Source organism: Platalea leucorodia (genome assembly GCF_965183815.1).
Source record: "Platalea leucorodia genome assembly, chromosome: 1".
In the NCBI taxonomy this organism is placed as follows: Eukaryota; Metazoa; Chordata; class Aves; order Pelecaniformes; family Threskiornithidae; genus Platalea; species Platalea leucorodia.
Window position 1 is genome coordinate 8210880 of NC_138823.1, and position 72089 is coordinate 8282968.

A 72089-nucleotide genomic window follows, 5' to 3' on the forward strand; every position below is an offset into this window, starting at 1 on the left:
TTCCCTTTTGTTTCATGCTCTTTGTTTAGTGAGAAGGGCAGGGCAAGGACTCTGACCTTATGCGAGGAAAAGCAGTTTTCCTTATCAGGTAATGGAAGTTGCTACCCAAGAGGAGAACTGGAATGAGGGTGAAAGATTGGAGTGTGTTTCCAAAAATTGAAAAAGGACATGTGCCAAGAGCTCTCGAAAGGTGAGTCCTTGCAGTCAAAGAGGTGGTCTGTCTGGAAGAGCCTGCCAATGGAGTCTCTTTTCCTAAGATATTGAGGTTTATGCAACACTTATGCAAAAGGAAAGGCCCCAAAAGGTTTCCCCAAAATGACAGCACAAACCAGAAGAACCAGTCAATGGGTTCATTAATTTCAAACTTTATTTTGAGATAAGTTTCACACGGAAATGGTAGGTGGTGTGGAGCTCTCTTTGTCCATGGCTATGGAGAGCTTCCAGCTGCCTGTAGGACCATGACAAGGTACAAGGATGGTGGGTGGTGTGGAGCTCCCTTTGTCCATGGCTATGGAGAGCTTCCAGCTGCCTGTAGGACCAGGATGGGGTATAGAGGCGGTGAGTGGTGCAGAGCTCCCTTTGTCCACAGCTACAGGGAGCTTTCAGCAGCCTGTAGGACCATAACGGGGAACAGACTAGGGCTATGTGTGTTTCCTTCTCTTTAGGTCAATGTCCTTGTAGAAAGTTGCAACACTCTCTAGCTGAGTGGTAGAGGAAGGAGAGGACACGTGCATGCCATGATCCGGTCATGTCCCTCTCTGGGGATGCAGCTGTCAGACAGGAGCATCAAAGAACAGAGCAGCCACCCCCCATTGCCATGGGAAGCCTCTGCCTCCCTGCCCAGGGCCCTCCCAGCCTCACGTCAAGGCTGTCCATCCCATGTCTCCTTGACAGACAGGAGACACCTGTCCTGCGCCAACCATGTCACCCGTCCCACTGCAATGTTGGCCACCACCAGCATTTTCCCTCCTGTGACCTGGATGCTAGGGCTGATGCCAGGAGCTCCTGTGCGGCCCAGCCCTTGGCTACTTGGGAAAAAAGGATGCATGGCTTTGCCATGGCTGGAGGGAGGTCCCAGCTCCCTGTTAAGACCGTAACAGGGTATAGGTTGGGGCTATCTTATCTGTCCTGTAGCACGCTGACAGCTCTCTGGCTGAGTGTTGGAGGAGGGAGGAGAGGATAGCAGTGTGCCATGGTCTGGTCACATCCCTATCCAGGTGTCCAGCTGTAACAGACAGAAGAAGAAACAGAGAAGGAGCAGCCACCCTCCACCGCCATGGGCGGTCCCTGCCCATGCCTCCCCTGCCTTCCCCTCTCAGCCCTTGATCACCTGGCTTCTTGTCTGCCAGCCTGGTCTGGAGCAGCGCTTTTCATACCTGTCCTGGGCCACCCACGTCACCACCCACCCTGTGGCACGGCCATCACCCACATTCTGTCTGCTGTGACACGGTCATGACATCACCAGGGCTTGGTGCCTGAAGTTAGTGCTGCATTACTGTGACATGGTTATTATCTTCCACCATTCAGGTGAAAAGAAACAATTAAATAATAAAAATTAATTAAATAAGTAAATAAATAAATGACAACTGGCAATACGGGGGTGGGAAATTAGGTAGTTGTAGCAGCTGTTTAAGGAACAGAACCTCTGCAAAGGTTAGAAAGGAATTAAAAGCAGCAAGTCCTACCCACTGCCCAATTTTAAAGATTTGTGTGGTACTTGCTGGTGAGATTTGTGTGTTTGAAGACTAAATTCTGGAAGAAAAAATCTTGTCAAGTTGACTGAAGGTAATGTTTCACACCTTTGGAATTAAAGACATGTCCAGTGCCAATCCCTGCATCCACAAGTGGCTGACAGTGCTGAGCATGGTTCAGCGTGGACTGCAAGACTCACATCTTTCTTTCCCTGAAATAAACCAAAGATTTTGCCGGGGACTGTCCTGTCCTACACGCTTCAGTTGGACACTAGAACGAAATACATGAATTAGCTTCTATCGGCTTGGTTCACTGCAGGCTATTACATACAATCTCTTTAACTGACAGGACCAGAGGCAACGGGCACAACCTGAAACACAGGACGTTCCCTCTGAACATCAGAAAATGTTTTTTTACTGTGAGGGTGACCGAACACTGGCACAGGTTGCCCAGGGAGGTTGTGGAGTCTCCATCCTTGGAGACACTCAAAACCCAACTGGACATGGTCCTGGGCAACTGGCTCTAGGTGGCCCTGCCTGAGCAGGGGGGTTGGACCAGAATACCTCCACAGGTCCCGTCCAACCTCAACCAGTCTGCAATTCTGTGATTCAGGCACACGGAGACTTCTTGCAAATCAGCTGACACACAGTAACTGTTTAAGCACCATTAACCTTCTTTCAAGTTTGGCCCAAAGGCAGCCACTACAGTAACTGACTGATACAGTCAGTTTGCAGGATGCCACAGCTAGTGACATCCTCTGTGTGCAAACTCTGACCTTCTTTTGTAGACCACCAAAATGATAGATAGTTTACAGTTATCAGATCGGCGACTGGTCACCAGTGGTGTTTCTCAGGGCTCAATTCTGGGGCCAGTTCTGTTCAATATATTTATCGACGATTTGGACGCAGGAGGTGAATGCACCATTAGCACGTTTGCTGATGATACCAAACTGGGAGGTGCTATTGACTCTTTTGAGGAACAAGAGGCCTTGCAGAGGGATCTAGACAGATTGGAGCATTGGGCAATGATTAATGGGATGAAATTTAGCAAGTCCAAATGCCGGATTCTGCACCTGGGATGGAGTAACGCCAGGCACAAGTTGAAATTGGGAGAGCAGTGGCTGGGGAGCAGCCCTGCAGAAAGGGATCTGGGGGTGCTGGTTGACAGCAGGCTCAACAGGAGTCAGCAGTGTTCCTTGGCAGCCAAGAGGGCAAACCGCATCCTGGGGGACATCAAACACAGCAGGACCAGCCGGTCAAAAGAGGTGATGATCCCACTGTATTCAGTGTTGGTGCAGCTCCACCTTGAGTACTGTGTGTGGTTCTGGGCCCCACAGCTTATGAAGGCTGTGAAGGTCCTTGAATGTGTGCAGAGGGCAACAGAGCTGGTGACAGGGCTGGAAGGCATGTCCTGTGAGGAGCAGCTAAGGACTTTGGGCTTGTCTAGTTTGGAGAAAAGGAGGCTGAGGGGCCACCTCATAGCTCTCTACAGCTTCCTGGGGAGGGGAAGGGGAGAGGGTGGTGCTGATCTCTTCTCCCTGGTATCCAGTGACAGGACACGTGGGAATGGTTCAAAGCTGCGCCAGTGGATGTTCAGACTGGACATTAAGAGGCATTTCTTTACCGAGAGGGTGGTGAAACACTGGAACAGGCTTCCTAGAGAGGTGGTTGATGCCCCAAGCCTGTCACTGTTTAAGAGGCATTTGGACAATGCCTTTAATAACATGCTTTAACTTTTGGTCAGCCCTGAATAGGTCAGGCAGTTGTACTAGATGATTGTTGTAGGTCCCTTCCAACTGAAACAGTCTATTCTATTCTATTCTATTCTATTCTATTCTATTCTATTCTATTCTATCAGATTATAATTTTCCAGGCAGTGGAGCTGTTAGCTGTGCAGTCTTCAGCTGGGAGAAATTAAGATCCCAAAAGGCTCCCTAGTCCTATATATTTTGGACTTAAACCAAGAAAGTTGTCTAAGGCAGCAGCTCATCTGCTGCCTTCAGCAGCCATATTGCCCTCGAGGAAAGCAGGTGTTTAGACATCAGTAAAGCTGCTGGGATGAGAACCAGGCTGAGCAGCTCTGAACAGTTCATTATCCTTTTCTGTGCCTGTGTGCAAAAAAAGGTGCTGAAATGCTGTAATCCTCTAGCATTTTGCACTTTCTTTGGTTTCAGTCTTTGCAGAGATAAGTGGTTACATGGGGTGCAAAGCAGAGACGACTCAAGCCTGCAGTGTTTCCAGATGGGACGAGCAGCACTGGTGCCTGAGAGACCTCTTGAGAGCTCCTGCCTGCCTTTTCAGACACTAGGAATTCATACACTTCGGCTAAGCTCCAGATAAGCATGTGGACTTCGCAATGCTCTTCCGAATCCAGCACAAGCTCTGAACTATTTAAAGTTTTTGTTCGCTCATCATTTCTCATTTCATCCTTTTACCCAGAAATCTTAATCCCTTTGTGAAGATACTGTTTAAACTATCTCAGCAACAAAACACATACAATATAAGAAAAAGAGTAAGTGCACCTTGGCCAGGTTTACATGCTGCAGGAGGTGCTGCAGTTTAGAGATGACAGAGCAAGTCAATAGTAAACAAATCCTGGCTGCATGTTTTTTTCACCTGTTTCCTCTATGAAGAATCCTTTGGAAGTCTGGCACAGCTGGGATTTGAGTAAGGGGCTCTTTGGCTCCCTACTTAGCTGCTCCATCATGAAATGTAGTGATAGTCAGAAAAGTAACTGCATAAAAATAGTACCTAGGTGCTGTAAATACATGTTCTCCGTGGGTCTCCTGAGGCATATGTGCTGAGTTTAAGGACCATTTGTTTTTTTCTCTCTCTCTCTCTTTCCTGTAGCTAGGGATGTGCTAGCCATGTTGCGCTCAGCTCTCCTGCCTCTCCCACAGTATTGCCAGTTAATGTCTGATTCCAGAAGCTTTGCAGTTGGCAATGTTTTAATAAGCAGAAAGAACACAGCTTGATTCTCAGGTAACAGGCTGAGCTAGCTGCGCTGGCAGTCAGAGAAAAAAACATGGTATTGACTTGAAGACTGAGTGAATTTGGAATAGAAATTGCGGAGGAGGAATAAATGTGGCATACCAGGATGTCACTTTTACACTTTCCAGATGATAACTGCACTTTAAAGTGGAGAATCTCTGACAGTGACGTCCTCTTTTAAGCATCCAACATAGAATCATAAAATAGTTCAGGTTGGAAGGGACCTTAAAGATCATCTGGTTCCAACCCCCCTGCCATGGGCCGGGACACCTTCCACTAGACCAGGTTGCTCAAAGCCCCATCCAACCTGGCCTTCAGCACTTCCAGGGAGGGGACATCCACAGCTTCTCTGGGCAACCTCTTCCAGTGCCTCACCACCCTCATAGTGAAGAAGTTCTTCCTTATATCTAATCTAAATCTTCTCTTTCAGTTTAAAGCCATTACCCCTTGTCCTGTCACTACATGCCCCTGTAAAAAGTCCCTCTCCAGCTTTCTTGTAGGCCCCCTTCAGCTACTGGAAGGCTGCTATAAGGTCTCCCCACAGCCTTCTCCAGGCTGAACAACCCCAACTCTTTCAGCCTGCACTCATAGGAGAGGTGCTCCAGCCCACTGATCATCTTCGTGGCCTTCATCTGGACTCACTCCAACAGGTCCAAGTCCTTCTTATGTTGGGGGCCCCAGAGCTGAACACAGTGCTCCATGCAGGGTCTCACGAGAGTGGAGTAGAGGGGCAGAATCCCCTCCCTTAACCTGCTGGTCACGTTTCTTTTGATGCAGCCCAGGACACGGTTGCTTTCTGGGCTGCAAGCGCACATTGCCAGGTCATGTTGAGCTTCTCATCAACCAACACCCGCAAGTCCTTCTCCTCAGGGCTGCTCTCAATCCATTCTCCGCCCAGCCTGTATTTGTGCTTGGGATTGCCCTGACCCATCTGCAGGACCTTGCACTTGGCCTTGTTGAACTTCAAGAGGTTCAAGCAGGCCCATCTCTCCAGCCTGTCAAGGTCCCTCTGGATGGCATCCCTTCCCTCCAGCGTGTCAACTGCACCACACAGCTTGGTGTCGTCGGCAAACTTGCTGAGGGTGCACTCAATCTCACTCTCCATGTTGCCTACAAAGATGTTAAACAGCGCCAGTACCAATACCAGCCCCTGAGGAGCACCACTCATCTCTGGTCTCCACTTGGACATCAAGCCATTGACCGCAACTCTTTGAGTGCAATCATCCAGCCATGTTATCCACTGAGTGGTCTATCTATCAAATCCATGTCTCTCCAATTTAGAGACAAGGATGTCATGTTGGACGGTGTCAAATGCTTTGCCCAAGCCCAGGTAGATCTATGCCCGTACTTGGTCCTCCTGCAAATCCCCTGCTTTTCCAGCTCTGTCTGACTCACATGGTGTATTTTTGACAAAATGCACTGACACAGGGTCTGTTTATGAGAGTTACTCAAGTTTGTTTCCAAGTCAGAACCATCATTTTATGAGGAGGTGGCTGGGTTAAGAGAGGATAAGTTTGCACTTGTTGGGCAAAGACATTGAAAAGCACTCACCAGGAATAAAAGTTGCAAGGTAAATAGCACACATCTGGCTGTGTTGTATAAAAAAGTGCTTGGAAACTCTTTTCTTGCTCCTCACTGCAATACCTTTCAGGGCACCTGTGAAGTCAGCGTCCAAGAGAAATTTATTTCATCACCTTCTACATTGACCAGAGTATTTATTTCTCGGGAATTAGTAGATCAGCTGGAAACTGTCAATTGGCTGAGATAATTGGGATGTCACCAAGTGGTACCATAGAGGGAACAGATGGTTTCTGCAGGGCAAGGCCACATCTGTGTGTGTGACAGCAGCATGCCCACAGTGCCCTGGTAGAGAGGGGAAGGGGGAACCGTGGCAAAAAGGCAAGCCAAAGGCTAAAAGTAGCTAGTGTCCTTTCAGGTGGGAAGATCAGTCCTTGCTAGCAGACCCTGCGGCACTGAAATATCTAATTTATTTTCAGGGAAGGGTGAAAAAGGATTATGAGCAGGAGATCGGGCTTTTTACTTTTCTGGAAGAGAGAGGCAGTTTGATAATAAGCCGCTTTCCCATCGGCAGCTCAGGGTGATGCAGTTCCAAGAGCCACGTCCCTCGGGACAACACCTTTGGTGAGTGCAATTGCACTGTATGCACCTGTGTGCGAAGGATGCCAAAGCCTCTGTCAGAAGACAAGGAGCTGACCCTGCAGGGAGGGGTGTTTCACAAACTGACCTGCACTGGGATGTTTCCACCCCCAGGAGAAAAACACCCCCCGCTCCGTCCCCTGCATCTGCTGCCAGAGGCAACCCCTCTCTTCCAGGTCTCCAAAGACATATCTAAACAAGCCTCTCTAAAAGACATCAAATCACTATTTTATCAGGCCACATTTGGCACCAAAGGTCAAAAATCAAGCCTACGTAAAAATGACTAGAAATATGTGATTCAAGGAAAAATCAAAAGCACAGTGAAAACAGTCATTTGTTTGGCTCTAAAAGGTATGTTTGCAGCCTGATTATAATAGTCCTGGAGAACCAGAATGTGAAAATAACTACAAAGAAAGCTCTGAATATCGTACTCCACTGCCCAGACCCTGCATAACATAAACAGCAAATAAATGTTCCTAATGGAAAAAGGTGAGTTATCTTTAAAACTTATTTTAATGGTACTGTGTTATTAATAATATATTTAGAGAATTATTTTCAGCTATGTCCCTAGATTCAGTAAAATAATTACATGCTCCAGGACAGTAGTAAAAAGAGGAGGAACTACATATATCTTAGTGACCAGTTCTATAAATATGCTACTAAAAATTAGTAATCATTGTCATAGCTGGCTCAAGAGAGACTTGTTAACTAATTATGGATCAAGCTGTTCATTAAAATTAAAGCCATTTGCAAGATATTACAGCAAATGTAATGTTCCCGAGAGATAACAGATTGACAGTCTTGGAACCTCAAGTGGCTGCGTAACCTCAGCAGCTTGGTCAGCACAAAAACAAGTTTTCAAACATTATTCCCCTGTCACGCCTCAAATCCGACTAGGTAGAAATACTACCCGGGATGGGTCATTCCTTGGACATGGAGTCTGGGACCTCTCGAGACACTGCCAGCTGGGGTGAACATGTGTCTGGCGAGGTCTGGGCTAAGATCACACCACACGCTGCAGATACCACCAAGACATTTTCACGTTTTAATGGCTCTGGACTAGCTGCCAGATTGAAAAAGCACTTAGGCACTTTTTTCAGCCAGTCCTATTTGGGACCTCACTCAAGGTAACACCTGGCCCATTGAATTTCTTGATCTGAAGACCTTGTAGCAGATGTGCTAATCACGACACAAATTGCCACAGTAAACTACTGAGATATTGTAAGATCTTGGCCGCTGCTCTCTGGTTTTGTGTTTTACAGTACTTTGCGTGATGGGATCTCGGTCCATGATTAGTAGCCTTGCCACAATATAAAACACACAGAATAATACCAGAGGCATTATACTCCTCAAAGCTGTATTTCAAGAATGTGAAGTTTATTTCTTGATTTAATGCTGCCACAGTCAAGCAGATTTGGTGCATTGCATGGGCCTAATAAGAAGACCTCATAAGCATTTTAAAATTGTGGATAGCTTGAGAAAAAGAAGAAAGAGAATATATCCGCAAGTAAATCATACTTTCTTGTAAATCATACATAGAATTTCCAGGATTTTATCCTGGAACAAAATCTGGGGCTGAGTGACTGACAAAGGTTAAAGCCCAGTGAGCACAGACAGTGAATCTTTATCACCTTGCACTGCAGCTTGATCACTGAAAATAAAAAAATAAATAAAAAGAAAAAAGCAATACACAGTGCAATCCTGAACATCAAAAGGACCAACCAGGCTGTCAGAAAGGAGTGGGTTACTTCCACTTGCTTGATCTTTTTGCTCTGGCTAAAATATTATTAATATTTTAGTATATTGACTGCTGCATACTTTTCTGGAGCAACACCTTTAAAACTCAAGCCCATGCAATATAGAGATGAACCTGGATGCTCACTGATTGAGATCAATTGCAAGAGACAACACTGTAAAAAAATGGACAAAAATATGGAGTGAAGCTATGCCTTCCTTTTTTTTTTTTTTAATTTGGATTAAATTTTCTATTTACCTATGGAGAACAGAGCATCTGGTTGCAAAGAAGCTGGTAGCTGGACTGCAGCATTCAACTACAAGTAATCTACATCACTAGATACTTTTAATGTGCCTGAAAACTATTTTGATCCAACAGAAATTTGTTTACTGTATGCATTTACAGGTACACAAAGAAAACAAAAATCACAACTGAGCTAAAATTCATCTCATTATTTGCTATTGTAGCATCAATTATTGACCAGATTCTTATGATATTGTACAATTTAAATATGCCACTAGCAGTAGTCATTCTTCTGAACAGCATGTTGGAAGCTGGTATATGACATGAAACCTTAAAATGTAGAGTAATAGCACAGCCCAGTGGCTTATCAAAGAATAAACCACCACTTAGAGATTTAGTGATCTGGACAATTCCATGTTCTATTTTATTAAAAAGTCTGGAAAATGTGAGGACGGGAAATTATTCTATGGTCAGGCAGAAGTAAGAGATCTTTATTCAAATCCGTTTTCTTTATTCAAAATCACTCTGAAAAACTGCTTCCAGTTATGCTGGCTATAAAGCCCAGCTGTCACTCTCGTGCCATTTTATGTAGAATTATTTGGGATTATTATTCAAAACTATATTTAGAATAATACTTTTATTTAGAATAATTTATGCTCTAAATTATGTTATTATTATAATTCTATTGTTATAAAGAATTATTCCGTATCTCATTATTCCCTTACAGACTTGCTTGGATCTGCTTTTATTCTCTTGTACAATTTGCATATACCCCAGCAATCATCTGAAATTTACCCACACTGGCTTACGTCCACCTATTTATTCCAGGAAATGGTGTCTGAGAAAAACATGCACCCCACACCCCCACCGCCCAATTAATCCTGGGTGTCTTAGACTGTGTTACAGCAACACGTTTGAGTAAAGGAGCGGCTTGTTGTTGCTGCATGGGCACCAGCCTGTGCGCTGGGAGTTTCAAAAACATCCACAGCTCGATGCAGGGTACGTGGTGGGGAGGCATCTTGTAGCACCAGTTGCAGCTCTGGTCCTCAGCTGTGCAACCTGAGGGTCTTCTTGACACCCTTCTGGCCCACACTTGCAGGTCTCCTCCTATGAGCAGGAGGGGTGGTGGGGTGGGAGGATGTTGCGTGTCCAAGTCTCATCCCATTAGGAAGGTGGGATGCATTTGGGGGCTCCCTGGGACACAGGACTGGGAAGGGCTCTCCAGTTCCTCACAAACAGTGCCTGGCTGGGCCAGTCCATGGGAGATGGGTCCAAACAGGACTATTGGACACCTGAAAATGGAGCCCATGCATGTTAGCACATGGAGAAGGCAAATACCTGACCAAGTCACCAGGAAATACAGTGAAAAGTATCGTGCCTCAGGTCTGGCTCCCCAAAGCAAACAGAGTATCGTAATTCAGGAAGCACTGCCCTTTCTCCTGGGATGAAATGCCGATCCCATCCCTTCACAGGCGATACAGCTTGGGTGTTCAGAGTCCAGAGCTGGAGTATGGATACACCACCCGGGAGGAAGGGGATGGGAACCTCTGTTGTTACTGAAAACTTTTGAAAGGGAAAAAAAAAAAAAAGATCACGCAGTGATCAAATAAGATAAAAAGCCCTGCTGGAGCAGTGGCAAATGAAAAACAATGACTAAAAACATTTGAGGTATGCCACTCGAACCAGAAGTCAGGTCAAAGAGCCTGTGTTGATAGCGTAGCAAACACAAGTCCCCAGAAGCTAGATAGGCATAGATTTCCCTGTATTGACTAGAGGAAACAATGTACCTGTCCTAGATAATTCCCTAAATTAAGTTTATCAGAAGATGCTACAGATAAGAGGTGACCTTGCACACCGAGTCAGTTTGTTAGGGTATAGCTGACGTAGCTAAGTCCTGCACACCACAAGTCTCTGAATCTGAATTTTAGCATTGTGTGTGGTTTAGATACATCAATTCAAGTTTCCATCATCGCTAGTCCCATGTGTAGCAAAGAATGGGATTAAAATAATAGTTAATAATAATGCTAAAAAAAAAAAAAGTGTCAGATGCTGAGCTATATTCAGTGCTTTTAAATTTCGGTACAGCCCCAGAGAAAAATAAATGTAATCTGCTGGCATTTCGTTCAGAAAAAAAAACAAAGGTGCACCTCACTAGTAACAAAGTCTCTGGGGATTTAAGGATGCATGAAGAGACAGATACGGTCAAAGGAAAAGCTCAGCACCACTCTGTGCTTTAGGTGCTGACAGCTGCAAGCAGCGCTGGTTTCACAAGATGTGACCTAAAGGCCACATGGCACTGTAGCTCTGGAAGAGTGATACCATGCCTAAGTTGTGGTATGGTGCTAGCAAAGAGAGTCTCAGCTGGCCGTTATGCATGAGGAAGTGTCAGACAGTGACCCAGCAGCTGGAGAAATGAGTACATCGGAGATTATAACATCTCTGATGGTGGTGATGGTGACATGACTCAAAGAGAGCTTCAGAAGGAGGGAAATGTCAGAGATCAGCTGGACACGGAACCCTGGATGCCTTCCAGTTGGTAAGTTGGATGTGGTCCCCTGTTTTGAATGTGCATGAGGATGTTTATCTGTATGAGTGTTGCCATGACACTTGCCTTCAGGACCAAAGTGCGGTCCCTGGATGGTTTTAGTTGTTAGGACAGAGGTAGCAGACAGCCGTGAAGCAGTAACCTGGCGCACTGCCTTGGCATGGAGGTGAAGCAACGCAGAACTGGAGTCCTTGCAGAGAGTTGCTTAGAAACCCCTCAGGACTGGAAGGCAATCAAAGCTGAAAGTGCCTACTGTGGCACCTAAAATCAGGGGCAAAGATAAAGGGAAGGCGCTCTTATCACACACATGTCCTTGGCAGCACCGGTTTCAGACCGTGTGAAGCAGCCATGCCATGCACATCCTGTCACTCCTCTAGAGCCCAAATGTGGCCTTGCCCAAAATCTGAAGTGTGGTTCCCAGTAGTCCTGCTCAGTTACAACCAAATGTCAAAGATGCCTAAATTTGGTGGGCCTTGCTGCTTGAGTTTACAATCCTCCAGGAGGCTGCAGTGACACAAAAACTTCCCCAGGCCCAGCATGGCTTAGCAGAGCATCCTTCCAAAAGCAGGATCTCTTCTACCTATTTGCTCTCAGACCCAATCAAGTAGGTGCTGCCAGAGGATCTCTTGTGTGCACATTCCCTGGTGATAGAGAAGGGACCTCAAAAACAGGAGAAAGTCCATAACTGTCCAACAGAAGTCCCAGCTACATTGAGATGCTTCCCAGCAAGCCTTCATGTGGCACTGTGCGCTGCGACGAAGGACTTGCTCTGTCCTAAGTATTCTCCTGTTGATCAGCTGTGGGCAAAAGCATACTGAGTAGGATAATTCTTTGCGGCAACCTGTTCAGCAGCTCTCATTTTCTTCTGTATATAACATTCTTACTCTAGGTCTTGGTGTCTGATTAGGGTTGATGTTGTCTCTCCTTTTTTTGGCAGGACACGGTGTGCTTCCTTGCTGTTCAGTTTTCCTTCTTCAACCTTTCAGGCACCAAATCTGTTTGTCTATCCATGTTTTCCTGCTTGGGTTTGTCTCTTTGACTGAATTTTATGCTTGTGTAGTTGGTGCTCCAGAGCAGTTCTGCCCTCCTGGCTCTCCTGCTTAGCAGGAGTCTGCAAGCTCTGAGTTGCCTGTACAGCCTTCCCTCATTCTTGAATCCATCTCTGGACTCTGTGTTTTCTCCACTTGCTTCCCTGTAATCTCTTCCATGAGTTCTCTCAATCCTCCCTCTGGGCAAAGAAAACCTCCACCATGAACTCAAGAATCATGTCCACAATTTAAGCACTCAGATCACAGCCAAAGTGCAGAGCTGCCAAACCAGTCACCAAATGACAAGAAAACAAACACTTCACTCCCCTTTCAAGGAGTTATGGATCTCCTTTCATCAACACCACAAACCACCCTGTCTATTTTTTTCTGTTTAGTGGCTGTGAGATGTTGGCAGTGCATGCAGCTCTGCTATACTTGCACAATGTTTCCACTGATACTACCTTCTTGATTCCAGTTGAATGCGGGATTTTTCAGAGGGTCTTGTACACTGGAACAAAGCTGTTGATCCTCTCCTAGAAAATTAAACGTGAAGATCTTTCGATCCAAAATCCCCAGGGATTCACCTAAGCATTCACACTCCAGCTTACAAATTAATTGTTCTTGATGAAATATATGTTAAAATACCAATATTTTTATGTGTAAATTTGGATCTATTATGACACCTTCCCTTCTCAGATACTTCATAGAGGAAATATGCAGAATATATTTGCTTATTCATGTGTTGTTCTGTTACTGTAGACTATTTCCATTCTCATATTTATTATAAACTCATTCCCAGTTATCACTAAAGCATTGCCATATGTCATCCTTTGTCTTGGGAGGACTGTTACCTGAAGGTCTTATTGTACGAAGTAATATCATGATCTGTGGTTCTCCTGCCTAATTTTAGCATTTGCTATAGTTTCTTGAAGAATGTTGTGCTTTCCCATGGCGAGCGTGTAGTACTGAAAGTCGCAGATCCTAGAAGCCTTTTCTACTTAGGAAAAACAGCAGGATGTCCTTCAAAATACAGCTCAGCTTCTCAGAGATCTAATCCCAATCCTTGGGTTTTGTTCCTTTTCCCTTTGTCCAATCACTTATCACAGGAAGGAAGATTATTTCATTCTATTCCTTGCCTCATCCCTCATGAAATTTGTCTTTTCTGTGTGTGTATATTATGTTCCATTTTTGCTTTCCTCTCTCAGCATCTGAATTTATACAATTTAGGGCCTGTAATGGTTTCAGACGGATAAAATGTGTCATTCATGAATGGCTTGGACTGTGCTTGATGTGTTTCCCTTCCTCACTCAGAAGGTGAAGAGTTTCAATAAAATTATGTCCTTTTTGTCTAATTTCCTGCTTTGACTTGATCTTTTCACTCTCCTTGAAAGCAGAGTGAGTAAGTACTTGGGGACTACGTAATTCACTTATAATTGAAACAATAGACCATAAAGGCTCCTTGAGAGCAATTACATCTATCGAGCCGACGAGTCAGTTGTGCATTTGCACCAAGTCCAAGTAGTAAAATATATTTATGATTTTTTTTTAATGAAAGTTAATGCTCACTTAGTCTTTAGAGGCAGCACAATGCATCATGAGACAGGGAGGCTTAAATGTGAATCTACATGAGCAGTGTGCGTGACTCCTCATGAAAAAAGAGCGCAATATGCTTTGTCTGGGCATGCTGCATCCAATCAAAGAGTTAGCATGAGTGTGATTAGATCCAGTCTGAGACATAATGGTTAACCTAGGAAAACTAAAGTAAAAATTAAAGTAAATTTGAGAGCGTGGTGCTCAAGACTAGGTAGTGAGAAGGGGATAAACTGTATGTTACTAAAATTAGAAGTGCCTCAATTCCTTTGTTTGCTTTTATCCTCAACTACATCATAAGCCGACTCTTCTGACAAGGGCAGAAAAAAGCAATTAAACTGTATTAAGCCATCCATCCAAGAGGGATTTTGGACAAATCAAATCCTGTGCAAGGCACTGGACTACAAATGAAGGAGCCTGGGATCAGCTACTAACTGTGTCAGAAACACGGTTGTGTGTATGATCCTGGGATCCAGCTGTGCCTGTGCCCTGTAACCCTCTATGATCCTGGGCAAGCCACTTAGTGGGGTACGAATACCCAAGTGATGGTCTCCATAAAATGGAGAGCAAAGTGCGCTTTTTTTTTCCCCTTGCCTTTTTGGGGTCACCAGTAGGACACCTGCTCCTTCATTAGGCAGCACAGAGGCTGTAAACTCCATGGGGGCATTGCACAGGTGTAGCAGCCCAAGCCAACTGCAAGATGTAGGAATTTAGCCTTAGGCTGAAAGAGTAGATCCTCCCTGTGCAAGACAGAGCCAAGGAAAAAACATATTCAGGGCCTCACTGAGTTGGGGACTAGCACCTATATGGTCTCACCAGCTTGGAGGTCCACCCAAGCTGGGTAGCTCTGTGGAGTACCTGCACTGCTTCCAGCACCTGGACCAATAGCCCATGTCTTCAGCACCATGTAAACACAGGAGGACATTTGGAGGCTGCTCAGATATCTCTGCTGTACCTCTACAGTGTGGCTTTGCAAGAAATATGTGCTTTATATGCTTTATGTGATGAGGCTTGTTCTCTGCTCTGCAAAAATGCTCTTTTCCACAGTGAATATTTCAGGTTCCTTTTAAAAGTAAGCATGCGTTAAAAGTGCTTTTTGCAGCGGAGATAATTGAGTACATGTAAAACATCTATCACAATAAAAACTAAATCTCAGGCAGATACTAGGGCACTATCAAAGACAAAAAAAAAAAAAATCATAAGGCTTTCAGTCGACCACTTTCTGCCAGCACTAAATCCCTTAAAAAAAATTCAAGTGTTCATACAGCACCTAATTCTACAGAGTATATGGGCACTACTGCAATACAAATAAAACTTACAGCTATTACTACTAAAAATAATTAACAATGTTGTCATTTGTAGATTCTTCTCTCTTTTTTAAACTGCCTTACTTTTTTGCTTTCTGAATCCTTTTATATTTTTCTACTTTAAAAATTATCAGGTCATTAAAAAGAAAATTAAATGTTTTTATAACAAATACCAAGTAACAGCAAACGTGCGCATCCAGGTTATAAAGATGAGGTTTATAATGGCAATGCTGATAGATCGTTCCTGTTACCACATCAGCAGGGCACCACCAGAACACAGTGCTCCACAAAAATGACATACCGAGCAGTACTGAAAATAACGAGACATTTCTCGGTAGGCCTGATTTCTTTTACTGTTACATCAATGAGCCAGCAACCCTGGTTTTCTTAGTTTCCTTGTGTGGTTTGGTTGGTTGGTTTGGGGATTTTTCTGAGATGGGGAGGAGGTTACTAGAAAATGTGGGTGCTTTTATCTGTGCCATTTTAATTTTTATATTTTCCCTGAATTTTCAGGGAGAAGATACTATTTAAATACCAGTTTTACAACACGGGTAACAAAGAGAAGAGAGACTATAACTTTCCTTTCATGAAGTCAGATATTCTTTAGGAAAAACATAGGCTTTTTACAGCCTTTTACGGTTTCTTTCTGCTTCTTCACAGAATAGCAGCAAATTCTTGAAAGGACAGACCACCTGCAACTCCAGCTTCATTGAAAAAGATATGGAGGTACTTAGCACTCTGCCAGATTCTGTATTTACAGGGACATTTATTTAAAACTGATTAATGGGTTTGTGCTGACAGAGCTAATGCTCAGGAAGAAAACCACCTGTCAGCAAGCTGGGCACCTCATTCAGGCTCGTGTGCCAGGTGGTCAACCTCATCAACCATCAGTTTCCGAATCCTCCAAGCCATTACTTCTATGAGCATCCCTGGCATGAGCATCCTTAGCTCCTCCAAGCTTCAGTATCCCTTCCTGTAGTGGCTGCTCCTTTGCAGGCATTCCCAGAAAGTTTATGAACTTTTTGCTAAGACAGAGATCTGCTGAATTTTAAAAGTAATAATAAAAATGCTTAGAACTCAAAATTTCCTAATTTGGAGTATGCGCAAGGGCTCCCTCTTAGTTTCTGAACTACACAAAGCTTAAGAGATCTCATACAGGTTTTGGATAATTGCCTCAAATACATGTAAATGCCTCCCCCTCTGCTCCTGAAGAGCTCCATTTGTTAATAAGCTGAAGTGTACAAAGCAACCTGGCTGCAAAAAAAGAGCGCAGTGCAATACAATACAGCTACGCCACATCCAATATACAGTAGGAAGGAAATCACAGGTAAAATAATTTTCATAAGCTTTTTAAATGAGACAAATCTGGGTTATGCTGCAACGAGCAAGAGTCTTGTATAGCTTGAGGTCATGTTGCGTGGTTTTTCTATCAGTGTCACAATGAAAATGTATCTGTAAAATCTCCAGGTGTGATGCATCTGTGTCTGCTTGTGTCTGTCTTGAGCACTCATGCAGCAGCACTAGTCTGCACATCACTTACACACACACACACACAGAGTGCATGACATGCTATGATCGAACAACAAGTTGGGATTAGGGCAACTGATGCAAGGCTTAAAGCCAACTGCAAGATGCCACAAATGACTCGCAAAGTCACATTCCCTTCTTTTCAGGCTTAAACAAAACTCAGGTTGGGAAAGTCATGCGCCTGTTGACGACAGACCTACTTCTACTCTCCTGCAGGGCACAGAGGAAACAAACATAAGAAGGTGCAGATTGAGGCAGTTCAGAAAATAGCAATGTTTGCTTTGACAACTCCTGACTTCTTGGGCATGAGTTGGTAGGATCTTCCTTGGCTTTAAAACTGTAGTTTCAAAACTCATCATGCCCAAAACGACTGTGCCAACAAATTAACATAATTTCAGACGTGGGGGAGAACAGCTTATCAGAGTAGGAGGGTGGAGGAACCAAGAGATTTTGAAGAAGAATATCCCAAAAGAAGAAATTGCTGCCCTTTCTTCTAGATACTGTTTTGATTGCTTTTTGGTTGTTGCTGTTATATGTTCTTCGCAGTCATTTGATGAAAGACAACAAAAAATCTAACACAGTATGAATAGGCAAACCCTGAAAATATAATGTATCTGCCAGAGGGGGTCTCAAATTAGGGAGAGAGGCTGTGCATTCACTTCTTATTGCCTTTTATTTAGGCTGGGGAAACGGTGTGAGCTGCATCTGTCCTTCAGGCCTCCTCCTGCTTCTCCAGCCACCCATCTCTCCTCACCGAGCTGCTTTGTGTTTGTGAGCCCTCCTCAGAGAAACTGTTGCTGACCTGGAAGCTCCTACCTGAGAGTGGACTGCACAGAAAACATTGTTTTTCTGTTCCTTCACCCTGTCTGATCCCCTTGGCCCGCGGCCGTGGATCTGGCCAGCTCCCAGAGAGTGAACGTGGTGATAAGGGAATGCAGAAAGAATTTGGAAGGTATAGAGTTACACTGGGCACCAGCAAGGAAGGTAATGTTATTACTGTGATGCTGGCATGCCATACTAAAGGGCAACATAGTGCAAACTCAACCATGCAGTCACAATTCATCCCGCCTCTTGGAAACGAACAAACTAAATAGTCAGTCAAAAAAAAAAAAAAAAAGAAAAAAATTGTCATCTCTCGGAACAGAGAAGAGACATAAAAAAAAAAAAAAAAAATCATAGAATCGTTAAGGTTGGAAAAGATCCTTAAGATCGTCGAGTCCAACCGTTAACCTAGCACTGCCAAGTCCACCACTAAACCATGTCCCTAAGCACCACGTCTACCCGTCTTTTAAATACCTCCAGGGATGGAGACTCAACCACTTCCCTGGGCAGCCTGTTCCAGTGCCTGACTGCCCTTTCGATGAAGAAGTTTTTCCTAAGATCCAACCTAAACTTCCCCTGGCGCAGCTTGAGGCCGTTTCCTCTCGTCCTATCACTTGTTACTAGGGAGAAGAGACTGACCCCCACCTCGCTACAACCTCCTTTCAAGTAGGTGTAGAGAGCGAGAAGGTCTCCCCTCAGCCTCCTCTTCTCCAGACTAAACAACCCCAGCTCCCTCAGCCGCTCCCCATAAGACTTGTGCTCCAGACCCTTCACCAACTTCGTTGCCCTCCTCTGGACACGCTCCAGCACCTCCATGTCCTTCTTGCAGAGAGGGGCCCAAAACCGAACACAGTATTTGAGGTGTGGTCTCACCAATGCTGAGTACAGGGGGACGATCACCTCCCTGGTCCTGCTGGCCATGCTATTCCTGATACAAGCCAGGATGCCATTGGCCTTCTTGGCCACCTGGGCACACTGCTGGCTCATATTCAGCCGCCTGTCGACCAACACCTCCAGGTCCTTTTCCCCTGGGCAGGTTTCCAGCCACTCTTCCCCAAGCCTGTAGCGTTGCATGCGGTTGTTGTGACCCAAGTGCAGGACCCGGCACTGAGCCTTGTTGAATCTCATACAGTTGGCCCTGGCCCAACGATCCAGCCTGTCCAGATCCTTCTGTAGAGCCTTCCTACCCTCCAGCAGATCGACACTTCCACCCAACTTGGTGTCATCTGCAAACTTACTGAGGGTGCACTCGATCCCCTCATCCAGATCATCAACGAAGATATTGAACAGGACCGGCCCCAGTACTGAGCCCTGGGGAACACCACTGGTGACCAGCCGCCAACTGGATTTGACTCCATTCACCACCACTCTCTGGGTTTGTCCGTCCAAGCCGTGAGCAGCCAGCTTCTCCAGGAGAATCCTATGGGAGACAGCGTCAAAGGCCTTACTAAAGTCCGGGTACACAACATCCACAGCCTTCCCCTCATCCACTAAGCGGGTCACCTTGTCATAGAAGGAGACCAGGGTAGTGAAGCAGGACCTCCCTTTCATAAACCCATGCTCGCTGAGCCTGATCCCCCGGTTGTCCTGCACATGCCGCGTAATGGCACTCAAGATGATCTGTTCCATGACCTTTCCCGGCACCAAGGTCCGGCTGACAGGCCTGTAGTTCCCTAGATCCAACTTCCGACCCTTCTGTCTCCTGCCCTGCTGTGGAGGCTGACAGAAAGCAGAGAAACGGGCAGGCTCCTTTCTTGGGACCCTCGGTGCCAGAGGGGAACTCAAACCACACCACTTTCCTCACTCCAAAGTGTGATGAAAGGTACCTACACCCTCCAAAGATGCCTGCCACCCCATCTTGGGCTTTCATAGCCTTCCCAGTAACATGTCCCAGTATGTAATTATCTTCCTAATTGCTAAATGTTTCCTAATGTCTAAGCAAGGTTGCTCTTAGTGTATAACAAACGCCTCTTTAGTCCTGTCCTCAGCCTGGGGAACAAATGGTGAGTATCCCCTTTGTAGCACTGTTCTCTGTTTGAAGCCTGTTTCCACATCCACATTTGATGCTCTCTTTATTAAACTAAACAACCCCCCTTTGGTCACCCTTTCTTGATAGGTCATGCTGTCTAAATCTCTTAGCACTCCTGTCGCTCTCGCTGAGCTCCCCCCTATATACACAGATGTATGCGTGCACATACACACACTCTACTTCTTAAAGTATGCGTGCCCAAAACAGGACGCATACCCCAGGAAAGGTCTTGCCCCTGCTAAATAGAGTGGAATAATAGCCTTTCATCTCTTACATGTGACATACACGAGAATGGCTCAACAGCATCTTATCTGCTGGCTTATATTCAGCCTCTGATCTAGTACAACCCTGTACTCTTTTTTTACTATACTGGTGCATAGACCATTCAACATTTGGGTTTTTTTTTTTTTTGCATTTCTTTTTTCTTTCAAAGGTGAAACACTTTGCACTCGCTGTTACTGAATCTTACTTTATCAATTATAGGCTATTTCTCAAAGTTATCATGATTACTTGAATTCTAATGCTGTCTTCCAAAACACTTGCATGTCTTCCCAGAATGTTGTCTTCTGCAAACTGTATAAGAGTATGCTCTATATCAGCAGGAAACTTGGCAACAAGAACATCCAACCACTCTGGAATTGGGGCAGACCTGTCAGCCCCAAATGACCTTGGTGGTGGAAAGTGAATAATTTTTAAGTTCTCTTAGAGCATGACTTTTTCAGGCAGCTGTACTCTCCTCCTCATAGTAATTTCCTCTGAACGAGGATGTTCCTCCTTCTCAGACATTTTAGCTCATGCCTTCTTCCAGGCGGTGGAGGCTTCCTCGTGCCTCATCACAGAAAGTGGCCTCAGGGACTTGATGTGCTGGACTTTGTCTGCTGATGTGGGGTATCATCTGGGTTAAGCAGTGCTCATCTAGACCAGTTTTCTTCATCTGTGAGTGAGGACATTTCACAGGGCTAAGCCAAGAGTTTTACTACATCCAAGACAAAACTGTTTTGCCTTTATCCACTGGGTTAAAGAACTAAACTGAATTAATGTGATATGCTTTATTCTTAACAAATCCATGCTGGCTGCTTCTCATAGGCTTATAATCCTCTAGGGATAAGCAAATAATTCATTTCAGTATCTTTCCAAGTATCAGAGCTGCAAAGTTTGACTTACAGTTGTGGGTCCTCCCTTCCTTGTTTTTTAAAGACACAATTTATTTTAACATAAATCAGCAGAGCTGCCATGCAGGTTACACCCATACAAATGGATGGAACAATGCAGGGAAAGTTCCTGGACACTGAGACTGAATCCTCCCTATCTTACAATGTGAGAAGAGTGATGGTTTTATCTCAGCTAGCATTTTCCCAAACAATCCCTGCACACCATGCAAGAGCTGGTGCAGTCTGGATGAGGCCATCCTGTTTTGGATGGTAGAATTTTAAAAATATAACTGTAGCCAACCACACCAGTCCCCCCTGAGCAAGATAATGGCCCCAATGTTTTTTATTTTGTAGATTTTGCCTCACTGATCACTGTAGAAAAAAACAGCAGAATGCTTTCAGAAACCTGAAATAATTAACCAAGTAGGTAAATGAACGAATATGATCTACTTCGTACAAAAGAAAGAGACTACGGGGAAATGGCTGATACCAAAAATTTCTGTGTATTTGATATAACCCCATCAGCAGGGGTCTGATACAGTAAAACAGAGCATCACACATGGCCCTTCAGGACCACAGCTCAGTTGCTGTGGCTGGATCACTCCCTCTGGTCTCCATCCAGTCTGTCCTCAGCACCTGAGGTTTTTCAGAAGAAATTTGGATGGGGTACAGTTAGCCATAGCAATTAATTCACAGCCAGTCTCTGGAGCTGCATTAAGCAATGTTTCCAATAATGTTTCCAATTAATTTTTAGGTAATAGTGGTGCACGGTGTTCTGCGAGGAACGCTGAAGGTTGGTAGAGGTCCATTCATCAAAAAATGATAGGAACCATGGCCTCCGTGGTGTACACAGATGTTGTTCTGATCTAGGGAAACATTAGAGAGAAAAGTTAACATAGCAAGACAAAAGATATATCACAGTACAAGATTTCTAGCCTTATAATTAAAAAGAGGGTAAAAGCATATCTATTCAGCAGAGAGAGTGGAGTAATAACTAAAGATAATCTAATTATGGTCTAAAACCAGAAAGAACACTTTTTTTTTTTCAGTTTTCAGTGAGACAGATGACTGTATTGTAGAGGGGACTCAGAAGTGAATAGACACTATAATGATCTCCAGCAAAATCCTTCTGGCACATGTAGCAGGAGAGCAGAGGTGTGACAAGGGCGAGATGTGATGGCAGGTTTGACGCTCTGTGATGGGACCAGAGCAGAGCCAAAGCCTTAGTGCAGATCCACTTGCAAATTGTCCTCAAAGTGAGCACACCAAACGACAAAAAGAGTTGACTATGAAGAGTTTGTTTTTATTAGAACACAAATTAGAAAATCAATTTTTAAAATAGAGAAAATTGGATGTTCTGGGTGAGAGACTTCAGTGTTAAAGATTTTCTAAGTAAGTTTTCCTTTGTATGCTCTCCACTTGTGAAATAGTCAATGAAAACTTCTCAAGGGCAGATCTTGCCTGACGAGCCTCCTGTGATGAGCTGAGGGGCGGCTTTGATGCAAGTCAAACGGCCCAGCGTGCCGCTGTTGGCAGGGTTTGGCCACGTCCAGGTGTTGGTAGCATGGGGGCCTCAGGACGGCCTCTGTGAGGAGAGGCCGGGGCTGCCCCGTGCCGCACACAGCCGGTCCCAGCCGGTCCCAGCCGGCTCCAAGGGCCCCACCGCAGGACACAGCTGAGCCCCTCAGCCAAGCTGGGGGCGCCGGGGGGAGGGAAACCAGGTTGCCGAAAGGGCCAAAGGCGGCCCAGGCAGAGGAGGAGGAAGCCAAGGCGGGAGCAGCAGCAGAGGCAGCCCGAGGGCGCAGGAGGAGGAGGGCAGGAGGGGCTGCAGGCCCGCAGCAGGGATCCCCTGCAGCCCTGCAGAGCCCCCGCTGGAGCAGAGCCCCAGCCTGCAGCCCGGGGAGGGCCCCAGGCCGCAGCAGGGGGATCTTTCCTGCAGGAGCTGCGGCCGTGGAGAGCCCAGGCGGGAGCAGGTTGTCCCTGAAGGACTGCAGCCCGGGGAAGGGCCCGCGCTGGAGCGGGGAGAGGTGTGAGGAGGGAGGAGCGGGCGAGAGGGGCTGGGGTGGACTGACTTCACCGCAGTCTACAACTTCCTCAAGGGGAGCAGTGGAGGGGGAGGTGCTGATCTCCTCTCTCTCTGGTGACCAGCGATAGGACACGAGGAAATGGAATGAAGCCGCATCAGGGGAAGTTCCGACTGGACATTAGGAAAAGGTTCTTCACTGAGAGGGTGGTCAGTCACTGGAAGAGGCTCCCCAGGGAAGTGGTCATGGCACCAAGCCTGTCAAGAGTTCAAGGAGCATCTGGACAATGCTCTGAGTCATATGGTTTAATTTTATGTAGCCCTGCGAGGAGCAGGGAGATGGACTCAATGATCCTTATGGGTCCCTTCCAACTTGAGATATGCTGTGATAGAATGCAACCCCCATCCCCACCCTCTGCACCACTTGCAGGGAGAGGAGTCAGGATTAAAGGAGTGAAGCTGGGACTGGAAGAGGTTAGGGTGGGAAAGGGTCATTTTTTTTTTTTCTCTTTCTTTCTCAATACCTGAATCTATTTTAACTGGCAACAAATGAAATTAATTTTCCCCAACTTGAGTCTGTTTTGCCTGTGACGATACTTGGTAAATGATCTCCCTTTCTTTATCTCTCACTTTTTCATCCTCTTTCCTCTCCCTGTCCTGTTAAGGAGGGGAACTGAGAGAGCAGCTGAAGGGGTGTTGGCTGCTGGCCAAGGTTATCCCACTGCACCCAAGTAAGACTGACTTTAGGACAGCTTTTGAGACAGTCTCCCACCGCAGTCTCAGCTGGGAGCTGAGGAAGCCCAAGCTCAAAGAACAGGAGGGAAGCTGAGCTGGAAAACTGGCTGGATCTCTGGCTCACGTGGCTGCAACCAACGGCTGAACGTCCAGCTGCAAGCTGGCAAGGGAGGGCCCCGGGGGCCCCCACAGGGCTCCAAACGCACTCCTCAGCAACCAGGAAGATGGCACAGACTGCACCCTCAGCAAACTGGCAGCTCACCGTAAAGTGGAGGCAGGCAGAGTGAATGGCAGCGCTTCCACCAACAGAGACAGACCATGAGAAACCCGGGGACGGGGCCAAAAGAAACCTCATTGGGTTCAAGGAGGAAAAGCGCAAAGCCCTGCACCCAGGGCAGAAGAACCCCACGCATCAGCACAGGCTGGGGAGAGCTGGCTGAGCAACAGCCCTGCTGGAAAGGGCCCAGGTGCTGGGGCAGAAGCCAGCTCAAACAGGAGCCAGCGTCGCACTGCAGAGAAGGCAAAGCGCAGAGAGGACCGCAGGGAAGGGACGCTGTCCCTCCTCTGCCTGCCACGGGCAAGGCCGCTCTGCAGACACCGGGTGCTCAGCTGGGGACCCCCACTTCAAGGAGGATGCTGAGGAACCACGGAGGGTCCAGCCCTGGGCTACCAAGGTGGTCAAAGGCCTCAAGGGCATCACTCGCAGGGAGAGGCTGAGGGAGACGGGCCTGTTGTCTCTGGAAAAGGCGGCTAGGGACCATCGAAGAGCTGTCTACAGCTACCAAGATGCGAACTACAAAGACAGTCAAGCCAAATGCTTTCTCAGCACTGGCAGACAGGATAAGGAAGAGCGATGGCCACAAAAGGCAGCATGGAAAATTCAGGTTGGACACAATGACAAACTTTCACTAGCAGGATGGTGAAGCCCTGTAACAGGCTTCCCAGAGTGGCTGTGGGTTCTCTGTCCTTGAGGTTTTCATGGCTTCGTAGGACAAAGCCATGGCTGACCCCACCAAGTGCTAGCCAGAGCCCTGCTTTGACCAAGTGGTTGGACCAGAGACCTCCAGAAGTCTCTTCTGACCAGCACTTCAACCACTCTGTGATTATAAGAGCTGTAAAACAAAAATGTGGCTGACTAGTTTTGATAAGTAAGGAAAGTAATATAAGTCAGGAAGAATATTTGCAGGCACTGCAAAAGAGTTCCAATGTTTGGAATAAGGAGTTTGAAGGTTAAGTCCTCTTGAGGAAAAACTGCAATAACGACAAAGGTGGTATAAAGAAAGTTGGTAAGATCATAAAGATAGATGACCTGAGGGATCACACCTTCTTTATTTTGAACATTTATTTTGTTTTGTTATGCTTTTTGGAAAAAAACCCTGCTGCTGTCTTTTCAAGGGAAGCATAGTAGGGAATGCTCCTTGCAGCAAAGGTATAGCTGAGGAACTACTGCTGTGTTCCTACAATTGCTGGAGGGCTGGTGGGCCTGGGATCCTTCACAGACCCCCAACAGTGCTGCTCAGCTGTGTGGCAGCATCTTTTCCCCATGCATTCCAAGCTTTTGGGGCTTGGACACAGGTGGTAGATCCAAAACTAAGCAGGAGCTGAGAGCTGCCATCTTAAATACGGATGTGAATCCAACTCATCTTTGCAAAAGGCCTCTGCACTTCTAGAAGTGAGGAGGAGTGGGAATCACTGCCTCCCTGGAGGCAAGCTACCACCAGCGAGAGGATCTGCAGGGTCCTGCCTCTGTTGGGGGGAACGGCTGAATCTGAAAACCCACGTCCCCTCAAGTACTCCATTGGGAAGAGCAGAAATGGGATGTAGGGATGATGACTGATAGCTGCTATGGATGCTGTAAGTGCATAATGACTGGAAAGGCTGAAAGCAGGTCTTGGAGACCTGTGGTGTGCACATATGGTCTCAAGAAAATGCTGCCGCCCATTCAGCCTCTCTGAAAAACTGTGACCACATCTGACTGCCTGAGTTCAGAACAGACAAATTCAGTGTGGACTAGGTGAAAGGAAGGACTTTTTGAAGGACCATGGGAATGGAGACTCTATTTTATAATGTCCTGTTTCATAACGAATCTTGTTTAGTCTGGCATAAGAGTGGCTGCAAGGGAACATGACTGCTTTCTATAAATACAGCAGGGAGGGAAGCACTGGGGAGAACTATTTAAGTGAAAAGCCAATTCTGGTGCAAAAACAAGTGGTATAAATTGGCTTAGAAAAAAATTAGTCCAGAAGATTTCTAACCAGCCAAACGGGGATGTCCTAAGGCTGACTAACAGCTGCAGCGTGTTGGGGGGGGGGTCATCCAAACTATTTTTCTGACAGAGTTTGACAGGTTTTGAACCAGATCATGTGTCTTTGTAATAGCAGACGATGGGACTCAGTCACCCAGGAGCTGCTCTGCCTCTGGCCCTGCAGGGCTGGTGTGTCGGAGGGCAGAGATGCTGTACCCCCCATGCTGTTGTGCCATAAGGGCAAAATTACACTGCTTTTTAAATTGCTTTAGTAAACATAGCCTAACTGTTTTCTTTTGCTTTCACAAATCTATTGTTAATCTCAACGCTGTTCTTCCTTCTTTGTTCCCCTGGTGTCCTGGGGAGACACTGTAGTCCAGCCAACGGACCAACGCCTTTCTTCTGTGCTTTATCCTCTGTTTTTTCCAGCATCGTCTGACACTGCCTCTGAAGCAGCATACCTGTTATTCCCTCTTCTCCTTTATCTCCATGTTATCCCATCCATCTCACTCTTCCTCCTTATTTCTTTTCCTCTGCCCTGTGCTACACCTGCTCGATCTTCCCTATCATCCCAGATCTCTGACTTCAACTCCCAGCTCTTCTTCCACCACCATTGACCGCTTGCCTCCCATGTCTTCCTGAAGAGGGGCTGATACTACTTACCTGCAAATTGATATTACATGGGAATCTACACCTACCAGATTCTGTGTGGAGCATGTGCCTAACAAGAGTATCGTATGATGGAGAACATAAATTAAACATGAGCAGGTAAACATTGATATAAAGTGTGGCTTGAGGGACTACAACTGCTCATTTTTATGAATGGACCATCAAAGACTCCAGGAGACTGCAAAGCATGTGTTAGGGGACAGAGAAGCAGCACAGCTGGGTTAAGGAGGATTTTTTGCTTGGGAATTTGCCTTCCTTTTTGAGGTGTCGGCCTTCTAGCTGGAAAGAAAGTCCCAGATCCCCAGTCCTTCTATGTGTGACTGTTGCCTGGTGTGCAAAGAGTGTTTAAATTACTTGCCAGCGTGCTCACTAAAGAGCAAAACACATCCTGCTCTGAAAAATGCATCATCTGAAAGTCAAGCAGAGTAGCACAATGATTATATACCCTAAAGTGGACACTTAAGGTCTGGTCAACTGGACGCTCTCTAGTCTCTGCTGACTGGATCTCCATTGACTCTAATGGGAATTTAGACACCCAGCTCAGAGGTAGATGCCCACACACAGACACTGACATTTAACCAATCGATATGCAAGTGTCAGGTGTCATCGGAGACGCCCCAGGGTATCTCGGATGTATTTATGGGACTGGCAGAAATTACACAGGATCTACAATGGACTTGTGACCTTCTGAAGCAGGCGCTGGAGGTTAGGCAGTCCTCTAGGACATCTTAAATTGCATTGAAGTTCTATGTGCGGGCAACTGAATCAAGCTCTGTGTGTCTTAATCTGGCACTGGATCACCCCTGAGAAGGCTTACAGATAAAATAAAAATTTTCATGTGTGGCTGAAGAAACCAAATAAACCGGTTTTGCAAGCTCCAGAGTTTCAGTGCAACACTTGCAACTTGATATTGATTATCCACTACGAACAATGCAGACCTAGAAAAAAGAAAACGCTCATGTCTCCAAAGAGAAGTAAAAGCAAAGTCTGAGTGAAAAATGATAAAGGTGGGTGATTGTTAATTGATTTATATCACAGGATACAGTGGCTGAAGGCTTTGATACTGTAAATAAGAAAACGGTGTTAGAAATGGCCTGAACTGAAGTAAGACCAACTTTGAACGAAAACAAAGCGTTCACTGGCTCAGAGATGTGAGATTAACTTGGCTGCTGATTCAATGGATCAAAAATTGCATTGATCTAATGCCTCTGACTTTCCACATTATGTCCAGAAAAGGTAACCTAAGTACAGCTAGACTGGAAGATTGCTGCCTGACAAATGCTTTTTTTTCTCCTAACGGAAAATGTCAGCTCCATTTTTCCAGTGGTCCAAAACATCCTCTGCTTCCCACATTGTGAGATGACAACAATGCTCGGCTGTCTTTGGCCTGAGTTATGGCACCGTGCCAGAAAATATCTCAAGTTGTGAAAAGTCTTAAATCAACACGTTTTACCACTGAAGAGTGAGGCAAAACAGTTTCTAAACCGTATGAAATATTCATGTCTAGCATCTTGTGAGATACCATCTGGTTAGATCAAACCAAAGCAGAGCTGATAGTGATACAGAAACACACGGGGTAGAAAGTAGGCTGATGTGACTTGAAGATTTATTGTTTCATGACCTACAAAAAAGACCACTGCAAAACCAGCAAGCATTACTTCAGGAACAGTTAACTTTTCAAACAAAGAATAATCCAAAAGAGAAATGTTGATCCTTTGGGTCTGTTATTAGGAAAATCATAATGTGCTTCAGATAAAATCATGCCTCCCATGAAGACACTGACAATTTAATTGCAATTTAATATTTGCCTAAAATGTCTAAAAAACCCAAACAAACCAACCCCAAAACTACCAGACAAGCCCTTCTACAGCCAGAAGAATAAACAAAGGGCAAATCCTGCTGCAGACATTGTGATCTCACAGCGTTTTATATTTATATTCCTAGAAGGAAATATGTCCTTTTTTCCCTAAAAGCCACTGTTTACATGGCATAGTACTTGGGAGGCCTGAGTTTTTCTCCTGCCAGAGTTACTTTTCTGATGCATGACCTTGAGACAAACATTTTGCTTCTGTTACTGCTTCCCCTCCCACTTTCAGTCTCTTCCAGACAGAGAGAGTCTTATTGTGCCCTACACAACGGGGCCTCTAGGTGCTACTGCAATGTAAATCGGGGCAGCGCAAGTGCAATTGCCAGTGCAATATGGCTTTTATTATCCGGTTACAAGGTCACCGTTGGGTGAAAGGATTGCTGCATAAAACATTACTAAGCCGTCAGCCTATGGCTGCCTCACGGTTATATAATAATGTTATTTCAAACGCCGGGCAAGTATTTGAGGCTCTCCCAAACTCGCCGAGTTCACGGCGTCGCGGAGGATCAGAGGTAAAATGGCCCCACGCAGGTGAGTATGAACACAGAGATGCTTAAACTGCCGGGGCCTTCCCCGCTCTGTCCCTCCTGTTTGCAATTTACTCATTCCTTTTCTCAAGGTTAATTAAGCTTTGTGACACCTTGGAGGATAAGGAAATATTGTACCCAGCTCCACAGAGGGGAAAGATGAAGGAGGCAGACATGAAATGGCTGCCCTGGAGTGGCAGAGCCGGAATCAGGATGAGGGTAATCTCCATTCCCTCGCCACGCTGGGTACCTTGTGATAAAACTAAAACGCTACCACTTTAACAGCAGTGTCAGTCACACAGTATGGGCTCTGCACAGGCTTTGAAAACCAGGGAAGAGAGCATCAAATGTTCCAGCCCACTTAATTTGAAAGCTGCCTATAATAAACCCTTGGGAACATGTAAAACAGACAGGTCAAATTACATAGTTACACAAATATCACTGGATTTCTGGCATTTAGGAATAAAAGGCTTTGATCTGTTCAATTTAAAAGTGCCTAAAACATGCATACGCTATGTTAAAATCTAACATTAAATGCTTTTCTTTTTGTATTTTCCAAAAGCTTAGCTAGAAACAATTTGTACGCAGCACGACAAAACTTTCCCTTAATAACATAAATATGTATGCACAAGTAATTTGGCACAGTGTGCCACTGCAAAATATTTTATATTCAGTAAGATGACGGTTCTTATCTAGTTCTTATACACAGAAACCCTTAAAGAAACAATCTACTGCCCTTTAAAAGCCCCTCTCTATTCCTCACTTTCCCATCTGTCTTATTTATAGCTCTCCTTTGTAAAGCCCTCCAAGATCTAAGAAGGAAAAGTACTCATAAAAACTCTGTGTGAGCCGGGATTTGAAATCAGCAGCACTTATGGATGTTATGCATATGAAGGAAAGACTTCAGCGCAACGCTCCAGTATTCAAAATCAACCCTACATCAGCGTCCTTGTCAACGATTTCGCTTTCAACCAGCGCTCACTCGAAGTCTGTATAAATGCATCAAAATGCCTCTTAGCCCTCCTCCCGCTTATTTTCGGCAGACGTTTCACTGCATCGACGAGCAAGGATCCTCTCTCCCCGTTTTCCCTCATTGCACAATTGGCTTTCCATGGGCCTCTTTGGCAGCTCCAGCCCTTTTGGAAAGCAGAGTTTATTCCTCCCCTCCTCTTTCAGCCTCGCATGGAGGAGGAGGTCTGCGGCAGGGACACGATGCCGCAGAATGTCAATGCCAGAAGTGGCCTTTCTCATGGAAATCAGGCGCGGGAGTCCGGCATTGTCCGTGCAAGAAGGAGAGACGTTGGTTTTTTTTTTTTTTCCTCTCTCCCTTTCTGGGAGATTATATTTGAACCGATGAGCTCTGGCTCTCTCATGCTTTGCGAGTGCCAGATCCTTCCTCAGGATTGATTTCTCCATCTCCTCCCTCACCTACATTGTTGCGCCATCTCCTCTCCGTCACGTCCTATTAGTCATTACGGGCTTATCTTGGCATTTTTAAGATTTCATGGATAAAAATGCCAAATAAGTGGATTTTACATGAATTTACTCAAGCCAAGGACTGTATCTACCTATGCCAATATACGGCACGCAAGCACTGCTGACACCGTTTGACCCCCTGGGAGAAAAGGAGGTACTGTCCTTGCTGAACGGGAGGGCAATAGGAGATGTGCAGGAATGAAACCATTTCCCTGAGCACACGCTGGTGTCCTATCGACGTATCCCTGGTGGCGTATTTATTTATGCCCTTCCCAAGAGTTTGCAGTTCAAAGTCTTCCTCCTGATTTGACTCAAGAGGGAGTTTGTGGGGGGATCAGTAACACTGACGCTGCAGTTTTCCAGCGTCACAAATATGAAGGCCCAAGTCCTGGTGTCTTAATATGCAGCCCGTCGTGGCTGAGTCGCGTTGGCCCCAGGTGGCTGTCTGTTACCTTAGAATAAGGTTGCTCCTGGTTGCTGCTGACTGGTCAAACTCATCCCCTCTGTAGCCCTGCAAGCTGGCCACAGTCAGGCTCGTGCTTTGGAGACTGGAATTAAAAAGAGACCCATCAAAAAGCAAGCTCCGGCAGAGCTAGGACCTACCAGAACCGCTGTGCAAAGCCAGCAGATCCACACGCGGGCTCCCTGGGACAGGCTGGCGTTACCCTCCGCGGGCAGGTCAGCACCTAACCCTGCACACACCACGCTGCACCTCAGCAAGAGCTGCCTTCCACCCCAACACTCCTGCCCTGAATATCACCAAATTTGAGTGTTTTCCTGGCAGTCGGTAATACAACACTAAATCCAGTTGGGCTGATAAGAAATAAGCCATGTCACAAATTCAGTGATAGTTAAACAGCTCTCTTTAAAATAATTTCCTTATTAGATCTCTGCCTTCAAATGAGGAAGACCCAGACCACGTATGACTTCACCCTGCAGATCTTGGTCTTGCCGTGATAGGATTTAAACTGGTTTGTTAATACTCTGGGAGAAAGGCATCATGCATTTCAAAGGGAGGGAAACCATACCTTTTATCCATCTTCAGGAAGGGTTTGGTGAATACATCTCAGTACGCATTTCTGATGAATATCGCATTGTATTTCTGAATGAGTATTTCTGATTAAAAGTCGCTTGAAACTGTCATTTTGGAGCTCTGACAGATATGCGGCACATAGAAAGTACACAGTGTGTTCTGCATGCAGCGTAGATGAAAGATGCAGTGTAATTTCTAATTGATAGTGTCTTTAAATATCATGCCTGCGTACTTATCTCAACTTAGAGCCTGCAATACATAGTTTTGTTAATGCATACACCTTTCATGAAACAGGGTTTAAACCCAGAGTCTCACACTGACCTTGCACAGCTTGCACGCAGCGTGCGCGTAACCTTTTCACAGCTGAAAGTGTTTGAAGCGAAGTACTTGCACATAAAAAATTTATGCACACATTGTGCGCTGAGGCATTGAGATAAGCAGCTCTCCATATGTTACACATATTACATGTATGGTATCTATGCCAAATATTTTGGAGAAAGTCAATGAAATTGCCCATATGGTCCCCAAACAATGGGAACGTGCTGTAGTTGTGGGACTGAGGAAGCAGCTTGATCCTTGGGGAAGAGTGGAGCACTGTGGGATAAGGAAGAACACAAGAGATGGAAAGGAGCAGGCAAACTATGACAGCACTAGCTTGGCTTGTGTATGTGTGTGCAGAGAAAAGGTAGTGCTTGAATTCACGTGTGAAGATTTCCTTTCTCCCTCTGGAGAGGAGGGAAGGATTCATAGAATCATAGAATCCCAGGTTGGAAGGGACCTCAGGGATCATCTGGTCCAACCTTTCTAGCACAATCTAGACGAGATGGCCCAGCACCATCTCCAGCTGAGTCTTAAACGTGTTCAGCGTAGCGGAGTGAACCACTTCCCTGGGGAGATTATTCCAGTGATCGACTGTTCTCATTGTGAAAAATTTTCCTCTCATGTCCAATTGGAATCTCCCTGGGAGTAACTTGTACGCATTATCCCTAGTCTTTTCCATGTGACTGCTTGTAAAAAGGGAGTCTCCATCTTCCTTGTCTCTCCCCTTTAAGCACTGGTACATGGTGATGAGATCACCTCTAAGCCTCCTCTTCTCAAGGCTGAACAAACCCAGCTCTCTCAGCCTATCCTCACACGGCAGGCTGCCCAGACCCTTGGTCATCTTGGTGGCCCTTCTCTGGACCCCCTCCAGCCTGTCCGCATCTTTCTTGTATAACGGGGACCAGAACTGTACACAGCATTCCAGGTGTGGTCTGAGAAGCGCTGAGTAGAGTGGGATAATGACTTCTTTATCTCTGCTGGTGATGCCCTTTTTGATGCAACCCAGCATCCTATTGGCCTTCTTGGCCGCAGCAGCACACTGTTCACTCATGTTGAGCTTCCTGTCCACCAGGACCCCCAGGTCCCTCTCCACGGAGCTGCTCTCCAGCCAGGTGGATCCCAGTCTGAGCTGCACTCCTGGATTATGTTTTCCCAGGTGCAAGACCTTACACTTGTCCTTGTTAAACTTCATAACGGTCATGTTAGCCCACTCTTCCAGCCTATCCAGGTCTCCCCACAGGGTGGCTCTCCCTTCCAGAGTGTCTACTTCCCCACTCACTTTGGTGTCATCTGCAAACTTCACCAGGCTACACTTGATCCCATTATCCAGATCACTTATGAAGATATCGAATAGCGCTGGGCCCAGTATCGATCCCTGGGGGACCCCACTTGTGACGCGATTCACTCCACTGAGGAGTGTGGAAGAGCACGTCCTCCCTCTTTCGCCCTCATCTTTCCACCGAAGGACCAGAGGCCTCCAACACGCTGCTCTGCCCGTGGCTCCGCAGCGGCCGGTGCAGCGCGCCTCCCGCTCCTGCTCCGCGTCCCTCTGCCTCCGCTCCCCCTGCAACGCCTCCCGCGCCAGAGCTGTGCTTTCCCTCTGACGTGCTCTCCCGCGTGCTCTGCCACCACCCCTCCCTCCCACATCGTCGACAAGCGTTTCGAGGCCTTGCCGGGCGGTGAACTGCGGGCTGGCGGTGGCCGTGACACGGTACGATGTGAGTGACACGCACAGCTCACCGCGCGCACGTGCAGTGCACAGCGTGGACCATAAAGACCCTGCACTCCGTGCATCACGCGCCACATACGCCATGTATCCCGCGCACCACCTACATCACGCACACCGTGCCCCCGGTGCAGGCCGCGCACCACCTACATCACGCACACGACGCACGCCGCGCGCCCTGCGCACTGCAGACGACGCGCACGCCGTGCCCCCGGCACGCTCCGGGCGCGCGCCGCCAGGGGGCGGGGCGGAAGGGCCTCCGCGCACGCTCATTGGCCACGAGGGAGGCGGCCCCGCCTCTGCCGGCGGCGCGTGCGCGCGAGCTTGGCTGCGTGCGTGCGTGCGTCCGGGCAGAAGGCGGGGGGGGGAGGGAGAGGGAGAGGGGCAGAGCGCGCGCGAGGTGGGAGGGGGCGGGGATTGGTTGCCATGGGAGTGACGTCAAAGTGTGTCGGGGACGGGGAGCGGAGACACGGAAAAGGTCAAACTAAAGGCGAGGAGGAGACGCGGCCGCCGCCGCCGGGGCCGAGGCCGGGGCCGAGGCCGAGCCGGCCCCGAGGCCGAGCCGGCCCGGGCGGCTCCGCGGGACCCGCCGGCCCAGCGAGGGCGGCGGCGGCCGCCAGCGGGGAGCCGCGGGGGGCCGGGCGAGGCAGCCCCGGCGAGGCAGCCCCTCCGGTCCCCGCGGCGGAGCCGGCCGCCCCCCGCCGCCTCCCCTCACAGGTACGGGCGAGCGGCGCCCCGGCGGGGCCGCCCCGCTGTGGAGGCGGGCTGGGGCGGGCAGGCCGCGGCCTCGGGCGGCGAGCGGGGCGCGGGGAGGGCGCCTGGGGCGGCGGGACGGGGGCGGCGGAGCGGCCGCACCGCGCCGGGGGGCGGAGGGGAGCCCTGGGCGGTGCGGGGGGTTGCGGCCCCCCGTCACCCCGCGGTGGGGGTTGAGCCTGTGGGCGGCCCCCGCCCCACTGCACTTTGCGGGGTGGGACGGGGCTCTTGCGGGGAGGGAGGGGAGCCCCGCACCCTCCGCCGTGCCCCCCCACCCGGGGCCGGGGGTCCCCTTCCCACCCCACCGCACAGCTCTTGGGGACTGTGTGTGTGTGTGTGTGTGTGTGTGTGAGTCGTCGTCGTCGTCGTCCCCCCCCCCCCCCCCCCCCCGCCGCGATTTGACCGCGTTGACCTGGGAACAGAAGTTGGATTTTTTTTTTTTTTTTTTGTGTGGGCTGTAGGGACTTCTGCCCCCCCTGCCCCGGCCCCCAGCTTTGCATAACTTGTCTCCCGAGTTGACTGTCCCATCCTCCCTGCACTTTGCCCTTGCCTGGTGGTCTGTAGCATGAGGGAGTACAACTATTTAAGGACTGGGGTTTTGGGTTTGGTTTTTTTTTTTTAGTGAGAGAGCTGGATCACAAATAAGGCAGACTTCCTAATAACATATACATATGTACATCCCTTTTTCTCCCACAGCAGCCCAGTGCTGAAGTAGGATTCTGTGATAGTGTAGAACAAGGCCCTTGGGCGTGATTTTTTTTTTTTTTTTTTTTTTTTAGAAAACCCTGGAGTGAAGCTGCTATTAGCATGTAGAGTTTGAATGCCACAGGCAGTCTGTTGTCTGTTCGTGCTCAAAGAATAATTTAGAGGAGCAGCAGTGACTCACTAATAGAAAGAAACCAGGTGAAGTTTCTTACTTTACCAGAGACTTACTCTGTGACCTTGGATCAGTCTTTTCTGCATCAGTCCGCTGCTTATGAATCAGGAATAGTGATGCTTTCCAAAAGCGTCCTGCCAATAGATATATACTAATGACTGTGAGATGCTTATCTGCTATAGTAATAACAGATACATAGCGATATTATTTCTACTGTAGTAGCATAGAGGCTGTAGCCAGGATGCGACTGTTTTGCTTGCAGAATTTTCCTGTAGTAGCTACACTTTGATGGAAATGGGTGCTTGCTTAAAAAGTCATTTAATAACCTGTGTTATTGCATGATCTGCACTGTGCGGTCATCTTTCACTTCCTATTTTTATGAAGAGTGTGCTCTAATATGCTTTCAAAGAGCTGCCATTCTACCGTGCAAATAGTTTGTGGGTTTTTTTTCCTCCTGTTTGCCTAGAACAAAGCTGGTGTCCTAAGGAAACCTTGGAATTTCTAATGTGGCTGATTATCTCTGATGGCTGGCATCTCTGAGCTGCATGGTGTTAGATTTGGTGTTTTGGTAGGGAACTGGGAGAGAGGTATTCTGATATACTTGATGTGATGAAGAAATTACTTCTGGCATTGACTTGTAACTTACTGTGATGCTATTTAGTTGTACTTGCCAGGGTTGGGTAGTTGCATTAACTTGATGCTATCTCAGGGTGCCTCTGTGTTTATGAGAAAATACTAAAGGGAGTGACAGTAAGTTCTTTACATGTGTAATGAAAGGGAAACTGAGTAGTTCAGTTTTAGGAACAGTATTTTCCGTCTCGCCTTATATGATGCTCTCCATAGAAAATCAAATGCCTTAAGTATGCCATAGGCAAAAACTTCAATACAGGAGTCCTAGAACTGTGAAGGAGTTACCTGTCGTGGTTTACACACTGCTCTGAAGTGGTGTGCAGCCGCTGCAAAACAGGTGAAAGCAGCCAAGCGCAGAGCTGGGAGTTGCTGCTGCTCTATGAATGCTGACCTGAGCGAGCTAAGCTTTCCCCCTTTACAGTTTTGCTTTATACTAACTTGTGCAGCTAGATTACTTGTCTCTTTTCTTTTTTTTTTTTTTTTTTTTTTTTTTAATTTTTTAAAAATCTATTGTAGAAGGATACACCAGGAAGGAGCACTGTTTGGCTGATATCGTAGGGGTTTTTTTGAAAGTAACTTGATCTATAGTTTCTCACTTGCCTACTCAAGTTAATATGAAACTTCCATAATCAGTTTTAACGTTAAATAGGAAAGCTTTTATGTGTTGAGGAGGAGGTAAGCACAACACAGTTGTTTCTTCCCCCCTTAACAAAACTGAAAGCTGCTCTGGTAAAATGGCAAGTCATTGTTAATTCATAATATGTAGGTGCCCTGGAAAAATCAAATACCCGGTTTCATAGCTACCCTTAGGCATCTTTAATTTATGCAAGCGGGGCTCACTGAGTAACTACTCTAAGTCTCATTGACCTTAGTAGGTTTGCAGAGGTCATACCTTAACACAGATAAGTTGTGCTTGAACTATTTTTTCAGTAAGTATTAGGAGCAAGTATTTGTGTACATAATCACATGCTTTTTCCAGTTCTCCATTACATTTTCTGTTTTTCTTTAGATTCTTGCTTATAAGTGCTACAGTAAATCTAGAGTCTTCTTGGATCTTATTTTTTCTCTCTCATCATCATATTAGGAAGAAACACGGGTTTTTGAAAACAGGTTCTTTTTCAGGATCTTGGTGAAACAGAGCAAGCTGTGAGGTTTTACAAACAGCTAGAAAGGCCAGTTTTAGGATCAGAGAAACTTGGCTTGCGGAAAGCCGGTGCAACCCAAACATACACGAGTGACATCAGCATTTTTCTGAGCCATTTATGCTGTTTGCTTGTGTTGGTTCCCAGCGGTGCCTTGTGTCTTATGTAAGCTTGCACTGTACATCCTGTCCTGCTGTTCTCATGCATGAAAATTCATTGGCGTTATCTTACTGTAGGTTTTGAGAGCTGAGTAGTTACTGGCTGCTTGTTGTCTCAAATGTCTACATGCAAATTTCTTAGGAGCATGCCGAAGAGATCTGTGCCAGAAGCATAATACTGTCCTCCTAGGAGACATGAGAGGAATAACTTGGAGTGAGACACAGCTCATCTCCCTGCTTCTTTTGGTAATGGGAACTGTAACCACTGTGAAGTAATGTGGCTATGGAGAGAACTGTGAGAGAGAGGTTTCACTGGGCAGAAGCCTTGATCTGTATCATACATAGATGGACCACTAATGCAATTTTGATGGCTGGTCGTAAAACAGCCATAAAAACCAAAGGACTAAAGTTTCAACAGAAGCTTCGATAGTATTAAGAGTGGAAAATAGAGGCTTTTATATACTATTACTGTGCACTTGTACAAAGTCTTGGGGAAGAATTGTGCCTTCAGATACTGATGCTTTAAACTTGTTCTTGTAGTTAGCATTTAGTCATGCGTAATGAAGATACTGTCTCTTGATGGGTGAAATTGAAGCAAAGCCTCCATTATAAGCTTTCAAAACCAAACATTCCTTCTGTTTTTCGTGCCTGGTAAATCTAGCTGAAACTTGCTGGCATAAAATCCTGCAGTAAAGCAATGTTTATAGTTTAATTGTAAGTATATCAGGCACCTTCTTTGAACGGTATGTAAGATTTTGGTTTAAAAAAAGTGTTTCTTAAATATACTCTAGCCTCTTCTGTTAGTGCTCTAGCAGTGTGAGGGAGCCAAATTCCTGCTTACCTGTCTTGGAGAATGTGGTTGTCCTTGTCTGGCTCCATGGCTTGTTTGGAACAGCTGGAAAGTTTCCTTACGAGCACTGATGTAGCCCAGTCCCGTACGTGACTGTACAAGACCTATAGCTCTGCAGCGGGACCATATACAGAAGGGAAGAAGGGTTGACATGGAGGAGAAGCGCACCTGAAGAGGAGTGCTGATGTGGAAGGCCCGTGGAAGTAATGAAGAAATCTTTCCACAAGTGACCTGATCCAAGTGATTCTGTAGATGTAGGCAAATAAAATGTAGTCTTATCTCTTACTGTAGTGGAGAAACAAGGAGAAAATAAAATTTGACAAAGAGACTGGTTATCTGAAAAGGAACAGGTGCAGTGCTTTGACACTTAAAAGCTAAACAAATTCCTGTAAGTGAGCCATTCTTGTAGAGTTTTAGGAAATTTATTGGCAGAACATCTAAAAGGGACTTGAATTTTCATTTTGAGTAGGGAATTGAATTATCACTATCACTATTATCCCACAAATCTAGGAATGCATGGGCTTTTTCTAGTGCTTTTGTTATTTTTGGAGGATATGCAAATCTGTTTTAAAACTATATGCAGGAAAATGGACAGCAATGCCGTAGTATGCATTTTAGAGACTTGTAGCAGCTACAAGAGTAAACCTCATTTAAAAAAAAATTACTGCAAAAGCACCTGCATGTAGCACATTTAAGATTCCATTACATTATATTTTATTGCTTTACAGATATTTATGTGATTATAAAGGTCCACATATATGTTGTCATTATTCAATAGCCGTTTTCATTCTGTAGATGTAGGCAAATAAAATGTAGTCTGGATGCTTAAATCTGCTAAAATATTTATAAGAAAGTTGGCTCTTGGAAAAAGTTTCCCACAGGATGCAGTGGGTGTCAGGTCTAAAGGTCAGTGGTAGACAAAGTAAAGTGAAGGCTCTTTCACATTTATTTTTCTACATTTTTTCTTAAACAAACCCTCCTTATGTAAAGAAGCATGGAATCTTTCTTTGTTTTTTCCTAAATTTCCAAATGCTAACAGGCATTTACAGGCTCATTTGTACTTAAGTGTTTTGTTGAAAACTTGATTTTTTTTTTTCTTTAGGAGAGGGGAGGAAAAAAATGAGCGCAGTTAATATATTCATGAACTCTTAGCACAGAAGTTCCTGGTGTAAATCGAAAAAGCCAGATGGAGTTTTAAGCAACTGTCATGTACAACTTAGGAAACGAACATTCCTGATACTAATAAAAGGGCCAGATTGGAACTACATAATTAATCCCAGTGTCCTTTTCAACACATGATAAGATTTGGCTATAACAGCCATAGAGTTAATGGAGACAACTGTCAAGCTCTATGAAGCAGTGGATTGTTTGCCTAAAATAAAGATACCTGCATGCTTTCTCTTGTACGTATCTACTGGTGATTAGTGCTCCTGCTGCAGTTTAAATGGGAAAATAAGTGTGAGTAGTGGCTGACTTGGTCTTGAATCTATTTCCTGTCTTAAATATGTATGTAAATAGATTTAGATACATAATTAATATGTATAATTTATCTGCATACATGTTTTATGTATATAAATATATTTAAAGACAGGAAATAAGTATATAGGTCTTTTTAAGTGTTACATGGCAATACCTTTTCTCCATTGGAGTAGGTTTGAAATGTAATGACTGGGGAGCCCCAGGGAGCAGTCTTGCAATGAAGTTTATTCACTGTATGTATCAGTGACCTGGAAGAAGTGTGCAGGAACGTGCTAAAAAGAAAAAAATAAAAGCTTATAAGATGGCACAAAGTCTGTGTCGGAGACAGACAGGAGGAGGAGTGGGCAGATGGCAGTCAGTACAAAACAGGTGAATAATCAGATTGAGAACAAGCTGAATAGGCTGTGCAAGTGAATATGCTGTTTGCATGCTGCTTGCATTTTTGGTTTAGTTAACGTGATAGGGATTTTTTTGTGTTGCAATCTATGGAACAGAGAGGTAAAAATATTGTAGCTGGAAGCATATATAATGGTGAAAGCATGCCTGCTGTTGTCAGAGGGAGCTTCTGGGACAAGTAGAAAGGTCAGTGCTTTCAGAACTATCTGGACTGGAAAATCTTAAAAAAAACTGTTCAGTTTTATAGACTTCACCTGCAAGTTTATTCAGATCTATCTTTGGCATGCATAACATGGAATAATATGAAAATGGTCTAAAATCTTAATGCCTGCATAATATGGATGTGCTGCATGTCAACAGATTTTTTTTTTTTTCCCCTGAAATGGTCTAGAAGGTAGCAAGATGTATTTGTGATATTTTGTTTACATAAATTATTTTATCTAGTTTGTTTGAAAACTTTTTGGGTAGCTCTCTAGCCTAACTGTTCCTTGCCTGGCTCGGTGATCTTTTCCAGATTGTTGCTTGGAGGCATTATTGGAATGATGAAGGTAAAGAAGAACAAAGGGATGGTTGTACTGGTGAATGACTGATCCCGTAACACCTACCACAATGCTGAGGATTACACAAAAAAAAAAAATCCAGAAACGGAAAAACTCCTCCCCCGCTGATTCTTGCTTCAAAAAGGTCATAATATCAATTTATAATAAGGCATGCACACAGAAGAGAGTGTATTTAGATCCCGTTGATCAGTCTATCGGTAGCTTTGTGAATACAATAGCAATCTCAGTCTTCCCTGTTTATATTTGTTTCAAAATGTTCCTGCTTTTTTCTTCTTTAGGGAGTTCCATAAGTTACAACAGCAGTGAACTGGTCTAACTGGAGAATGCCCTGCTACCCAATAAAGAGGCATTGCTTTGTCTGAGTTGGCACTTAATGAGAAGAAGCACAACCCACCTTGCAGTTTAAAATTTATCTAGTAGAGATAAGTTTTCTATGCTTGAAGTTACCCTTTAGTAATATCAGTTTGCTCCTTGTATACTGTCCTCTTAGGATGCCTCTGTCTGAACAACACCAGTAAAGAGTTTTAACAGCACAAGAAGGCTGAGGGGAATTAGGTCTATATTTCTGCAGAAGTGGAGGTTAGAAAGATAAAAGAAAAAAGATTAAAATATTCACAAGAAGTGGCCTAGATAAGATTGTTTCATGTCTGAGGGCATGTTGAATCCTGTGGGAATGAGGAAGCTAAGCTACTAAAAGGCTGTTTAATTCTTATGTTTCACACTGAATCAACACAGTGTTAGATATCAGAGTGGTATTAGTGGAATTGTAAGAATGTGAGCATTTAATATAGAGAATATAGAAATAAAATAAGTTAGTCCAAAACAAATCTTTTGCTGTGTCAGAGCTGTGTGGAGAATGAACGTTGGAGGCTTAACATGAGTATAATAAATCAAAATGCCAGATGAGCCTCAGAGGACTTTCTCCATTCACTTCATTGTCTCTCTGCAGATACAGTATGGTTCAGCCAAATGCAAGGTTGTCATTCTTCTGACGTTCAAAGTGTTTCTAAATGTTCCTGAAGATTGAGCTGCTTTCTATGTGTTACCTTAAACTGCTCGGTTCATCATTTGGAGTGTGCAATGCGCTGAGTACTTATATATGCAGAAATCACAGTGTGAGTTCGCAGTTTTGGGTGAGTGGCGAGGTATGTCGTGTACTGTTGATAACCTACAGAAAGGGCTCAAGTTCGTACCTTCTGGAAAGTACTATTTCCCAAAGCTGATGCTTGGCAACAGAAGATGCCCTGCTGACCCTCTGCAGTTTGGCAGAAAAATGCTCCTTAGTGCGTGAGCTTCCTGAGCATATATCCCAGGGTACAGACTGCTCGTGGCTGCTGGCACTGAGTATTTTTTCTTCTTTTTAACCTTCACCAAACTGTCTCTTTTCCCATAGCCTCAGTACCAGGCAAACAGAATAGTAAAATAGAGGGCAGAGTTATTTAGTAAGGTAGAAAATGGAAACAAAAGAGTAAAAGTAGAACAGTCTGAAAACTTTGTTCGGGTTTAAGCAAATGGTGACCTGTCTAGCTGTTCAGCTGCTGTTACCTAGAATTTCTAAGGCATGTCTCCGCTGTTGGACCTGGAGAGTCAGTACTCGTAGCAATAGTCTCGCATCAGTGTTAGCTTTGATTAAGTATTTAAAATTAAAATTGCTCTGAGTTTTCCATCACATCTTCCTTTCCTTTGCCTCATCCTTACTAGCGCTCTGGCTGGGCACATGAAAGCTGCTCTTCCAGGAGATGGGCACCTTTGTGCTTAAAGACTGTTGCTTTTTCTTTTTATCCATATTCATTCTGTTGGCTGACTGGTCCATATTTGATACACATCATTATTTTAACATACATTCTTACAACATACTCATACACTTCATTTAATGTGTATTGTTAACCTGATGTTTTCTGAGAGTAGCTTTTTATAGAGACCACATGATATATTATTAGCACTGCTGATAAACTTTTAACTAAATAATCTGATTATAAATGGATCGTGCTTGTAAATAAACATTCTTTTTCATCATTGCCCCTCAATCTTCTTCTTTTGGAGTTTTGCTTATCTTAAATTATTGTTCAGTGAACTTAATCAGTAAAACTTTAACCTAAGAGTAATCAATATTGCACTCGCTTCTAGAAGGATAAGTAAACAATTTTTTTTCATCGAATTAGGTTAAGGCAAGGAATACTACAGCTAACTAATTTTTAATATTAGTTTGACAGGTGTATATTTTATCCCAGTAAGAGAAAGGTAGTGTTTTCAAGAATGTTTTTCTTGATGGTGGCTCTAAGAGCCTAACTCTCCGGTCTCCCTGTAGGTCAAGGACATCCTCATTTTCACACGGCCCTTTGCTGGGGGATAACTAAGCCGTCTGCTGACAGGATCAGGCACTTTCAGGTCACTGGAACATGGGGAATGTTCTGGTATCAGGGAAGCTAGTTCTTCTGCAACCTGTCCCTCATCTGTTCTGAATATATCAAGGGAGTATTTCAAGGAAAGTTAAGGTGACTTCTAGAGCTTTATGAAGATTGGTGTGCCGTATCTCTAGCCCTTAAGCAGAAAACTATAACATGAAACAGAGCTTGCCATGTTCAAAACTTGAATCAGCTGTGATACAAGACATTCTTTAACAAGGAAACTTGTGGTATTTTATTTGCTTAAAATACACATCTGTCTATTTTGACTCTTCCCTCTCCTCTGATTTTTTTTTTTTCCAATTACTCTGTAACTGGAAAAATGAGTTGCTGCATCTGATCCAATGCTTTTAATATTATTAATTACAAAATAAAATGTAGTAGTTGATATCCTCAAATATTATGTGATTAGGCGTGGTTGTCTGGTCTTGTATTTTTCATTTGATTTCAGCCTGTATGACTGCTTTGAGTTCAAAAGCCTAATCAAAATTTTACAATGAGATTTTTCACTTCGAATATGGTGACTGAGTGACTTGTCTTGATAAACACACTAGATGGATCAGAAACTGCTAAGCTAGTGGTTCAGTTAAAAGTCAGGTTATGCCAAATATTGACTCGAAGCAGTAAAATCTCAGGAAAGTAAAATTAATCTATGTACTTAAACATTCCTTGGTTCTAACAAACTGGTTGAAGCTGTGATTCTGTATGTTAATGTGAAGTTGCATACTGCAATATCAGGGAGAACTGGTTTATTTGTTGCTCTTTCTTACACAACACAAATTTCAGTGTGTAGTTTCTTATCATTGTAGTTAATGATATCTGACTTCTTGCTTATGTGTAAATTAAGAAACAAGATGTTTGTTTACACAGCTTGAATTGCTGTTATATGTAGTATTACTTTTGAATTTCTCCTAAGAATACCAGGCATCCCAATAAAGCCAAACCTCTGCTACAGTTCTCAAAGACTGTTAATCATTAATTATTTTTCTTTTTGTGAAAAGGGGAATGTTCTCCTAAGTCACCTGCTTTAAATGAAAAGGCGAATACTGTGGTTTCCTGTCAATTTACTGGTACACTATAAATCTACTATTGCAGAATTTTCCTTAATGGTTTAGCCAGTTTATAATATGCTGTTAATTTGAACTATGTGGCCATCTGCTTTAGTAATTTCTTCATCCCCTGTAGAATCAAGAAGTTATTTTAGTGGTCCGGTTAATTTTTGCACAGATGGGACTTCCAGATCATTGGAGACTGAAGCACTGTGGTGCTTCAGGTTATTGATAACTCTGTGATGTTTCCAGTCTTCTAAGCTAATGCTTTAAGTTGGAGAATATAATTAATTTGAGGAGTTCTACTTTTAAATAGTATTGTAGTTAAGTTGGAATTTGAAATTTTAAGTGCGAGGTTTCATTTGCATATGGAGCTTGACAAATATTGCCAACTGTGATACTCTTTCTTGCATTTAAGTGAAGCCTAAGGCAGCTGACTTTTTGTGGCTTTGTGGAAGGACAGTGAGTTTTGGTCTGATGTTGGTGCTTAAGTTTATTTTATACAATGACTGGAAGCCTGTATTTGCAGCATTTCCTTAAGTGTACCTTCATTGGTGCCATCGTACAGGTTAACTTTTATTTAACTATTTTCACAGAACGTATTTGTCCTAGAAATCCTATGGCTTATGCTTATTAGTCTAGTACCAGTTACGTATTAATTCTTCACGTTGAAAGAAGATTACAAAGCGCACGTGAAATTGCTGATTTTTTTTTTTTTAATTAAATTGATTCCTTAGAGAAATTTCTTGATGTTTTTACAACATTTCTGTTAAGCTCTTATTGTCTCCACTGACCTCTGCTCGAGATACAACAGCTCTGCAAAACTGACTGGGAATTTGCAGTTGGTCACTCAAAGAATAGAAGTAGGGGGTGTCTGTAAAAAGTGCTTTCAGTAACTTGTCCCGCTCTTGCAGGTAAACAACATAAAGAAGGTTGAGGAAAATAGCTGATTTACAAGCTGAGTCAATCTCCAGACACCCTGAGAGTTTTCTTCAGTTGCCTATCCTAGTTTCCTTGGCTTATAGAAAAGCAATTGAAAGAGTTGATAGCCCTTGTGGTAAGCTGAATGAAGATAGCTTTCAGCTTTTTCAACAGCTGAAATAAGTATTAAGGACTGTAGCATCCTTGCTCTTCAAACCTCTTTCAGGGACCATCGTCTGGTTTATGAACTGAGTATAGCAGGATTCCTATGAAGACCCACGCATTTGCTTATTTTTTATTTTTGTAAATACATTATTTTTCATATGTAAATGTGGTGAAATGAGGTGGGCAGCTTTAATTTTTTTTTGGCTCATTTGTTTTGGGGAGATGCCTGGCTTTAATGAGATTTTATTTTGGGCATTAGTAAAGTTCACTTTAAAATCCTGATAAAATCAAATTTATAATGTAGAAACTCCAGAATTAATGATGTTTTTATGTGGGAGCTCCACTTCTGGGCTTGGCTTGCATCTCTCATGCAAACTTTTCTGCAGAGCTGTACCCTTGACCTAATGAAGTAAGTAATGTTAACGTGTTAGTAGCCAACCGGCCACCAAAGGAGGATTGAACCACATCCTTGGTTAGAGGTTTTCACAAATATTTTTCAGGAATATTAGTATTCAGAAATGTATTTATACTGCCAAGTTCTTAGGGGAGGTTTTGCCTTAGGTGCTTTAGATGCTTCTGACTACTTGGCAACATTTGTGTTTATTTTTGCATTCTTTTGGTTTGTCTTTGCCTCTCCAAGGTCAGGATGCTTTCTGGACTAACCTGTACTGTCCGCATACCAGCAGGTGGAGCATTGGTAACATATGACAGACTTCAAACTCCCTCGTATTTAGGAAAAGTGATGGCCATGCAAGTCCTGCTCGGCTGATTTCCGTGGAGGTGGAGTCCGCTGACTGTGATGGCACAGGCGTCTGTGGGAACAGCTCCATGTTAATATGCAGTGTTAAAAAAAACTGCTGAAGGACAGTTTTCAGACTTGCAGTTGGGGTGAACTTTGATGCAGAGAGTGAAGGGCAACTTGGTGTTCCTCTGATGATTTTTTCAAATGTCAGTCTCCTGTTGCAAGGCATGGAAGTATTGAAGCTACATGCTTATAAAGTCGATACTACCTTTACAGGAGCGTGATCTTGCCGATTTCATTTTGTTGCTGTTTACTGTGTCTTTGAGATATACAGCTTGTTCATGATACTGTTCCCCACTCAAAATGTTGATACCAGAGGTCTTATGTATTCTTGTCTTTTTCTGGGGATGTGGTGGGGAAAGGTTCCTGCTGTGGTTAAACAATTCAGCTATGCTGATTTAACACTATATTGCCACCAAAACAGGCAGTCCTGCCCTAATGCAGTACCTTCTTCCTGTCAGTGTGAAGGATTGTACTGCCATCCAGTAACTGAGATCAGCTACCTGCTGTAGCAGAAAACTGATATTTTTCTCTTTTTTTTTTTTCTTTTTTCTTTTCCAGGATTAGTTTGGCGCTAGTATAGTTGTTGTCCAAGTAACCTGCATCATGAAATTATAAAATTCCTGCAACAGTGGAGGAAGCAGGAATCCCTCAGCTGGAAGACAGAGCAGGACTACTCTTCTGCCACAGTGCTCTTACCGTGGTCGATTTAAACCATCCTGAAAGTGCACCAGTAGTCAGGCTCTGTGGTGTGAGTATTCTCTTCATGTTTTCGGAATGGTCATTGTGCAACAGCCTCCCTCATTAAGATAATTATAAAGCAATACTAAATTGCACTAAATGATGTTCCTGTTGCACAGTTGTTTTCTATTTGAGGTGTGACGAAGATCTCAGCTGCATGTAATTGTTGCATTCATGCATTACTGTATTTTGCAGGCATGCATAAAATTTAAGTGTTCAGGTTCTTAAAATGCAGCTAATAAAAATTGCTTCAGGATTAACTTTGGAATACCTGTGCATTATTATCTCCAGAATGCCTATCACTGAAGGCTGGATAATGGCATTCTTTGCTGCTCATCTTGTTTTTCCCCCTAAGAAATAGATGGGGGGGCTGGTTGGTTTCAGAGAGGAAGATGATGAATCCTAGATGATTTTCTTGGAGAGAGTACTTTGCCAAGACTGAACATAGGAATAATCTGTAGCAGATACTACGAAATTTTTTGAAATCCTGCTCAGAGCAGGGCTGTCCAAATAGTAGAAGTATCTCTGACTGGATAGCATTTGGCAATGCAGGTTTAGGATATTTCTTGACATGGTGAACATTGATGTGAATCCCAGAATGGACCTGTAAATTTCCAACTTTTTTTAGAAAACTTGCTGCCAAATGAAACTGCATTGGGATATTGTTCTAATTCGTATTGCTGGATTATCTAAGGGCTTAAAGTTTCAGAGAGGCTTTCCTGCTGTTTCTGCTTCTCCTGCCCTTTACTTTGGCACTCAGTGGACATCTCACTAAACTGATTCAACTTGCACAACAGTTGAAAGGTCTTGTGGTGAACCACATTCACGTTTTAATTGGGATCAGGAATGCAATTTTGACATGGCTGATGGTCGCAAATTGCTATTCTGCAGTTCTTGTGGAGCATGTAAATAGACTTCTTTTGGATGAAACAAATTGAAAGGTGTGCTTCTGGACTTGGCTAATTCATTTGGCTTAAGGCTGTTTAGACCACAGGTAGGACTAGACCTAATTCTGAAGTAAGATCCCCTGGAATATACGTAGTTTGAATATTGTCTTCAGTACGAACAGTTTTGTTTTGCAGATCTCCTTCTCTTGCAGTGTACTACCCACGACTGTGGGTGTAGTTTTGTTTTTTTAGATTACTACATTGGTTAGTTCACCAAAAGGTGTGAAAAACACCAGTCAATGCAACAAGAGAGTCCATTGTAGCTACTAATCTTACTGATTAAATTGCATACCTTTCATTCTTATTTTGAAACTCGGTGACAGCATGAGATAATTCAAGGTTCACTGGACCAAAAGTACCCAAAAAGCAGGATGATGTCAGGTGAATGACCTAGGTTTCCCCTTCACCAAGCTGTTTTATCTGTTGCATGGAATTGTTGCTTAATCTGTGTGGTCCTAGGAGTGAGTTGTAGGAACCAGTCCTTCTATTCCTAAGTTACTCCCAAACTGTTTGTTTACTGTAATTGATTTAATTCTGATTATCACTAAAGCGCTGCATTTGTGTGACAAAAGAACAGTTTGATCGGTCACACTGTCCATTTTCTGTATTTAGTTTATTATGATTTGAAAAGCTATATTTAATACTGGAAGGAAACAAAATTGAGACTAGGGAAAAACAGAAACTTAAAATCTGTATCCTTAAATGTAAGGCATCCTTGTGTATTGCTGAAGAGTGACATTTTAAAAATTTCATGTTCAAAATTATGTCTTGTGGGAAGCCTTTTACTGCCTTTTTCAAATTTGAGGGAGCTTCTAGCTAAGTGAAAATATCTTTCATGTTGCCTGTTCTTAAGGATACTGGCATAAAATCATAATATTGAAGGGTTTTTTTTCTGGAAAAACTTTGAGTGATCTACAGAGGTGACCATGGGATAGTGTTTGGCAGCATATTTAAATTCAGTAGGCTTAGGTATGCAATTTCTATTTTCTCTGCAGTATATTTTTTTAAATATTTGGCACCAGCTGGTTAAAATAGTTTTAACATTAAATATTTGTGATTTCAGAACTGTTGGAGCTGCTAGCACTGTAGTCTATTGATAACACCTGGCTATTTATAGGAAAGTCTGTACTGATGTCATCTATGGATAATTCTTTTTCCAAAGACTTACTGACTTCATGTCTGAGGATAATTATATAAACAAGGCTATAGTCGCTGGAAGCGTATCACAGGAATTAATGAGATCATGGAGTTGCAAGTATAATGGTCAGAAGAGACTTCTGGAGGTCTCTGGTCCAACCACTGGGTCAAAGCAGGGCTCTGGCTAGCACTTGGTGGGGTCAGCCGTGGCTTTGTCCTACGAAGCCGTGAAAACCTCAAGGACAGAGAACCCACAGCCACTCTGGGAAGCCTGTTACAGGGCTTCACCATCCTGCTAGTGAAAGTTTGTCATTGTGTCCAACCTGAATTTTCCACGCTGCCTTTTGTGGCCATCGCTCTTCCTTATCCTGTCTGCCAGTGCTGAGAAAGCATTTGGCTTGACTGTCTTTGTAGTTCGCATCTTGGTAGCTGTAGACAGCTCTTCGATGGTCCCTAGCCGCCTTTTCCAGAGACAACAGGCCCGTCTCCCTCAGCCTCTCCCTGCGGGTGATGCCCTTGAGGCCTTTGACCACCTTGGTAGCCCAGGGCTGGACCCTCCGTGGTTCCTCAGCATCCTCCTTGAAGTGGGGGTCCCCAGCTGAGCACCCGGTGTCTGCAGAGCGGCCTTGCCAGTGGCAGGCAGAGGAGGGACAGCGTCCCTTCCCTGCGGTCCTCTCTGCGCTTTGCCTTCTCTGCAGTGCGACGCTGGCTCCTGTTTGAGCTGGCTTCTGCCCCAGCACCTGGGCCCTTTCCAGCAGGGCTGTTGCTCAGCCAGCTCTCCCCAGCCTGTGCTGATGCGTGGGGTTCTTCTGCCCTGGGTGCAGGGCTTTGCGCTTTTCCTCCTTGAACCCAATGAGGTTTCTTTTGGCCCCGTCCCCGGGTTTCTCATGGTCTGTCTCTGTTGGTGGAAGCGCTGCCATTCACTCTGCCTGCCTCCACTTTACGGTGAGCTGCCAGTTTGCTGAGGGTGCAGTCTGTGCCATCTTCCTGGTTGCTGAGGAGTGCGTTTGGAGCCCTGTGTGGGCCCCCGGGGCCCTCCCTTGCCAGCTTGCAGCTGGACGTTCAGCCGTTGGTTGCAGCCACGTGAGCCAGAGATCCAGCCAGTTTTCCAGCTCAGCTTCCCTCCTGTTCTTTGAGCTTGGGCTTCCTCAGCTCCCAGCTGAGACTGCGGTGGGAGCCTATGTCGAAAGCCACGCTACAGTCAAAGTACGTTGCATGTGCTGTTTGGCTTTCATCAAAGTAGTCCCCCAGCGCTTCATGTGAGGTTGGTTGGCTACATTCTGCCTTTGATAAATCTTTAACTGTTCATGATTATCTTTTTGTCTACATCTTTAAAAATTAATTCCAAAGGGATGTGTTCCATGTGCCTTCCAGAAGTTGGTGGTGCTGTGTACCTCCTCTTTTTTCTCAGACATGAGTATGGTGGGTTTTGTGCTTGTCAGGAACATTCTGTGAGTGCCATGACACTTTTTTCTAGATGATACTGGTGATTCTGTATGGAATACAGCAAGACTAATACATTTGGTAGTTGGTAAGCAAAATTTTTAACATTCAGTATAAAAATCAAAGATTATTTTCATGATTTAGAAAAAAAATTCCTGCTAAAAGTCACGTCTGTCTTCTCCAAAAAAAATTGAGTGCCTCTTCGTATTGTAGTCTAATAACTAAATGTTAAATATTACATTGCTTCAAGTAGGGAAACATGACTCAAATTTGTCAGATATACTCCTGGCATATTTACAGACTAGGAAAGTCTATTTTAATCCTTGTGTTATAAGTTGTTGAAGGAGGTGGCTTGATTCTAGAGGAAATGGTGCTTGAGAGAGAGGCTATGAAAGTAGTAATTTTCAGAGTGTATTTGTCAGATCCTGTGTAAGATTGATTTGAGAATAGAGAGTAATGTTTTCAAAATGAACTGTTTTGCCAGGGCATTATGGCTGTTTCCAATTACTGTCAGTAACGACTGAAAATTATTTCCGAAAAGTACTTGGTGAAATCTACATTTTAAATAGAGATAATAGTTCTGAGAGTAGCTGAAAGGTATTTTCTATTATTTTTTTTATGTTGTATGGTTTTTGTTTTGGTTTTGAGATTGTTGATCCTGAAGTGGATGCCATGACTGCACACTGTTCTTGTGTGGACTGTTTCCTTTGTGGAAGCAGGCTGTATATGTGTACTTAAAAGAATGGGTCTCTTGGGTATTATTGCAAAACAGACAATTAACTTCTTTTTTAACTTGTGCATAAGGTCAAAGATACTTTGTAAAACCAAGTGCCATGCACTTATCTGATGTTCGTGACTTGCATGCTTGCTGGGTTGAGCTTATTGTCTTTGAAGTAATTAAAAAAAATTGTATATGCTCTGGGAGCAAGGTTAGAATTGATAGTGCCGTACAGATCACTTCAGTCTGATATCCTTCAGGATTTAATTGCAATGGAGGAGGTGAGCTCACTTTATACAGCAGGGGAAATAGATTGTTGCCACACTGTACTTTCACCAGTCTACAGGCTGCAGTAACAATCTCCAGACTCTGCTTACCAAAATTAAGTGTGAGAATGCCAGGATTTGTCATGTTTGCAACTATACTCGTTTGCAAGGATTGGAATACGTTCACGCAGGATTACCCATAAAATGGGAACATTTGTCTTGTATTGCATGTAGATCTCTTGGTGCCCTGGCCCTTACCAGCTTCTCCAGCAATCTAGTAATATGGTGTAGACTGCTGATGGTAGCAGACTATCCAAATGTGTCCTTGTTCAGCGAAGGTAAGCAAAGGGACTTTGCAGTATGAATGTCTCCTTGCAGTTCTCAACTTGTTTCCATCACAGTGTTAGGGAACCATTGTTGGCAGCTGATATCACGAGAGCATTATAATTGCAAATGTGAGTGAAAAGTCATTAAGTGAAGGAGTATGCTAAATGTGGCATTGATTCGAGTCTGCTACACCAGACTCAATAGATATCCATTCAACACAAAAGAAAAACCAAACCCACAACCTGGCCTAACAAATGATGTATTTATACAGCTTTTTTGTCTTGATCTTTTTAGGGAGGTTTTTCCATTCATGCTTGGCCATATTTGAGTTGGCAGGCATGGAGAGCTTCAACATTTTAGGAAACTTGCTACTGGAAATCATAGAAGACTGAATTATTTGTATTTAGGTTATTTTTTATGGGTAGAGCTCTTCTGATACTACTGCAACGAACATCTGTTAAGTGTATTCTTTGTTTCTGTTTCTTGTCAAGTGTTAGGGTTGTTTTTTGCCTTCCTGTTTCTGTCTTCCACTGTCTTTAAAGAGAGAGTGATCAGGTCAAGTTTTGTATATTCAGTAGTGCGAACTTTCTTTGTATTTTTCAGATTGGAGGATCTTCTGAATCTTAAAGAAGCCTTTAAAAAGAAAGAGCTCATTTTCTACAGACAGCTTTGTCACCTTGGACCAGAGAGATCGGCTGTCTTAAAAGAAGAAAAGGCAGATTATGGGCCCAAATTAGGAATTGGAAGACTCTTCAGGATAACATGGAGACTAGTCAGGTAGAGGTAGCTGTAAAATATTCCAAGTGATTTGTTTTAATAGTTTCTAATTAACTATCTCCAAGAATCTACCCCAGATGAAACAATCTACTTTCAGTGTAGCTCTTTACCAGGAATGAGGCAAAAAATTGTTTCCTGTAAGAGGGACCAAAACAGAAAGGTAAATAGCTGAAACTATGAAATTAGAACTGTACTGTGGACAGCAATATTAAGTTATATGTTAAACCCATTGAATTTCTGTAATCAAAATTTCTTGATAAATCTGAAGAAGGAATACATTTATGGGAACATAATGAAAGGGATCAAATCTTTATGTGAAATCTGGCCTAATACATTCAGAATATTCATGTTTCTCTTAAGTTTGTAGTTCTAGTTCAGGTTTCTCTTAGAGTCAATGCACTGTGATGTAGCTATCCTGCTAGAAAAGTTTAAAATCTAAAAAAGCAAAAATAGCAGTGCATGTTGCTGTGTATCATCTAGCAATATAAAGTGCTGAGTGTCTCTGCTCTGAGGAAAAGAAATACAAGTAAGGGTGCTGATATTCTTCCTTTTTCTGTTCTTGATTGCAGGTTAACCTCTTGGTTAGGATTTTTATGAGGGTAATTCATTATGATAAGTTTAGCGTGGTAGATGGGTTTTTGTTATTTCATTTTTAAAGCAAAATGATCGTGGATTAGCCACTTCCTGCCCTGTGGTGACTGTGGAGATGACCCATTCCTGCAGAACTTTCCAGGTTACCTGAAATAAGGACTTAATTTGGCTGAATAACTTCTTGGGTATGTTCCTCCACCTAATGAAGAGCCAAGATGGTATTCTGTAAATAAACATGCAGTTTCTTCAGGCTGAGCTGTGTTGCTCAGCCTGAGGAATACAAGACCGTGGTGGTAGTTGTCTAATCGCTGCCATCATTCTAAGCCCTAGCAGACTAAATTCATTATTTCGTTTTAACTTTGTTCAGACCGAGATGTGGGGCAATTGGGCAGAGGCCCTTTTGAATCTGAACTTTATTTTGGCTCACACCATCATCCTTCTGTAGTGGTCCCACTTCGATCTCCTTTTGTCAGATAAGAATATTATTTTCCAACACAGACTCCTAGGTTTTTGTTTTTCTGAAATTATTACATATGGCATATGCATCCAGCCCTCACTTAAATTTGGTTTCGGGTATGTTAGTAACATTCTACTTTCGTGCTTTCCCATACATTTTTAAAATATCACAACACTTTTTTTTTTTTTTTCCCCCTCTTTCTTTACAATTGGTTAGATTCAATCTCTTTCATTGTTTTAGAATTCACAGCCCAATTTAAAAAATCATTCTTCCTCTTGTACCAAAATTGCTTGTTATACTGTGTATGTATTAGTGATCAAAAGAAGCAGAGTCTCTGCTTTCCTGAAAATACACAGGAAATGCAGTGTTAAAACTACTTATGTATGCTTCCTACTTCATCATAATTCATCGTGCATTAACAGCATCTAGTGCTGCAGTGAACTCCGTGGGTGTGAGCAGCTCACTACAACATACAATCAATATTCGAGGCAGTCACACACATCTGAATCACTGCGTGACATAAGTGCCATTGGAGATGATGCGAGTTGGGTTACGTATGAGCTGCAAGCTACGGTTCTTAAAATGGAATGCTGATTCAGACACCCTGTTTGACCCAGGGCAAATAGCTTAATTTATTCTGTGTGATCCCTGAAAAAGTGGAATAAAAATGCTTGTGAAATATAAGGCTAGTTAAAAATGTATAAAAAATGGTGAGAATTTAATCACTTAATACTTCAGAGTTGTATAAATTTCTTTGAGCATTTAGTCTAGAAATAAACTGTCTAGTGAAAAGAAGTTGTTCTCCCTTCCCTGACTCCTCCCTCCCCTCACCAAAGAAGGAAAAAAAAAAAAAATGAAAATAGGGACTTCCAATATAAAATCTGTTCTGGCTACTTAACTGTAGTATCAGAGGAATGGGTTTGCATTTAAATCATTTGGTATAATTACATTACTATAAGGTAAAAAGGGAGAGAATCTATTAAAAACAAATGTTTGGATTTATATTAATTTTTTTGCCTAGATTTATACTTTGGAAGAGTTTGTGGGGGAAGGAGAAAACAGCATATTGAGAGCATATCAATTCATGCAGCATTAGTCTTTAAACAGACTACACTATAGTGTACTATAGAATTTTAAAATCCAGATTTAGCTACCAGAAAATTGGTGAATGCTGGCTGTTGACTTTCATTGTGAAGCTCGTCCTACTAGTTTTAAATTTGTGTGCAGTTCAAGAATCCCTTTTGTATTTAGGTTTTAATAGCCAATTCTCCATTCTGTTCTGGTCAATACGCACGACTTAAAAAAAAAATCATAGCACAAGTGAGCATCTCTCTCCCTCCGTCAGTTCTAGTCACTGTTTTGCTCGCATCAGGCATCTCTGGCTAAACTGCTTTGACTGATCGGTGGGCTGATGGACAGGACCTCGACTCCAGCACGCACACTCGAGCATGCACGCACAGACCACAGACTCCTTTGACTCCTTTACATTTAACTATTTCTGTGTGACAACTGAGGCTTCAAATTCAATGAATTATAGTGGTCGTGCTGCTTGTAGGGTGAGGATGCCTTAAGATGTGGGGAGAAGAGAAGGACAAAACTCTCTTTTTGGCAGTTTGCCTCCACCCTCTTCCATTCTCCTTCCTCCCCTCCTTCCTCCTGTCTTGTTGAACTCTCTGCTCAAGATGCTCACGTAAGGTGCGGTAAAAGTTCAGTGTGACTGGCAAATAACGCTGGAGGCTTGGGAAAATCGCAGTAAATCTCTGCGGCCTGCATGGCTTTGAGTTGGAAATTGTGAATGACCACAAACTTTAGGTATCATAATGGTTTCCCTTTTTTCAGTATTAAACCTTTTTTGTTATTCTGGGTATTGACGGCTTAAGACAGTTCCTAGCCAGGTGATCACAAATTGCTGTTGGAAAATGATAAATAAGTAAATTTCCTGTGTCAAAAGGACTTTCTGTAGTCTTAAAGATTTGCATCGTTCTGTGTGGTCTTTACATGTGGAGTTAGGAGGGGGTTTCACACTTCAAGGAATGGTGTCTTTATTGCTGCCCTTCACAAAAACAGTTAAAGGCATTGACGGAAGCCAGCAGTCAATATTCTTTGGTTTGCGATGACGTTCGAATAAATCCTGTTTGTTTTCAGTGCTTTTAACTTTATGAAAATGAGAGGGCAGCGCCTTTAATGAAAGCTGTCTACTTGTGTTTCTTTAAAAAAAGAAAGCGTTTGGGAGAATAGCTGAAGATGCTTTGTAATAAATACAAAGCTTCAGTTTTCATTGTACAACTAAATGCTTGAAAAAAATACAACTTCTATAAAAGTTCAAAGTGATCTGTAATGCCTCGACCTTTTTTAACACCACATCTGGAAATGAAAATTTCAACTCCTTTTATACAAATGCGGTCACTTTGTAAGATGCTGTGTACGTATTTGTAGTTGACAGTGAGTTTGATAAAGCAGCAAGAGACTTCACTGTCACGTATATTGGCTATTTTATGATGATTTACATGTTAAAACAAAAGGAGGTTGTGGGGAGTTTGTTCTCTTTGGGCAGGTGACATTGTAGTAACCTTCATTATTCCTTAAGAAGTAAGTGTTAAAGGAGAGCAGGATAAGAAATGGTTCATTGCAACCTAATGCTCAGCAGCCTAATTAGTCAAATACCATGTGCCTACCTCTGCATGAAATAGCCTATTTCTTTCCAGTGTAAAACAGGATTTTTTAGTTTTGGAACAGCCTGAAGAGGCCTTTGTTGCAAATGACCACTGGCTTTTTAACTATTTATTCTCAAAAATAATGAAGGTCAGCGTGGTATCCATAGTGACTGCATGCAGCTTCCTCCTTAATCTTGGCATACTGCTGCAATAACGGAATTCGCTTACTACTAACAAGTTTTCATGTCTCGGGAGGAAACCTTTATTTGAAAACGGAATGTGATTGGGTTTCTGTAACTGAGAAATCTGGAATATTGTAGTTCTTCACTTTTAAATTCCTTATCATAATTTTTTAATGAGTTGCTGTGGAGGCTTCAACAGAACCCCCCCAACAAGCAGCCTTAAGTTGCTGAAGTCTGCATATAATCTGGCAGTAGAAAACTTTACTTGCAAAATTCTTTTTTTTTTTTCTGAAAGAATAAAGACTGCTAAATGGGAGTATATCAATCTGCTTTCAGGCCTGTTAGTAAAAGGAAGGTATTGCACTATAAACTACAAAATGAAGGCATATAAGTATTACATGAATATGATCAAGATACAATTATATGGTTAAAAAAAAAAATCTGCTGATAGCAGTTGCAGACCCTCCACATCCATCGCAAAAAAGGGGGAAACTTTAGCAACAGCAGGAGCCCCACGGGAGTCCTTTGAATTTTGACTTTCGGATTATTTCTATGCACAACAGTGTGGAATCGGAGCGTTAGGAAAATATGCAACAACTAACTCGGTGCAATGCACTCAGTAAATTACTTTGCTTTAAGTTATTTCTCTTTAAGTGTTATGCATTGTAAATATTAATTTTAAATATTATAAAGGGTTTTTTTGACTTAAAGGAAATCGATTGTTGCAGAATAGAATGCAGTCTTGTGGGAGTTTTGATAGTAACTTGTTGAAGGTGGGAAGTAAAATGGTTCCATCCTGAGGCTGTTATTGCTTCCCCCCGCCCCCGTCCCTCTTCTTTAACGCTCGCCCAAAGAGGAGTGGTTGGGGGTTTGGTTTTGGTTTTTTTTAATTGGTTGTAATACAGCTTTAAACTGATCAGGTAGGATTCCGACACTGAAAGTAAATGTTTCCAGAACGCTCTCAAGTTTCCGTTTCCAGTATTTTTTTTTTTATGAACATGGCTTGGTTTGCTACTGTCTCTAATTTTGCATATAGCTTTATTTAAAAATAGAAATAATTATGAAAGGATAGCCATCTGTAAAATTCACAGGACGTTGAAAGTAGAAGTCCATTTATTTTTGAGAGCTCCGGGAATGAGGGCATAGGGAAGTAAAGTCAAGGGATCTTTTAAAAAAAAAAAAATCTGTTTTGTTTTTATTTATTTTTACTTTAAATGTATAAATAAAATACAAAAAATACTTTAAATGTATAAATAAAATAGTTTTATAAATACATATTTATACTTTAAATGTATAGATTTATAAATAAATATAAAAATATATGTAAATAAAAATAAATACATTTGAACCTAAAGAGGTCTTAAAATGTACATTAAAAATTGAGAATTTGTTTTCTAATATGTTGCATTTAGAAACTTTGTTAATTTAATGTAAGTTGAGAATCTAGAACTGTGTTTTTGTTACTGAATGTGACAGTAACATGTTTTGTTACTGAAATAAGGTTTTCTTCAGAATTAGCTGAACAGTAATTGGTTGGAATGTTAGAGAAGTGTGTCTTAAATCTTTTCTTTTTTATTTCCCCTCCTCGAAAGGTGGCCGGCTGCTTTGTGCCGTTCGACAGTGGCAGTGAGGTATAGTAGTCTGTTGCTGTAAACATCCCCGACTGGAAGCTGTACCAGTTCTAGCTTTCAGTCAGATGTTTGCTGCACCTGGCTATTCCTGGCCAACAGCAGAAGGAAAAGCTGTCAGAAATAACATCCGCACGTATATATCTCTAACACTCTTTCTGTAGACACAGTTGAATTGCCTTCAAACAAATTAACCTGATTGTTATTAACAGTGTAAGTATGATTTCTTGAAATCTCGTCTGAAATGGAGATGCAAAGCTGTCGCATGTGAATCACTCAAAACAGAGTTCTTCGCTGCTTTGTGGTAGGAGCTCCGGAATTATGCTTCACTGGAACGTAACGGCAAGCGGTGGTTAATTTCTTGGACAATTACCCATAAACCAGACTTGCTTTTTGAATTGTCTGGTTTAGCAGCTTCTGTTCCTTATGACTCCTAGGAAAAACTATTATAAATCCTGTCAAATACTTAGCAGGCATTTTCTGCTGTGCCTTGCTTTTTGTTGTTGTTTCTGAAGTTCCGTGTTCTGAGTCTCCTTACGAGTGGGTGGTGCTCTTATTGTTGTAAGCTGGATATAACCCAAGGCCAAAATAAAGGTTAAAAAAATACGACACAGGATGTATTTTTGTGCTAACAATGCGTAGCGTATACACTTGTTTGTGGTGGTGTCATCTTGGTTTGTGCTGCTCCCCACCATGGCACTGCAAAGATTAATTTTTTCATGTAAATAACAGCTTTTGAAAGTACTTCTTCAGAATTAACTCTTCACTGATTCAGTTCCAAAGTGACGTAAAGCAATCGTGGCAACAGGAGCAGCTATCCGCAAAAAACCTTCGGCGCTTCCCACTTTTCTCAGAGTGGGATCTGCACGTGCTGTTTCCTGGATCGTGTCTGGGATTTGTTTTCTTCTTTGTTTCTCTCTAGTCTTTGATTTTTATTTTTTTTTTTTCTTTAAAGGAATGGCCTATGCAAGTAACTTCTGCTGCTGCTGAGACAAAATATTCTTGCGCTATTTCAGATCTCTGTTCTCCCCCCTCCTAAAATGTTATCTTTTTATTCCCTAACGCTTAAAAGAAAAACTGTTTATTTGATAGTATAGTAAACCTAGGTGTTATTTGTTCAACTTTGCTATATTGATTCTCTAAAAGATTATGTCCAAAGTTACAAATACTTAGAAAAGTGAAAGATTTTAATTTATCAGAATTATGACTACTCATGACTTCTTAGTCCTGGGAAAGCTAGACTAATAAGCATTAGAAAGGCAGTGATTTTCAAGCAGGCGGGGGATGGCCAAACGTGCACCAAGGGCAGCCATTCTGCGTCCGGGCCGGTTCCGGGACCGTAACCGTGCTGCTTCTGTTCCCTGGGTGTCCCGTCTGGTGACACAGGGACGCGTGCAGTGACAGAAGGTACTGGACTTATTTATTGATCCAGTTCATTGCTAGCTCCTCTGCCAAGTTTTGTTTTAGAGCAACTTGCACACTTCATACAATCTCAGTTAAAATCAGGTTTTTTTAAAATATTATCTGTTTGGCTTGATAATTCATATAGGTGTGTTTATAAAAAGGACTCTGAAGCAGAATCTACAGATCTTGATTTCTTAAAAAAAAAAAAAAAAAAAAAGATGCTGGTAGGTTTTTTCCAAGCTTTCTTTGCTGTAAATACTTAGTATTTCCTAGTTCTCTCTATATATTTGGACTTAAAAGAAAGGAAGTGTTCTCTGTTAACGAACTTCTCTGAATGATCAAAGTAAACATCTTGTCTACTAGATTACTTACGAGATATTTTGGTTAGTGCTGTCTTAGCCTTTCCACATGCCGGACAACAGTAGTGCTTTTTTTTTTTTAAATAACCTTAGTTCACGTGCAGTTTGTCAGTCCAGTCTTGTGCAATTTTACTTGTGCGTACCTTTGTATTGTACTGCTATCTAATACATGTACTCAAACACAGCTGTCATATGTCTTCATGTGAAAACAAATTGAAGTGGCTTGTAACTGCAGGAAATAAATAAATTTAAAAAAACACACTGCATTTTTGTTCGAGGTTTTTTTGCTGAGTTTCTGAAATACAAGGATCTCCTTTTTCTGTACATGAAATACAAAATACTGAATATCTTAATGTGTCTCAGACATGGCGGCTGTTTGCAGCTGAAGAAGCTGGGGTCTCTTAAAGTGGTGTCCAAATGCATATTTATGCTGTGATTCCAGGTGAGCTCGCAGTACTGGGATTGCTGGGAAGGGGTGCTGGGAATTTGGCACGCGAGCTCTGCAGTTCTGCTGGTGGGGAGGAGGAGTTGAAGCAACTGTTGCAGAATGAGGCAGCGCAGGAACACTGAACTTTGGCAACGGCAGAGGCAGATTTGACACGTCAGCCTGGTGATCAGCAAGCAAGTTACCTCATCTCGTTAAGGTGAGGCCTGTGACTGTTGCTTATATCGCAAGGAGTCAGGGAGCAGTTTCTGATGCTTTGCAGTGCATTTCGAACTGGAGGGAAATGCCTGAATGAGAAGCAGGTTGGTGGCCCAGAGGCCAGCAGTGGAATGGTGGATGGGCAGCTGGCAGCGTTGGGCGGCTGCACGTGCAGGCGCGATGCTCGGTTACCTGGGGAGGTGGAAGCCAGGGAGGAATACGAAGGTCCTCGCTTGCTGAGCAAGGGGAGTGCCTCTGGAAGACTGGTGTTCGGGCTCTGGATCAGTTGCCTGTGCTTCTCCTCGGAGTGGTTTCTATGGCTGCTTGAAAGCAATACGTCAAAGCCCTCAGTGACTCTAGACCGGCCTCCGTGAAGCACTGTCTTCCCTTGCTGTGAACACGCAGCTGCGTTCAGCAGAAATGCTTGAGCTCATGTTTTTCTTCATACAAAGAACAACTGTTAAACACTTGGAGGGCTTCCCCCCCTCCCCTGTGCATGAAATAATCTGCATCTGTGGTTCCTTCCCCCAGTAAATCTGCAAAACAGCGGTTCAGCCAAGAGCTGTGAGGAGGCGGGGGCTTGGCCTCTTGGCTGATGGAGTTCATTGAAGTATTCTTTTCCCGGACTGCCGAGATCTTCTTTGTTTGAGACTGTAGACATTAAATTAAACATACGTGTAAAATCTAAGATAAGGTGTTGAAGCTAAAGTAACGGTGTTCTTGCTGTTACAATAACTTGTATTTCTGAGTAGCTAAATCCATGTGGAAGAAAATAAGAACGAAAAAGATGGAAATAATAGGCGTACCTTGAAAAAGTTCTGGAGGAGGAATGGGAATGAGTTTAAGAAAATACAACACAAATAGGAAGTTGTACAAACGTAGCAAAAAAAAAAGCTGTAAAATTTAGCACGCTAAGGAAACTGGTGAAATGTTCAACACCACAGAGGTTTATTTTTGCATAAACAGTTTAAGATGGACATCTTTGGGGACTGTTACCCAGTTTGTACCACCCCGTTCATCTCCCATATATAGTCTGGTGTTGAGTTTCAGTTTTGGAAATTATTTGAATTTGAGATTTCTAGAAGGCGCCTGCTCTGAGCATCTCAAGGGCCTTGGCAGGCAAGTGTGACAGAATGCTGATCTCCACGGGCTGTGAGAAACGGCTCTCCTATTTTCCTTCTTGCACCCCTACAGCATCAGGGACCGTACGTGTGTATTACCGTGTTCTGATATTTAGAAGATTAAATGTTAAAAATATGTCTTCCAACTTCATAATGTTAGCAAGGCTTAATAAGTGTTGCGTGTGCCTTACGAGTCGCACAAATTGTAGCTCACGCAATACATTGAAGTATGTCTGTGCAGATTCATTGCCGGATATCTTGAAAGCCAATGCTGCATTTCTGTTGTTAAGCTAATTTTTAGTTCCTGTAAACATCCTACACTCAGCTATAACAAGCGGTAGGGCTGGGGGGTGGATGTTTACTTCAACTGACTTGGAAAGGCAGCTTTCCTCAATGATCAAGTGACATAGTGGCAAGAACGGAATACTATTTTTCAGTAGTATTCAAATCAGTTTATTGTATTGTAAGTACTCTAATTTCTGTGGTAGTAGTATGTATTTCTATAAATATCTTAACACTCAAATTATGATTTATATTGGCTGTATAAAGGCATACATGTTTATTGTGAAGCAGTCTGATGAAATCTGTATCTTTTTCTAATGGCAAATAAACTGTGATAATGTATCTTTCCTTGAAAAGCAACTTCTGATAATCTGATGATCGAGAAATAATCTAAAATCTTATACTGAATGTTCAATTCTCAATTGCAGCAGTGATTTATTGTTATCTGCTTGCTCATTGTCAAAGGAGGAACAGATATACTGGGTAATGCTAAAAGAAAACCAAAACCAAAACCAACCAAAACCAGCCAAAAACCAAACAAGCAACAACAAAAAAACCCCAAACAAAAAACGCAACAGATCATTAAAGTAAACCTACTAAGAGTCAACCATTTCTGTTGCCCTTTATATCTAAGAAAATGAGAAACATCTCATTTTGACAGGGAAAATCTAGACAGGAGAGGAAGGAAGGAGATGAGCGTCTTTCGCTTCCCATGTAACTCTTCTTACATCATTTCTTACGTCCTGGGATCCCATTCCTGCTAGTGATGGATGCGTTGTTAAATGAAGTATGGCTCCAGCATTTGGAGAATATTAAGTACCAAATTTAACTGTTCAAAAAGTACTCAAATATTTTTATTGAAATGGAAGAACGAAGGACGTGGGATTCATCATCGTGAAGCATAACCTGATTTCTTGAGGATCATTTTTACAATTTTGTATCCCCATGAATATTTGAAAGGCTCAGACTGAGATGCAACGTTTCTTACTTATGAGGCAAATACATTATGAAAATTACGAAGAGAGTTTTTCTGCACTTGAATTCACGTACACGAGCACCTTTTTGTTATAGTTAAGCTTTTTGCCATGCTTTTTATTTTTCGCTTCCAAACTAAAAGAGGTCTTTTTAACTTGCAGAAATCCTTGTGGGCAGGGTATGTGCAATATATGGCACTGCAAACAATTGCATGCAAAAAACCGCATCAAATTCTGCATTTGCGCAGAATTCGGGTGTGTGAACGCTGCAGTACAACCATGTATTTACTGTGTGTGCATGTCTAGGTCTATAAAAAGCTGTGGTGGATTTTGATTTAGTGCATCTGTTTAATGCATTGACCTTTCCAGTCGGGGTGAACTGAAGACGTATGAGGGATGCGAGTTGTCCTCCTTAGGAGAGAGCATGCCGATAGAGAAGCTTACCTCCAGAAAAGAACCTGCCTGTCTGTCCGTCCGTTCTGTTCCCCAGAGTTAGATGCCTCGTGGCATCCCGATGTCCGAGAGAACTTCACTGGAGGTTGCTGGTGTGTCTCTTCTCTCTGGTCTGAAAAAGCTTCCTCCTGTGAGTTGCCGCGCTCCGGGAACGTCAGCTTGTGGCAGCAGGACAGCAGCACAGAGGCGGCGGTGAGAAGGACGTACCCGTGAGGCTGTGACACGGTGCGGCTTTGCTGTTGTGCGCTCTGCAGTGATGAATGCTGACATGGGCTCTTGACCTGTTTCACTAATGGTTTCTCCCCTTGCTGGTATAAAGGAACGCGCGGTGTGCGCACATCTCGGATCGCATCACCGAGGGTGCAGTGAAATGCTCTTGCTCTTCTTTCTCAAGCTGGATCAGTTCCCTCGCTTGGCGTCGCGTGCTGATGCAGCCGTGGGACGCTGCAGTGACGAATAAAAAAAGGGTTTGATGGCAAGAAAGAATCCTCAAATCAAATTACTGCCAACCAAAAGCTGTAAAGATTCCTCTTTTCAGCAAGTGCCTCTATCTGGAACTAACCGGCGGCGGGGACAGCGAGTAAACAATGAGCAGATGTGGGTGTGCATTTGCTGTTTCAGCAGCGTTGTTTTAAATGCATTTGAGATCTAGAATTCATATTACAGAAATATAAATATGACCAAAACTAAAGTCTCACCATTTTTTATTATAGAAAGAACAGTTGTGACTGCTTTTGATGGGATACTTAAAAAAATAAGTAGGAGTTTTTACTAAATTTACTAAAGTTAGTAAAAACAAAGAGTCTATTGAAGCTTGAAATTTAATTAATGTATTTTGACTATTTTGGGTTTGTTGTAGTTTAATCCTACAGTGGTTTCAGGTTTGGGGGGTTACATTTTGTTTAGCTGCTCCTTGGATAAATGGGCAGTAGAGTAAGTTACAATGAGATTCTCATCAAATAATTTCCAGTGGTTTGGCTCCTCCTAAGGGAGACGACACGCTCCTGGAAGGTGTCAGGACCAGCATCACGAGGTGAAATTTCTAAAGGTGAGCCAAACTGTTGGGGTCTTTTGTTGGGTTTTTTTAGTGAGGCTTTGATAGGAGAACGAGTACTGTGCCTGTGTGCATCCTTCCGTGCGCTTGGCTGCACGTGTGGGTGTTGTAAAAGTGTAGGCTGCTAACTTGTTTTACTTTCTGTGAAAGTCTTAATTTGAGAATTAAATAGACAAATTCTCGGACTGATCCCCCTCAGCCGCGTTTATTGGGTAATGTTTGTCGTTCTAGTTTGTACTAAAGTAAAACAAAAAGTTAAACTTCTGACGAAGAATGTGTGTTCGAAGATTCCAAGCATAAAATAACACTGCAGAATTTGAAGCTCTGTGTTAAATCAGGTAGTTCGCTTTTTTCCTTCCCTTGTGTTGGTGCTTTTTAAACAGGTAAGTCATCATCCCATGGCTCCAGTGATGGCACAAAACAAATTTGGATAAATAGCTGGGAGAAGGATACAACGTGCATGATTTATAAGACTGTCTGGAAGTTTTACATAGATATTGCAGCAACGGTAAGTCACTTAACATTAGTCAAAAATTAAATTTCTCTTGAGAAACACATAGGCACAGTTAAATGGGTTTTTTAATGGCCAATTTGAAAATATGCAGTTACTCTTCTGTTCAATTCTTCCTGGTTTTGTCTTATTCTAAAAATCCAGGTATTTATTTAAATAAAAGTACATTGATACCCGCCTTTCTTGTCTGTTGTGGTGTTCACCGAGATTGTTCTTCCCGTAATTCAGTGCGCGCCCTCTCAACCAGCTACGCCAGTTCTAACCAGCTTAGCTGACGTTTTATAGTGGTTCTGTGCGGGCAGTGAATAAGGGCACAGGTAAAACTACTGAAAGCTTCCACATAAGACTCTTGAATCACTATTGAATCCACATGATTCTGTAGGAGTTGAGTATGAGTAGTAAGAGTCTTCACTGTGATGCTGAAGTCTGTTCAGACAGTTCAGGAAAGCTCTAAGTTGTTTCACAGAATCATGGAATCGTTAAGGTTGGAAAAGACCTTCAAGATCTTCGAGCCCAACCGTTAACCCAGCACTGCCAAGGCCACCACTAAACCATGTCCCTAAGCCCCACATCTGCACGGCTTTTAAATACCTCCAGGGATGGTTGGTTTGTGGTTTTTTTTCTTCCCCTCTGCCAAGGAACAGCAGACCTCCAACGCGTGCATCTTTAAAAGAGGGGAAGGCCTAACCCATGAAACAACGCATGGGCCCTGTAAGCAGAGCGAAGGAAATGTAGCTGATGTCAGTCGGGATCATTTGCTGTCTGATAACATCGCTTTCTCAGTAGAGAAATAATTTCCTGTAAACAATATGGCTTTATTTGTCTGAAAAATCTGCCATTTTAATAAAGCGGAAAATTATTTTTCCAAACTTTACACAAGCTTTATCTTTGACAGGAAAAAAGGGAGGTGGCAGGGATGAAAGCTGCTTTGTGAACTGAACTCTGTTTACTTAAGGTTATGGGAAACATGCTGAAAACATATACATTAAGTGCATAGCTTAGTGCATTCTTATAAACACATTTCTCCAAATATTAATAAATTAGTTGAATTGACTATCTACTAACTAGTAGAAAATGTGATATATTAATAATCTTTTTTGGAGATGTTTCACACTTGAAGTCTAAGGAATTTGTAAGCTAGCAAATCTCTCCTTAACCTGCATTGCAATTTAGTATCGATAGTCAACAGAAATGCTATAGCTGAGGGTGATCTCATGAACTATCATCTCTTGTGCCCGCTACACGTGAAGGCGGTCCGTCCTATTAAACTGTCTGCTGGAGCTATTGCAGGTTGCTTCCTTCCCCCTACCTGCAACGGAGACGCAAGGTACGGCCGGTATCGCCACTGCTGCAGCTGCTCTGGTTCCCTTGGCGTAGGCGTTCCTCGGGCGCGTCCCGCGCCGAGGGTTTCGCTGGTCTGGCTCGGTCAGCTGGAGACACAAATTTCATACAGTCACCCTCGGAGAAGCGTTAATGAAACCCTCCTTCTGCTATGAAACAAACACCCCCTGCCTCTTCCTGCAGCAATCTTTTATAAAAAAGCTGGTGTTATCTTACCAGAAGGAGGAATCTTCATGAGGAGGGGGGAAAAAAAAAAAGGTACTTTAATATAGAGTTTTCAGGTCAGAGGCACTGGTGTAGGCGTGGTGGTGGTGGCAGAGGCCAAAGCCTGGTGGCTTCTGCTTCAAGGCTCCAAATTAAATGAAGTGAAAGCTGCAGGTATGGCTGAGATACAAACGCTGAAAAATTACTTCATAATTTTTCATTGAAAAGCTGAAAAAGGGAAAAAAAAAATCAAAAAATGGCTATCTTAAGTAACCTGTTCTCTCTCAGAGAATTGAGGTTTTCTCCTTTGTAGCTTAAATTTACTGCTGCTTCCCAGTTTTATTTGCTTAAAGCTGACTAAAAAGGAAAGAACGCCACAAAAAAACCCCAACCAACCAAAACCCAACACCACACCTGCCATTTGTACATGTGTAAAGACTTGTCTTCTAGAAAAGTTAATTCCAAATAAGAAACCTGGGGAAGGGGAGGAGGGGTGCCAAAATTCAGAACGAAATTTTTTGAAGACGATTGTATACACAAGACCAGTTTCAATTCAGAGGACGCTTGCACAGTTTGAGATTTTTCAGTCAACTGTCGAACTCTGTAAGTGGTTTTTAAACGACAGCCATATGCTAACAACAGAAGCCCTACTCTGCATAAACAGGTTCACACGGGACTGTTTGCCACTGCCCCTGTGTAGTTAGACCATATCCTTTAGAAGTTCTAGTGATAAATCCTTAAAACGCTCGATTTGCATTAGAGATGACAAAATTTTTATGCTTCTTTTGATGCATGTGAATGAACTTCAACTTTTTAAGAATAAAATAGGCTGTTTATAATTCCAGTCAAGGAGCATTCAGAAGATGCTTAATTTTGGTTAATATACCTGCTCCGTATTTTCAATAATGTGAGAAATTCTTGTTTTCTACAAGGGAGTTACGCGTATGTGTGATTTATACCTATTAATATATTATGTGTGTAAACAAAGCTGCTGAAGCCAGTTTAAGCTCCAGGGAGAGCAGGATTGGACTTATGTTTTTTGTCTTAACTTCTTGGGATCATATTAAAATGCGGAGACATCTTTAGTTTTGCTGAATTTTGCCATATAAACTTTCTTTTCCCTTCTCAATGCCTAAATACCATGGTATGTGCAATGCGTGCTGCTAGAGAAGAAGTGGGTGGCAGTATGATAAGAACATTTTCCATTATTTTTCTTCTATATAGTGCTTTAAATTGAACTTTGGGTCCAAAAACGGCTCCAGATTAATTTCATATGCATTTACGCCAGAACAAGTGAAAGGGTTTTAAGCTAAATGGAAACAAGACACTCATTTTCTCATGTGGAGTTAATCAGGAACAGCTAGGGTTATATATATAATATATCCTTTCAAATGCTACTGGTGACGTGCGTGTCCTTGCGTTGTTTATTTACTTGAAATGAGCTGAATTTTTCTGACTTTCCTTCACGTTCTGCTGCTCGGTGTTGGATTTCGGAAGCGTGGCCTGGTGAGTTTGTGAGTTGCAGGGGTGCGGTGGTGTCACCAGTGCATCGCATCTGTTGGACCTGGTCTGGGCATTGGTACCTCCGGCCTCCACAGCTCCCGTCGGACGTGGGGGAAGCTTCTGCGCAGAACCAAGCCTGTCGCTACCTGGTACCTCTTCAGCAGGGGCGATAGCGATTTCATTCCACTGCAGAATGCTTGCCTGTATTGTAAAATACATTGTATTTTAAAGATGTTTTAATTCAGATTGCAGTGTTGAAGAGAAACTTCCACTTCCAAGGACCTGATTAAATTTACCGAAGGTCCTAATTGGACATTAGGAAGAGGTTCTTCACCCAGAGGGTGGTGGAGCACTGGAACAAGCTCTCCCAGGAGGCAGTCACGGCACCAAGCCTGACAATATTTAAGTAGCATTTGGACAACGCCCTCAGACATATGATATGATTTTTGGGGTGGTTGTATGCAGGGACAGGAGTTGGACTCAATGATCCTTGTGGGTGCCTTCCAACTCAGGACATTCTATGATTCTATGAAGAAAGTAGCATTACTGAAGAATCCTGCATTTCAGTAAAGTGCTCTGTTGGAGTCTTCCTTTTTTCTGTCAAGTAGTTCAGGCTCCTACAGAGTTTTGGGTCCAAAATTTAAATTCTAGTGATGAGGCATATGTCCCCCTACCCCACGCTATTTTGATACAATTAATAGAATCATGGAATCAATAAGGTTGGAAAGGACCTCTGAGATCATCGAGTCCAACCTGTTAACCTAACTGCCAGGTCCACCTCTAAACCGTGTCCCTAAGCACCACATCCACACGTTTTCTGAATACTTCCAGGGACTGTGATTGTACCACTTCCCTGGGCAGTCTGTTCCAATGCCTAACCACTCTCTCTGTGAAGAAGTTTTTCCTAATATCCAACCTAAACCTCCCCTGGCAAAACTTGAGGCCGTTTCCTCTCATCCTATCGCTTGTTACTGGGGAGAAGAGACCGACCCCCACCTCGCTACAACCTCCTTTCAGGTAGTTGTAGAGAGCAAGAAGGTCTCCCCTCAGCCTCCTCTTCTCCAGACTAAACAACCCCAGCTCCCTCAGCCGCTCCCCATAAGCCTTGTGCTCTAGGCCCTTCACCAGCTTCGTTGCCCTCCTCTGGCCACGCTCCAGCACCTCGATGTCCTTCTTGTAGTGAGGGGCCCAACACTGAACACAGGACTCGAGGTGCGGCCTAAATATAAATGCTATTTAAGGCAAGGTTACTTTAAATGAAGGAACTGATTATTGAAAGGTGTCTTCCTTCCTCCACTCTTGCGGCAGGATTTTTTCGCAGTGTTGTAGGGTCCTACCAGGCTTGTCTTGTGTTTATCTTGGTTCACGCAGAACAAAAAAGTCTGAAGCTTTGCCCATTTGTATTGAGACGTTCTGGCTTCCATGTGCCGTCCAGAGCGTCCAGAGCTGGTGCTCAGCAATGTGCCACCTGGCTGCATGACTGGAACCAAGAACTGCTTTGACATAACCATCACTGATTTCCCTTCTTGAAGATTGCCCCTGTAGTCACAAGGGCTAGTTATTTTCTAATGAAAAAATAAAAATTAAAAAAAAAAAAGAGTAAGCAGAACACATTTTGTATGGTCCTAATCACAAAATGGTGTTCCTCACAGCTTGAGATTACTGTGCAGCGAATTTACGCGCAGGAATTTAGTGTTGCTGTTTCTGTAATAAAGTTTTATGTACTCCCATAAAGAGTGATTAATAAAGCCTGCAGTATCAAGTCATGTTATCAGACACACGCGCGCATACAGATCTGCCCATCTATCTGTAGGGGAAATACCGGCACGGCACTGCCTCCCTTGTGTTCCTCCTTCCTCTGAAGCTTGTGGTCCCTACGGTGTACGCCTGAGTGTCAGCAAATGAGAATTACCAGGCTTATGAATTTTGTGGTGATGATGTGATCATGTAGCTTTTTTAGCTGGACCCCGTCCATTTTTATTTTTTTTTCTAGGAATAAAAACACATTGGCACTTACATTGTTAGGAACAAATGTTTTGGCAATTCCTAGATTGCAATGTTGAAAAGACACTTCTAAAGCAAATAGAAGAACATGTTTATGGCAAATTCATATTTATTTTGTGGGGTGTAGCGTTGGTCCTTAAGGTTTTACTTATATATTTATTTATATAATCCACTCACATAATTACGCTTAAGAGCTTTCTCCCACCTTAGAAATCGTAGGGCGTTCCAGTTGGCTCCTTTCGGACAAAAGGGAATGCAGAGTTCCTTTAAGTGCAGTAAAGGAGGTCTCTGTCTTTCACTCCTGCTTGTCTCCTGAGAAGTAAAGGACGAGTTCTCCCTCCCCAGGAGAGAGAACAGGGAAGCGAGTGCCAGTACGGCAAAATGGGAGCTCGTGTCTTTGGTGGCCTTAGGCTGAGAATACAGGAAAAGGGGGAGCGAATCCTCCAAGTTTAACAAAGACAGAGGTATGAAGGAGCTTTTTTTTTTTGCCAGAGTACAAATTTTAGTTGTAGACAATAAACAGAAGAAGGTGAACTGGGTGATGTTCACAAGGATCCAGAAACGTTCACAAAGATCTCTGTTCTTTTTTTGTTTCTTTTATAGGAGGTGGCTTTTTGCTTGGTAGTTAAATTTGTTAGATGCACCCGTCTGAATGCAGTTTTGAAGAGTTGCCGTGGCCTAACAAGGGTTCTTGTAAGACTGCCTCTGTCTCTAAGGGCTGAGTAAGTTCAGGCTCCCTTTGCTTAGATCTAGTAGCAGGAACAGGTACGTAATTTTTTACTGCTTTAAACAGAGCCTGTTCTTCGCTCTGAGCTGTGAACGCGTGGAGGAGGGAAGATCGTGCTGGTTTGCATTTTAAGGAATTTGCATCGTCAGGGTTGGTGGCAGCTAGGAATATTTCACAAAGGTATCTTCTAGGGGGTTCCGAAGATGGCTTTTCCTTAGGTGTGGAAAGATACCAGGCAAGTCTTATGGATGGTATTGTCCAAGGAAAGGATTCACCAGATCCTCTAATTCAGAGAACACTTCTGTGAGGGTCCAAAAGCTTGATTGATACTATGAAGATAAACTGTCCGTCGCTGACAAGTAAATTGTCATAGCAAACATTACATAGGAGCGAGCCCAGTCTCGGAGGTTTCTGGACACGTGGTGATCAGTCTTCATATTTTATGTAGAATAGGGAAACTTCACTGCGCGTAAGAATCCAAACGTTTTGGGATTATGAGAAAAAAAAAATGAAAGTGAATCAGGTGAGAATATCCCACTTACAAATGATTTTCTAATTCTCGAGGATTATAAAGTAATTAGGTGCTTAAGTAGCCCTAAAAATAGTGTTTCCCAAAGTCAGCATGCTGCCTGAAAATTTTATCTTCTGCTACTTGAAGGTTTGCCAATATGCGGTGTTGTTATGACTTCTGCCACAGAGCTGTAATAAAATGTTACGTAAAAGGAAGCATGCTGAATTTTGTTTTATCACTCTTTAAGTACGTTAGACGTACGCTATGACACGGACCTACTCAGCTCAAATATGGGAACGTGAGAAAACTTGCTCCTAATTTATTCTCAATGTTACAAGAACACTTTAACATTTTATAAGGATTTTAAGTACTTTGTAGGAATAGTTTAAATTGCACCCTTGGTAACTTTAATCCTGAGAATTTTTTTCACTAGTTAAACTTCCATTGGCTAGCAATACTTAAACACGGAGTTGGCAGGGAGAGAACAAGTAATATGTCTCTTTACTGTAAAATGGAATAAAACTTCATTTCTTCAAGATACCGAAGAACCAATATTTAACCATACTATAAACTGATTTTTCTGAACCAAAAATGGGGTGTAATTTCACTGAAATATATTAAATGTAAGTAGACTAAGAAAAAAAAGTATCAGAGTGGTAGACTTTGCCTGTTTCTTTTAAACTAAGACACTAAAAAATGGCAAAAATGCGCCGCCCCAAAAAAAAATCTTCATGCCCAAACTGAAACTCCATATTTATTTTCTAGTAAATGATGATGTGACAACATACACAAGCAGCCCAGCTGTGTAATGTCACCTATTTACTGCCACTGTCCTGAGCACAGCTGCTGTTCGGAGTGGCTCCTTCTGCACATCTGTTGCAGACGAACTCATTACCCTTGGAAACCTTCATTAAACGCCTCTCTCCGTGCCAGAGCCGGTAAGGCTGGGGTTTTCCGCAGGGTTAGGTGCTGTGCCGAGGCAGCTGCCTGCCAGACTAAGCAGTATTCCATCCGACCCTCCTATTTGTATGGGTGCTGTCTCTTTAAGGCCTTGTTGTAAACACGGTGGGCTAAGGACCCTTTTTAACTTTATTTATATTCTTGCTGTTCTGCAGGAATTCTAACAGCTACGTGACATCTCCCGCTACTAAATATACACCTATGTTTACCTCTGGCTTCCTCTCATTAGAAAAACTTAGTGAAAACTAAGTTAAGAAGTTGTGAGGAATATTTTCCATGTACGTTCTCTACGTTAGCATTATATGCTTCTTGATCAACTGAATTGATTGGTCTTCTGTGGGCTTTCCGTGTAGCACAGATTTCTAAAGTTTTTGCTCCTTTCTGAACCTTTTTGAGTTTTTGCTACTGCACTTAAAAGTTCCTATTTTTAAGCAGTGAATTCAGGAAACAGCAACTTTGTTTGGCCATTTCAAACATTTAGTAGCAGACAATTAATATTTAAATAATCCTGGATTGTGTTTCATGGCAAGAGTAAAGTGTTGGAC

General features: G+C 43.3%; 1 long non-coding RNA gene across 2 annotated transcripts; it reads left to right on the forward strand.

Moving 5' to 3' along the window:
- Positions 1-34069: 34069 nt before the first annotated feature.
- Positions 34070-59462, forward strand: LOC309588102. Of its 2 annotated transcripts, XR_014227670.1 has the most exons (4): positions 34070-34155; positions 46187-46376; positions 51808-51981; positions 57458-59462. It is a non-coding gene; the product is annotated as an uncharacterized lncRNA (long non-coding RNA). The 2 variants fall into 2 exon arrangements; XR_014227671.1 differs by lacking the exon at positions 57458-59462 and having other exon boundaries at positions 51808-53316.
- The last annotated feature ends 12627 nt before the right edge of the window (positions 59463-72089 follow it).